A 72,089-nucleotide genomic window follows, 5' to 3' on the forward strand; every position below is an offset into this window, starting at 1 on the left:
ACATCTGTGTTCTCTTAGGGTCTGCATGATTTCCTTCCAGGCCCTTCTGGCTTTCACAGTCTCTGTTGAAAAGTCAGATGTTATTCTAATCGGTTTGCCATTATATGTTACTTGGCCTTTTTCCCTTGCAGCTTTTAGTATTTTTTCTTTGTTCTTTATACTTTCTGTTTTGATTATTATGTGGCGGGAGGATTTTCTTTTCTTGTCAAATTTGTTGGGTGTTCTGTAGGCCTCATGTATTCTTATTGGCCTCTCCTTTAACTTGGGGACATTTTCTTCAATGATTTTATTGAAAATATTTTCTGGGCCTTGGAGAAGGGAGTCTTCTTTTTCCTCTATACCTATTATTCTTAGGTTTTGTGTTTTCATATTGTCTTGGATTTCTTGGACAGTCTGTGTCAGGAATTTTTTGGATTTACCATTTTCTTTGACAGATACATCAATTTCTTTAATTGTATCTTCCACACCTGAGATTCTTTCTTCCATTTCTTGTAGCCTATTGGTTATGCTAACCTCTGTAGTTCCTGCTTTCTTCCCTAAGTTCTTTCTCTCCAAAATTTCTTCTATTTGTGTTTTTTAAAATTTTTCCAATTCTATCTTCAGGTCTTGAGTTGTTTTGTTTACTTCCTTCACCTGTCTGATTGTACTTTCCTGTTTTTCTTTTAGTTCCTTCAACTCCGTTTCTTTTATTTCATTCAGTGCTTTAAGCATTTCCTTTCTAAAGGCCATAAACTGTTTGGCTGCAGCTTCCTCTCTTTCTTTACAGATGGCAATATTCTGTTTGAGTTTATCTTCCTCTATGTCTTTATGTATCTTATTTTTTTTCCTCTGTTATCATCCTCTTGAGCATAGTTGTTAGGTCATCTTCTTGGATTTCAGTAATGCTGGGGTGTCCAGGGCTACTTGCCCCTGGGTAACTGGGTTCTGGAGATGCCATATTGCTCTGTCTTTTGTTGCTTGATCTTTTACGCTGGCCTCTACCCATTGTGCTATCTTAGGTGTTTGGGGTTATTTTCTGGTGGTTCCTGGGGATCCTGTGGTGAAGAGAATCCCCTTTGCAGAAAGCTGTTTTTTCCTGAAGGATGTCTTCTCAGCTTTTTGGGTCTAGTCCCTGGATGGCTGGCGTTTTTTCAGGAGTTGCTGCTGCTCACCTCAGGGATAGAGACCTGAGTGGTAACTGTGGTCTTTGTTAGTTATCCTCTCACCCATGGAAGTCCTGAGGACAGCTGCCCTGTTTCTGGGTTTCTTGTTGTAAATTTAATGATCAGCTGCTGTGACCCAGTTGGACATCTGGTGCACAGCAACTGTTTGTGCCTGTGACTGGAGCACAGCTGAGTGATGGCGGCTAGGCCCTGCCAGTCTGGGAGACTTTTTCCAGGGAAGGACTGGGTGATTTAAGTCACTACAGTTTCCTTCCTTCCCTGTGGATTCTCTGGAGACAGGGACTCCCAGTGTCTTTTTTTTTTGCCCTGGTGTGCACTGCTCAGTCTCTGCCAGCTGGCTGGCCGCAGAAACTGCCTGTGTCTCGAGCACAGCTGAGTGATGGCGGCTCAGTCTCCGCCAGGCAGTCTGCAGGCCAGGCAGCGTAGAAACTGCTTGTGTCTACCTTTCTGGCCTTTGGGAGCCTGGGAGTCTGCCTAAACTGGTTAATTTTCCTGAGACCTTTTAGGGGTGGGGGTGTAGGCTGAGTGCTCAGAGATCAGACCAGCCGTTTCCCTCTCTGTGTGTTTGCACTGGACAGTGAAACTCATTCGCTGGTGCCCTGGTGCCCACAGTTCTATCTCAGGCGGCAAATCAGGCGCGCAGGCAGAGTTCTGTGCTGGAGCCTGGGTCCCTGGAGCTCTGGCTCCAGGCTGGCTCCTGGGGCGCCCGTGGAACCCGAGTTTTTTCCAGGGGATGTCTGGGTGACCTAAGGTCAGTCCCAATCTTTTCCTGCACCGTTGGGTTATCTCTCGACTGAAAATTCCAGTCTCTGATAGTGTGGTGCGCATGGTTCAGTCTGAGACCGTGACCAGAGACACTGGCTTGTGGCTCTGGGCTGGGGCAGGGGCTGGCTACAGGCAGCCAAGCGTCTGGCATAACCGGGATCTCTTCCGCGGTTTAGCTGGGTAAGTTAAAAGCTGATTGAATCCCCACCATGGAGTATCCTCTCACCGGGGAAACACAATCACTGTGTTTTATGGCCGCGAGTTCTGATTGCTGGTCACTGTGCTGATCCTGCTGTGCTAATGGTCAGAATGAGAGTCCTCCTGGAGCCTCCATCTTGCCCCGCCCTCTTTTTTGCTTTCTTTGCTGATGCTTTGGGGGTAATATCCAAAACTCATTTCCATAAACAATGGCAAAGAGATCCTTGCATGCTGTTCAATAAGAATATTTACAGACAGAGATGTTACCTTTAGGCTCTTAATCCATTTTGAGTTTATTTTCTGTGTGATATAGAACAAGAGTCTAATTCAATTATTTCACATTCAGACATTCTATTCTTGCAGCACTATTTAGTGTAGAGACTATCTGGTCCCAGAGTGATTTCTTCACAACTGATTCAAAGGTTAGTTTATTATACATACTTGTCTTTATTTCTGGGCTGTTCTTTCTCTTCCATTTATCTATGTGTATATTTTATGACACTGCTATTCTGTTTTTGATTGCTACAGTATGTAATATATTTTAAAATTAGAATATGTGATACCTATGCTTTGTTCTTTTTGTTAAAATTTGCTTTGACTAAGGCTAGAGAAATAGTTCAGCAGTTAAGAATACTGGCTGTTTTTCTAGAGGACCCAAGATCAATTTTCTATACCCACATGATAGCTCAAAACCTTCTATAACTCCAGATTCAGGAGATCTGAAAGCATCTTCTGGCCTCTGAGGGCATTACATGAGTATGGTGAACAGGCATACATGAAAGATGTAAAACCAATACACATAAAATAAAAGTTAATAAAAATTGCTTGTTCACATTGACTAACCAGGGTCTTCTGTGATTCAATTTTAATTTCAGGGTTAACTTTTCTATTTCTGTGCAAAAGCATGTTGGAATTTTTATAGACATCACATACATGCCACATACTTTTTGATATTCAAGTTTGTGATCAGACATTTACACTTATTTATTTATCTTCTATTTTTATCATGCTTACAGCTTTCATAGTATACATCTCTCCTTTCCTTGGTTAAATTTACTGCAAAGTATTTTATTCGATGATTAGCTTTTCTGGTTTTAGAGAAAAAGAGACTGATCTAAGAAAATGAGAAGAGAAATAATTTTGACCCTGACTTATAAAGATCTCTCCATCACAGGTAACACAGAGGTACCTTAAATGTAGAGTTTAGTTATCGTTTATACCTAGGTATCATCTATTGCTATTTTAATCAGAATAATGAAAATTATTAACTTGAGTGCACATAGAACAGTACATTGTCAGTGTTTTAAACTTGGAAAAGCCTGGTATCCTTAGGAAATCAGATATGGGACTTAGGGGATTGGCTAATAAATCAGTAAGCTGGAGCATCAGTAATTATAATTGGTTCCTTTCACTTTATTTTCCTTAGAAAGAAAACGTAAATCTTCTTGACTGTTGGAAAATCCATGGCTTTCCAAATTATACATTGGAAGATCTGGAAGAAGAATTCCCGAGGTATTCTGGGAATTGGATTGACCCCAGAATAGACATTGATATGTAAGCTCATGAAATTACTTTAGACAGTAAATAAAGATTTTTCTAGTGCAAAGAGCAAATGAGGTTGGAATATGTTATCTCTAATGTCAGTATGATGTCTAGTAATTGATTGTATGTATTTATAAGAGCTTTCCACACATGACTATATTTAATCTCAATAAGAAAACCCTGCTAGTATTACTACCACATATTATCAAGGCACAGAGAAGATTTGTAGCTCGATGAGGGTTTTCAGGCTTGCTAAACAGTCTTATTACATGGGTAATCTTACGCCAGAGTCTATACTTCTAACTAGTATGTTCATTATTTATGCATTAAAGCAAGAAATTTGTTAACTGGATAAATTAAGAAGAATCTAATAAACCATTCCATGATAATCTACTTTGAAGTATCACCCCCTTTCAGTGGACTCGGAAGAGGGCAGGGAGGAGATGAGGGAGGGAGGGGAGGACTGGGAGGGAAAGAGGGAGAGGGCTACAGCTGGGATACAAGAAAATGTATAACATTATTTAAAAATAAAAAAAAATATTAAAAAAAAGAACTCACCTCTCCTGGTGGTATGTAAAAAAGAAAATTTTAAAAAATGAACATAATTAATAAAATAAAGAAAAGCCAATAATGAAACTTTGGATACAATGTCATATTTTGAAGTAAATAGGAAAAAAGAAAACATAAACATCCTGTTCCTTTTTGTTTGGGGGAGGGTATTTTTTTTTTTTTTAGTATTTTTTTTTTTTTTTTGCTTGTTTGGTTTGTTCAAGACAGGATTTTTCTGTGTAGCTCTGCTTGTCCTGGAACTCATTGCATAAATTGTGCTGGCCTTGAACTCAGAGATCCACTTGCCTCTACTTCCTGAGTGCTGGAATTAAAGACATGCACCACCATGGCTGGTTAGCACCTGGTTTCTTATTTACAGCATTTCTAGGATTGACCTGGCACCCAACACTTGATAATTATTATTTAAATCTTTACCTACCTGTTTCTAAGGCTCAATTCTTTAAAACACATTTTTTTCTTATATTCTACCTTGCTGGCTCTATATTTTTTATGTTCTTGCTTAAGCCTCCTAAAGCTTTTCATTGGTAATTTTGAATGCACATTTCAATGAGTGGTTGATTGCCCCATGTCAGTATTGAGTTATGGCAGTATTGAGTCATTGGGCACATCTTGCGTTGTCAACTGGTTATTGTAGTTTGTGGGGTTCATAGCCTGCTGATACCTTTTCTTTTCCAGCAGCCTGTATGACACCATTTCGCATTATGAAAACGACATATAGGTGCAGGAATAGGAAGCTGAGCGGTCACATCTTTCACCACAATCTTGGCGGGAACTGTCCTGATTAGGTTTATGTTTGTTTGTTTGTTTTGTTTTGTTTTGTTATTTTGACATAAGATTTTGTCATTTGGGAAATGTAGAGAAATTATAATTCAGTAACATGACTGTTCTGGCATGGGATCACATCCAAAGAACTTTTAGGTCTGTGTGATCGAGCTGGAATGATACACTTTTAATCCCTCTGGCTGGTATACAGACACAGCCTTAGTTCACACCTTTAATCCCCCCAAAATGATGGTAAACTTAGTTTGTAGAAGGAAGCACCCATGTTTGAAAATGACATCTTATTGAGGGACAAAGTGATGACAGAAAAGGATATGTCCAACTAATACAAGAACAGCACAGGAAATAGAGGCTATGACAGAGAAAGGGGGGTGGGTATTGATGTGTGTGTATGTGTGGCAGTTTTACATAGAGAAGTTTCAGAGAGATCAAGCTAGACACAAGTAAAGACAGAATGAGTGAGAGAATGAAAGGAGCCAAAACAGTAGAACATATTAGAACAAAGTTAGTATGAAGCCAATCAGAAAAGGGCAAAGGAAACATTAACTTACTAAATTCCTCTATGATATTGGAATTGTAGGCAGACCTGTGGGACATTTTCTTGATTAGTATTGATATAGCAGTGTCCTTCTAACTTTGAATAGTGACAATGATGGGCAATTAGTTGAAAATTGTATAGTAAAACAGGTTGCATAGTCTATCAATAAGCAAGTCAGTAAGGAGAGTTTTTACATGGCTTCTGCTTCAGTTCCTATTTGGATACTTCTTATAATAGACTATAATTGATAAGCCACATAAACATTTTCATCTCCACATTGTTTTTGTCCACAGTGTTTATCACAGCAAAAATGCCTAACTAGGACACAGTGAGAACTGGAAGTGGGGTAAAGCTACAAAACTCTTTAAGCCAGTGATGTACTTCCTCTAAGAGGTCACATACTCTAAATCCCTCCAAGTGCTACCAGCTGTATACCAATTATTCAAATACCCAAGCCAATTGCATACATTTTTCATTCAAACCACCATAAATAGCAAGAGCCTGTAATGTTGTAATGTCTGGAGCCTCCCTGACTAATAAAACATATTAAAGTATCCCATGTCTGGCACTCAGATTTTGTTTAGGAGTAGCATTATTTGGCTAAACAAAACATGCTTTTAACTCTTGTTTTAACTTATTTTGACTTAGAAAATAATAGGTTTTCATATGACTTTTCTTATATTCTTTCTTTTCAGTAACCTTCTCCTAGATTCCTCACCTCCTCCTTGTCCCACTCACAATTACCTGGTTAAACTTACTTTCTCACCATCAGTGTTCTCACCTCTCTACTCACACTACTTTTTTTTTACAATTAGAATAGCACTTTATTTTTTATAAGTATTTTTAAATTATTATTTTTTTTAAACTTTATTCACTTTGTATCCCCCCATAAGCCCCTCCCTCCTCCCTTCTCGATCCCACCCTCCCTCCCCCTTCTTCACACATGCCCCTCCCCAAGTCCACTGATAGAGGAAGTCCTCCTCTCCTTCCTTCTAATCTTAGTCTATCAGATCACATCAGGAGTGGCTGCATTGTCATCTTCTGTGGCCCGGTAAGACTGACATCTACACAATGGAGTATTACTCTGCAATGAAAAATAATGAAATTATGAAATTTGCAGGTATATACTCACACTACTTTTTAAATAAGCATCAATGCAATACTGATTAAGGTATTGTTGTATCACACTTTAACAAGTACTGTCCTAGAGGGAGTTAATTAACGTTCATGAGACTAAGCCTGTAGTCCTCATTAATTTAGGGGCAAAAATGTTGCATCCACTTTGACAACCCTCAGTATTTTTGTAGACGTATTTCTTCCTTTTGTGCTGATTTAATTTTGTCCATTATACAAAGCACCTAGATTATCTTTACTGTGAATTTTGTCTGTCTCTAGGCTTTCATAACATCATAACATCATAGGTCATCATAACATCTCCCTTGTTAAATGTCACAAAGACAGTTTTTCTTGGGATATAAGGTTTAATGAAGGGTAAAATATGATTTCATAAATATATTATGCTTCTAAGCCTATTAGGTGAGATAAATTCTAGATGAAATTTGAGTACATATAAATCTAATAGATATTTTTAGGCAAGGTACCATTGTCACTCTCTCATTAATGCTGCATCTAAGTAAAATGGTACTATAAAAGAATTATGATGTGACTGAGGCAATACAGCATGTTGATAAAACTTTGTTTAGCAGATTTTAGAATAAGGAGTGTTTCCTAATTTAATCAACCTGAGCATTTACCATTTTCTGCCTTTTCCTTGGTTATTATGGGGCCTTTTAACAGAGAAAAATAGCATTAGCTTGCAAAACAAATTACTTCTTGAAAAGGTCAAAGTAACTTGATTTTTGTTCTATTTCAAAAGAAGAGATGTAAATTCTAAACTGTGTAGCCTTCAATCCCACCTCTACATAGCACACATGGTTCTTGTAATAGCTAGTCTTTGGTGCTCATCAAAGCCCATTAAAACACATCAGACTGTGCTTATTCTGTCAAATCATTTCAGAATATAAATCACTCTCCCTGGCTTTCAGAGGTGCAGTAATTCCCCATGATTCCTCTGAGGTGAGTAAGTGCATCACAGCAGTCATTTACTAATTGACCCTGTATAACCTAAATATTTTAATTCAATAGAAGAGCTAGCCTAGTATTCATCCACTGGTACAAGCATTCAAAATGGAGTCCATTATGGCAACAGTATCCATTGCAGGTCCTAGGCCAACAATACTCTATTATATTTTAAATATCTTAATTATCACAATGAAACTTTTTTAGAGTTAAGAGACACATCTAATTCCCAAGGCATGCTCTCACTCCATTAGTATACAAAAATGTTTCTGATAAGGAAACTATAACAAATTGAATTTACCTAACTGCTAATATTTCATCCTGTTAAAAGAGCTCATGTAAATAAACAACAAAATAGTTTAACCATTCCAAGAACTTGGAGTTACAGATCTAGTTATAGAGTTGTCTGTGTCTCTTACAGGGCCCTGGAAACCTGCTAGAGAGGAACCTTCCTTGGGGGAATCCAACCAGAGGAAAAGAAAACTGTTCTGGGGACCAGTTTTGGAAGCAAGGAGAGACACTCTGGTTACTGTTCCTTATTCCTTTATGTAAAAACACGGTGATGATAATTTAATTACAGCACATATATTGAGTAAGTTATTTCTACTAAGAAATAGTAAAATATCCACTTTAAATACAAGCTGAAAAGGAAAGGAAAGCCTAGTGAGCTATTTATTCTTAACTTATTATAATTCCAATGTCTTAAAATTTCAGCCAATTTTTACCCCACTTACAGGTTATCTCAACTTCTTTTTAGAATATCTGGTTCCATTGCACCATTCTTTTCATCAGCTACTATTTTAGGTACATGTAATCATTTTACATGTATGTATTTATATCCTCACACTGTTCCCGAAAGGAGTTAAAGCAGGGCAGGTATTATTATTCATGTCAAATCTCTTTTAGCTATCTTCTGCAGAAATGATGTGAAGAGGAGTTGGGGAAATGGCTCAACAGTTAAGAGCATTGGTCACTCTTGAAAAGGACTTAGGTTCAGTTCCCTACACCCACATCATGATTCTATGGGATCCAATGACTTCTCCCAATGTTACTGGGCACCATATAACACATGTGGTGCACATATATGCATGAGGGCAAAACATTGATACACATGAATTAAAAATAACTAACTAAAATAAAAATCTTTAAAAATTAGTAAAGAGAAGACCTGAATGGACAAATATTTCAGTAATCCATAGGGATGTTTTCCTCTCTCTTGCCTTTTATTTATTTATCACATAGCTATGAAAATGAGTTAAGCACATTTTATAGAGTTAAACAAATTTTTTCTCCTTCCAGTTTTGCTATGCCTTTCTGAGGTTTCAAACTTACTTATTTCTGTTTAGTTTGGATATAATTTATCCTTTCAAAAGTATTACTCACACAAAATTTTAAGCAGTGTACATTATATCACCAAAGGAAGGACTACTCCATTCTATGATTTTTACATGCATTTGTGTTTTCTCCTTTATAGACATGTCCTCGTTAAACATTGAGTTTTTCTTTGTGTGTAACTCCTCCATAGCTGAAGCTGCTCACAGAAAATATACTGATGAGAGTAAAATAAAATGGATTACAATCAGTCATAAAGATAATCAAATATATCAGCCACAGCATGGCTCAACTGTTTTCATACCTTAAACATGGTATTAATGTTAAGAGGGTTCAGCAGGTCCATTTGCATGTTATTTTGCAAAACATAAGCTGCTCCACAGGCTCTACATCTGCAATAGGACTAAAGCTCAAATATGTAAGTTGACATGGCAAATATCACAACACTAATAAATGTCAGAATAGGCATTTCTGCCTGGCATTTGGTAATCTGTGAATACAGAGATTAGATTGAAAGTTCATAAGAACATTGTAACCCAGGGCCAAGCACTGTGTCATTGCAAATAAATAGTAACTGCATGGGTCTGAGCTGGGACACAGAGAGGGCCAAATCTATGTGACTCATTTAGCACTCTGTAAATCAGAAGTGACCCAAATTGGATGAACAGTAACTGATTAAATTATACTGCTTTAAATATGAGGTTAAGTATATAGACAAACAGAGCTTGGGTTGCACCACAAAGGCACAAACTCTATAAATAATCCCAAATCACAGCCATGATATGAAAACTGACACTCAGAGCGATTCTCCCACCAGACAAAGATCTTATGTTTACACTAGAATACTTATATATCTCATTCAAAAGAACTTACTAATTAGAGTAACATGTGACTTTTAACAAAATAAAATATTTACTGATTAAATCACCTCTATTTAAAAAATATTTTATCATGAGCAGCTCAGTTTCCAAGTGGGTTTCCTACTAAGGGGAGTAGGGACTGTCTCTGACATGAACTCAGTGGATAGCTCTTTAATAACCTCTCCATGGGTGTGTGGGGGGGCGGGTGCAGCCTTGCCAGGCCACAGAGGAAGATGATGCCAGTCATGATGAGACCTGCTAGGCTATACTTAGGTACACAGGGAGGACGTCCTCCTCTATCAGTGGATTAGGAGAGATTTAAGAGAGTGGGTGGAACTGGGAGGAGACAAGGGAGGGAACTACAGGTGGAATACAAAGTGAATAAATTGTAATAAATTATAAATAAAGAGAAAAGAAAAAAGCACTTTATTTTATATGTATGGGCATTTGTATTGTGCCACTTGTGTGCTTGTTGCCCGTGAAGTCCAGGAGAGGTTGTCAGTCTCCTAGAACTGTTGTGATTTATCATGTGGATGCTGGGACTCAAAATTCTAGATCAGCCAAGGCTCTTGACCACTGAGCCTTTTATCCAATCAGCAACCCCTCCTATTTTGTTGAAAAAGTAATTCAAATCACACAGCTGTTATACCACCCTGAAAGCTAAGTTTGTAAACACTCATTACTACACACAAACAAGCTTTTGCCTCATAGATTACTTTTGTTGCTAAGGGAGGGTCCTGCTTTCCTTTGTGGGAAGATGTTTTAGAAATCAGTTATTTGAATAACTGCAAGACTTTCCCTTACAAAGAGAGAGGCAGGGAAGTGAGAAAAGAAGATGTGACAATAGAAGTAATGTTTACACAGTTATTGGAATAGGGCCATAAAAAGAAATGTGGGCTACTATTGTAGGCTGGGAACTGCAAATCACAGATTCTTCCCTCTATCCTCCAAAAGGAATCTAAGTAGCACTATCACCATCTGGACTTTATCCCACTGAGATATCTGCCACTTTGATAATATTCAGAACTGGAAGGAAAGATATTTATATTGTTTTAAGCCACTACATATGTAGTAAATTGCTACAGCAGCAATAGGAAATAAAAACTGCTATTTGTTATTCTGTTTGTACTTTTATTTCCTTATATCAGGGTTTGCTGCTTCTTAAGTGAGTTTAGGCCCTGGCATTAAATATAAGGGCATAACATTCAGATACTTTTGAAATGAAAAAAAAAATCATTTTTACTCATTAATGTTCTCCATAAGACTTCAGTCAAACCATAATTAATTAAGGAAAGAAATAGCATATTCATTTGATATATAAGAAAATCACAGTCCAGGAATTTAATTATTGTTCTTCCCTGCTGCATTCAAAGGCTATGGACATGAATTTTATAAAACTGAAGCAGTAAGTCTTGCTTGTGAGGACTCCCACCTTAATCAGAGAAAATGAAGTTAAAATCCACCAAAAAGTGTGGTAGTGTCTTAATATAAAGCACAGAATATGTTAGATGAGAACTAGCCTCTGACATTCTGAAAATAAGATTCATGCCTGTGTCTGAGCTGTTTGAGGACAACTTAGAAAATACAGCCACACTTGCCTTGACTTTTCTTTGTAATAACCAATCAGTTACCACTAGAGATTGCCTCCTAGTAGTTGTACACTGCTTACTGACCTTAACCACCAACTGGATCCTGCTTTATTGATTTGAAAAACATGAAACACTCCACCACAATTTGTATTGATTATATCTTGTAGGTACCCACAGCCAACTGAAACATAGCCCGTACCCTTCATATCAAGAGCCATGGTACAGATATCTTAGAATACTGCTGATAATTCAGCTTCACCTTTGGCCAAGTTAAACTTTTTTTCCTACCATCAGATGTTTTTCGCTAAGAAACTGTCTGGTCAGAGTGAATGTTTTATGAACTCGTGAGATGAGTCATAAGGAAGTTGGCGGAGCAAAATAAGGAACTTAGGGCTAACTTTTATTCTTTGTTTTCATACATGGCTTGATGTGCTTGTGTAAGCTGTTCTTCAGTATATAAAGAACTTGGAGGAAAATAAAATTGGCTTCATTTCACATGAAATTTGAGTGTGCTTGTTTCATTCCTGCCTTTTTTTCATGAACTGGTATTTATTATCAAATTCATATTCGATGTCAACAGGATGCCATAACTACAAAAAAATGTGCACATTGCAATCTCAATACAAACAGTTAAGTAGAACCCCAATCATTAAAAAATTAATTGAAATTACCCAAAAAAGCAACTGAATTTTTAAAACATCTTTATACATCCAGCCAACAAATTAAAATGTTTTAACATGAAAAAATACAAATTCAGAGGTCTGGTATTGATGTTTAAAAAAGACAACTGCTTAACCACTTCAAACATCAGTCTCTTAACCACTCAGCTTCATGCCATTCATCATCCGGCAGGCTCTCTCAGCCATCTCTGGAGACTCAAACCTAACCACATCACACACCTTGGACTTTCTGTTCTCTATCTTGATGTCTGTGTACAGCATGTGACCACATTGGCTGAATTTGTCCTTTAGCATCTTCTATGTAAAATCAAATGGAAGATTTCTCATAAATTCTTGCCTTCTTTTAATCCTCATTCCCCTAGTTGTGATCTCCTTTGACTGAGTGGGCTTGGTCATGTGGTGCCCAATGTGAGAGCTCCTGACTGCACGGGAATTCAGTAAAAGACACCGTGGAAAGTGAGAGCGGTTGGAATTAAAGAAGTGAGTTGTTATATGTATATATAGAATGGGACAGGGAAACAGTTGGTCGCTGTTTGTACTTATGTTTAAAAACATGCTCAAAACTAGAGGAGCAGGGATGGTTTCTGACATGAACTCAGTGGCTGGCTCTTTGATCACCTCTACCTGAGGGGGGGGCAGCCTTATCACAGAGGAAGACAAAGAATCCAGTCCTGATGAGACCTGATAGGCTAGGGTCAAATGGAAGGGGAGGAGGACCTCCCCTATCATTGGACTGGGATAGGGGCAGAGGAAAAGAAGAAGGAGGAAGAATGGGAGTGGAATGGGTTGGGGAAGGGGCTACAGCTGGGATATATAGTGAATAAACTGTAATTAATAAAAATAAAATTAAAATTAAAAAAAGACTAGAGCGGCTGTAAGTACATAATGATTAGTTTAATTTTTACAGTTTGTAAAGAAAGTGTGTTTGTGGTTTCTTGAGGAAGGTACTGTTAATTTTAAAACTTGGGAAAAGATGAGAAGCTGCATTTCTTATTTACTATACAGCTCATAGACCAGGGAAAGTACAAATTGACACTTTTAGTTTATGGGCTTTAATCTGAGATAACCTTAATCCTTGTCAGGAAAGAAAACAAACAAACAAACAAACAAAAAAACCAAAAAACAAAAAAACAACTTTTAAAATCAGACATTATTGAGGCTGACGAGAAACTGAAAGTAATTCATTCTGCTCTGATAAAAGAGGAAGAATCAAATGAAGATCCTGAACCCTTGGGCCCTAATGAAGAGGCAGATTTAGAAGCAAAAGCTGACAAATATCATAATGAGGAATGGCAGCCCTTACCAGAACTATTCCTGTCAGAAAAGGACAGCAGAAAAAAGAGAAAGGCAAGAAACAGAGAAAGAAATTTATGAATTAAAACATCAAGTTAAGAAAATTATTTTAAAAAAAAAGAAAAAGGAAGTTGATAAAGAGGGAGAGTCAAAAAGTGAAAAGAGGAACAAGACAGTGAAGATGAGAAGGGGAAAAAGAAGAAAAAAGGTATATATCTATATCATCAAGAATCCTTTAGTTGCATTAATGAGTTCAAGAGGAGGAAAACCATTGTCTTTAAACATAAAGAAAATGCCTCCTCTGCAAACTAGTTTACAGTAAACTACAGCTATAGGAGAAGACATTGGGGATTTAAAATTTCAATTCCCTGTGTTTGAAGAATTTGATCCTCAAGGTAATGCTGTGCATAAACACCAACCAGTCTCACTTAAACAAATAAAAGAAGTGGGAAATAGTAAGATCTGGAGAGGACAGGAACCCCACAAGGGGAGCAAAAGAACCAGAAAATTTGAACACAGAGGTCTTCCCAGAGACTCATACTCCAACCAAGTACCAGGTATGGAGATAACCTAGAACCCCTGCACAGATGTAGTCCATGGCAGCTTAGTGTCCAAGTGGGTTACATAATAATGGGAAGAGGGATTGCCTCTGACATAATCTGATTGGCCTGCTCTTTGATCACCTCCCCCTGAGGGGGAAGCAGCCTTACCAGGCCACAGAAGATGACAATGCAGCCACTTCCGATGTGATCTGATAGACTAAGATCAGAGGAGAAGAGGACCTCCCCTATCAGTGGACATGGGGAGGGGCATTCGTGAAGAAGGGAGAGGGAGGGTGGGATCAGGAGGGGAGGAGGGAGGGCCTTATGGGGGGATACAAAGTGAATAAACTGTAATTAATAAGAATAAATAAATTTAAAAAAACTACTTGTGCTCAATATGGGTCCACTGTACCATTTATGATAGCTTTACTTGATAATCTGGCTACTGACACGCTTCTGCTCTTCTGAAGATTGGAAACAACTGGCTCGAGCCTGCTTGAGCAGTGGAAGTAATTTATTATGGTGAACTGAATTTCATGAGCAATGTATGAGAGTAGCAGAACTGAATGCTCAAACAATGCTGCAGTAGATTATGACATGTTAGCTGGAGAAGGGCAATATTTTGTTGTAGCTGATCAGTTGATGTATAATCCAGGCATATATGCACAAATTAATACAGCACCTCTAAAGGCATGGAATACATTAACTTCTGAAGGAAGCTTACATGAAGATATTTCTAAAAACTGGGACCTGATAAGCATTTTCAAGAATTTGTAAATAGATAGATGCAAGCTGTAGGCAGGGTATTTGGAGATTTTAATGCAGCTTTACTATTGATAAAAAGATTGGTTTAAAATAAATGCAAACTCTGCTTGTCATGATGCTATTTGTCATTCCAGAAAAAAAATGGAAGTATTACAGAGTATAGTTGTTTATGCTCAGATATAGGACCTGCTTACACCCAAGGTTGACCTATGGTGGCTACATTGCAAGGATAAACTGCGATGGAAATTTTATTTCAACAAAGGAAAGCTAAAGGAAGCGTTAATGGTCCTCCAGGAAGTTGCTTCGGTTGTGGCCAAAAAGGACATTAAGTTAAACAATGTCCAAATAAAAATAAGTGAGATAATAACAAAAATAGCAAAATTCCTCAGTATGTCTTAGATGTAAAATAAGAAAACATTGGGCTAACGTTTGTGTAAGTCAAAAAGAGATGATCAGGGTAATCTTTTGCCTCTGGAAAACTGGCAGAGGGGCTAGCTCCATGCCCTGAAACAGTTAGTGCAGGAACAATTAGAAAGTGATCATATTGAACCTTCAAATTCATCTTGGAATTCTCCTATATTTGTCATCAGGAAAAAATCTGGAAAATGGAGATTATTACAAAATCTCAGAAAAGTTAATGAAACCAAAGAACTGATGGGAGCTTTGCAACCAGGGTTGTCTTTACCTTCTGTAATACCCGTAGACAATTTTAAGATTATTTTAGATCTTAAAGATTGTTTTTATACTGTTCCCCTACATCCAGAGGACTGTAAAAGATTTGCATTTAGTGTTCCTTCTCCTAATTTCAAAGAACCTGTGAAACATTTTCATTGGAAAGTCCTTCCTCAAGGCATGGCCAACAGCCCAACATTCTGCCAAGAATTGTTGCTATAGCTGTAAATTCATTAAGATTCGTATATCCTCAAATGTATATTATACACTATTTGGATGACATATTATTGGCAGAACAAAATGAGTCTTCTCTACTGCGTACCTATGCAGTATTTCAAAAATCCCTTAAAGAGACTTAACAATTACCCCTGAGAAAGTTCAAAGGCAATATCCCTATCAATATTTAGGACATCAATTATATCCTAAAATATTTTACCTCAGAAAATACAATTAAGAAAAGATGAGCTTAAAACTTTAAATGACTTTCAAAATTATTAGGAGATATAAACTGTCTAAGACCTTATTTAAAATTGTCCACAGGAGAATTGAAACCTATGCTTGATATTTTAAAAGGAGATTCTCATCCCACATCTAAATGGCAACTTACTAATGATTACTGATTAGTCTTACAAAAAGTAGAAACAGGTATAGAAAATCAAAGAATTGACTACATAGATTACCAACAACCATGGGGCTTTTGTATATTACCAACTTCCCATACACCAACCGTGTTTATTTGGCAAGCAGGGCCTTTAATGTGGTTGTATTTCCCTGTTTCCCCTGCCTAGGGATAATTATTTTGTATTATGAAGTTGTAGCAAGCCTAATACAGCATTCCCACCATGAAGCTTGTAAATATTTTGGAATAGACCCTAATTATATTATTATTCCTTTTACTAAGCAACAAACTGATTGGTTATAACAAAATACTGATGTATGGCCTATTGCTCTTGCTCACTTTATGGGAAGAACTGATAATTATTATCCCAAAGATAAATTATTACAACTTGCAACTATGCCTGAATTCTTATTCCCCATAAATTTAAGTAAGGAGCCTATATCCAAAGTGGTTTCTGTATTTAATAGGCAAAGCAGTTTTGACTATTCAAGATCAAGAAACCATGTTGCAATTTGAACTTAAATCTGCTCAAGTCATAGAACTGCATGCGGTAGCAGCAGTATTTCTTACTTCACAAAATAAAGCTTTTAACCTATCTACAGGTAGTCATTATATTGCATGAACTTTAATTATGCTTGAGACTGTCCCTTATTTAAATACATCTAATCATTAAGTGCTTCAACTATTTCAGCAAATACAATTATCTATGAGAAACAGAATACGTAAGTATTATACTGGACATAGAAGAGCTCATTATAATCTTCCCTGGACCATTGGCATAAGGGAATTATAGAGCTGATACCTTAACACAAATGTTTATAGTGAATGTTGAAGCTGTTCAGAAATCACATGCCTTGCATCATCACAACAGTAATAGTCTTAGACAACATTTTGGTATTACTTGAGAAGTAGCTTGACAAAACAATGTTCTCATTACCCTCAACTTTTTGTTGTCCCTCATTATGACATTAATCCTAGGGGATTGACCCCTAATCAGATATGGCAAATGGATGTTACTTATATTCCTGAATTTGGTAAACTTAAATATGTTCATGCTACCTTTAATACTTATTCAGGATATATCCTTGCTACACCTCGCAATGGAGAGGCTACTAAGCATTCAATATCACATTGCCTTAGATGATTTTCCATTATTGGAATACCAAAAACTATAAAAACAGATAATGGGACTGGCTACATAAGTAAACCTTTATTTACTACATAAGTAAAATTTTGTATTAATCATAGTTAATTAATAATTAATTTCAAAATAATTTCAATATTAATTAATTTCAAACGTTTTGAAATTAATCATAAAACTGGCATACCTTATAATCCACAAGGAAAATTAATTGTGGAAAGAACTCATCAAACCTTAAAAAATCAATTACTTAAAATAAAAAGGGGGAGTTATACCCCCTTACTCCACATAATTATCCTTCACCTGCTCTTTTTATCCTAAAGTTTTTTAATTTGGATGCAAAAGTAAAATCTGATACTGAGTGATTTTGGTATCCTCAAACCAGCAATACATTTGCTTTCATAAAGTGGAAAGATCCTTTAACTGGACAATAGAATGGGCCCAACCCTGTATTAATGTAGGGATGAGGACATGTTTGTACTTTTTTTCACAAAATGAAGATGTATGCCAGAATATTTGGTAGGTCATTTTGAGGCTCAAAGAGATATAAAGTGATAATAATAATGATGCTAATGTACCAGGCTGATGGAATGATAAATTAGGCCTATGTTCATGATCCACCTATAAAACATCCAACTTCTTGGGAAGGAAAAGAGATTATAGTGACAGTAAACAACACCAGACAGTCAGACTTATCTGCTGCTGCTTTTCTCAAAAAAAAAAAAAAAACTAAAAACAAAAACAAACAAACAAACAAACAAAAAAAAAAAAACCCGAGAACTTTAAATACACTGGTTTTGGGACATGGTCTTCCTATTTTTCCTATTTGTTTTCCAAAGATGTTTCCTCTCCAGGATGTACAACCACTTATTCAGGAACCCTGGTGGGGAATGCTAAAGATAACTGTGTCAGTGGAATATGTATTTGGAAACATTTGGATGACCAGACCACTGAAAGGTTGCTGTGCCCTTTCTCAAGAAATTCAAACTCATTTTGTTAATGATTTAGTTAAAAATGTTACTGTAGCTTTAGAGACTCAAGAAGATATAGACAGAAAATTATAACAAAAATTAGATGCATTAAATGATGTAGTATAATTTTTAGGAGATGAAATTCAAGAACTTAAGATTAGGTCACAATTAGAATGTCATGTTAATTTTAAATGGATTTGTATTATCTCAAAAGATTATAATGAAAGAATATGATTGGGAGAAAGTTAGAATTCTCTTGTTGGGAGTTTGGCATAATGCTTATATATTATCTTAGACTTGTTAGTCTAAGAACTGTTAGCTTTACATAATGAAATTGTTAACTTGCAAGAAGCCAGGCCTTGGAATTTTGATGCAGTAAAAATTGCAGAAGATATTTTAAACAGTTTGAAGAATTCTTTACCCTCTTGGGATTGTTTACTCATCATATTATTAGTCTATGTGTCATATCTGCTTTGTTATTAGGATTATGCAGCATTTTCCAGTGCATACTATGCTGTGTTATGAACATGTTTCTAGATCTTATTTCACAAAACCATGACCTTCATTTGAAGACTTTGTCCTCCCCAGTATAATCCCAGGCTGGCAGTCAATTATGGGTAAGAGTTTGTGCTGATACCTATCAACTTAAGACATAAAAGTGTCCTTTGGAAGGCACTAACCTGATGACAGGTAAGAAGGTTAGTTTGCCAAACCAAACCGAGACCGGCACAGTCCTTTCGTAAAATAAAAAAGGGGAGATGTCAGGAGCCATGGAGGAGCTAATTTGGAATGCTGCTGCTGATTCAGCTTCACCATTGGCCAAGTTAAACTTGTTTTTCTACCATCAGGATGTTTTTTAAAAGTCTGGTCAGAGTGAATGTTTCATGAACTTGTGAAGTTGTAAGAAAGTGGGAAGAGCAAACTAAGGAACATAGGGATAATTTTTACTCTTTGTCTTCATACGTGGCTTTATGTGCTTATGTAAGCTGTTTTTCAGTATATAAGTAACTTGGAGGAAAATAAAATTGGCTTCATTTCTCATGAAGTCCTGAGTATGCTTATTTCATTCTTACCTTCTTTTAATCCTCACTCCCTTACTTGTGATATCTATTAACTAACTGAGCAAGTGTGGTCACCTTCATATATTGATTCAGTATGTTCATCCTTTTCAACCTTTTCTATTTTCCAGTCTAATTGTTTCCAGTTTCAAATCTCTGTTGAGCTAGAACTTCTTTTTCCTTAAATTGGACAACAAGGAATAAATCACTTATTCTTTTTATTAGCATACCTTATTTATACACAATAACAGGTTTTATTTAGAACGAAATAAGGCTAGATATGGTGGCTAGCATTTCTACTCTCATCTCTGAGGAGGTGAAGTCAGGAGGATTGGTGCAAGTCTGAAGTCAGCCTGCTGAGAGTGGGGTTTCAGGTCTATCACTATTAATGTGTGTGGATAGATGGGTGGTTTAAGCTTTTTTAATGTTTCTTTTACAAATGAAGGTACCGTTGTATTTGGGGCATAGATGTCCAAAAAAGATGTCATTTGGGTGGAGTTTTCCTTATTGCTTTTGATTAATTTGGGTTGAAAGTTTATTTTATCAGACATTAGAATGGCTACTCCAAATTTCTTCTTCTCTCTATTTGCTGGGAAAACCATTTTCTAGCCCTTTACTCTGAGATAATGTCTGTCCTTATGGCTGAGGTATGTTTCTTCTATGCAGCAGAATGATGAGTCTTATTTATGCATCCATTCTGTTAGTCTGTGTCTTTTTATTAGACAGTTGAGTGTATTGATATTGAGAGAGATTAATTACCAGTGACTGTTATTTCTTCTTATTCTTTTATTTTATTTTATTTTATTAATTATACTTTATTCATTTTGTATTCCCCCATAAGCCCCGCCCTCCTCCCCTCTCGATCCCACCCTCCCTCCCCTTTCTGCATGCAAGCCACTCCCCAAGTCCACTGATATGGGAGGTTCTCCTCTCCTTTCTGATCTTAGTCTACCAGTTCACATCAAAAGTGGCTGCATTGTCCTCTACTGTGGCCTGGTAAGGCTGCTCCCCCCTCAGGGGGAGGTGATCAAAGAGCATGCCAATCAGATTATGTCAGAAACAGTTCCTTTTCCCATTACTATGCAACCCACTTGGACACTGAACTGCCATGGGCTGCATCTGTACAGGGGTTCTAGGTTATCTCCATGAATAGTCCTTTGACGTTGGTTGTGGTAGTGTTTGTGTGCTTGTGTACTTTGGGTTTTGCTGTAATAAAGTTATTAATATCATGTGGTATTTTGGGTGTAGTTAAACTCCTTGGGTAGGAGTTTTCCTTCTAATATTCTCTGTAAGGCTGGGTTTGTATACAGATATTGTTTAAATTTGATTCTGCTGTGGAATATCTTGTTTTCTTCATCTATGGTGATTGAAAGTTTTGCTGGGTATAATAGTATGGACTGGCATTTGTTGTCTCTTAGAGATGCCCTGGCCCTTCTGGCTTTTGTGGTCTCTGTTGAGAGGTGAGGTGTGATTCAGATAGGTTTTTCATCATATGTTACTTAGCCTTTTCCCCTTGGAGCTTTTAGTAGTTTTTCTTTGTTCTGTACATTTAATCTATTTGGTGTTCTGTAGACCTCTTGTGTGCTTATAAGCATCTCTTTCTTAAGATTAGGGACAGTTTCTTCTATGATGTAGTTGAAAATATTTTCTGATCTTGGATTCAGGAATCTTCTCTTTCTTCTATTCCTATTATTCTTAGGTTTCTTCTTTTCATGGTTTTCTTTGATTTCTTGAATGATTTTGTTAGGAATATTTTGTATTTAACATTTCTTTGATGGATGCATTGATTTCTTCCATTGTGTCTTTTACACCTGAGGTTCTTTCCTCCATTTCTTGTATTCAGTTGGTGATGCTTACCTCTCCAGTTCCTGTTTTCTTCCCTAAGTTTTCCTTCTCCAGGATTTCTCCAGTTTGGGCTTTCTTTATTATTATTTATTTCCATCTTCAGATCTTGAACCAATTTCCTTAACCTGTTTGTTTATATTTTCTTGCCTTTCATTAAATAATTTGTTCAGTTCCTTCAGCTATTTGTAGTTCCCTGTATTTCTTTCAGTGATTTACTTATTTCCTCTCTCAAGGTCTTAAAATATTTGAATGGACTTTCCTGTATTTCTTTATGGATTTTATTTATTTCCTCCATTATCATCTTCATCAGAATAGATTTAATATCATTTCTTGTGTTTCAAGTGTGTCATTGTATCCAAGGTTGTTTATTTTGGGATAACTGGATTCTGGGGATGTTATATTGTTCTGTTTTTTTGTTGTTGTTGTTGATTGTGTTTTTACACTGGCCTTTGGTCATCTGGTTGTCTCTGGCATTGGCTGTTAGATCCTGTTGCGTACTGCAGTTTTGGGGGATGAGAGAAGAGCCCTGGGTAAGAAGCTGGATGTTCCTACAGGAACCCTGCTCAGGTTGGTGGGAATGATCTTGTATTGGCTGGTAGATCTCAGGGACTTGCCCTCAGATCTCTGCAGACTTATGGGGACCAAATGGGCTCTTCAGGAGCTCGAGGATCCTTCTTTGACCAAGGGAAATCCTGGAGTCAGTCACCTAAGTCGTGGTTTTCTTGCTCCAAGTTTAGTGAAACCAGACACCATGCTCAGACATGGTAATATCTGGGTGCAGCCGTTTTAGAGAACTTGTGAGCTTGGAAGTCTTGCTCCTCTCCTTAGTGAGACTATTTGAGCTTCTGAAGTTGTTTGCTTCAGTGGTTCCTGAGTGTCAGGAGGCCAAGGTAGGAGCCTCCAGCCAGGACGGTAAGAGTATGGAGGTGTGTATCCCTGGTACCAGAATGTATCATCTCCCTGGGAAGGGAGTGTGGTCTCCTGGTACTAGAAGGTATCCACTCCACAGTATGATAAGAGTGGGAGCTCAGGGTTAGAGCCCAAAGCTGCTGGTGCTTGGAAGGTATCTGCAGACTGTGGAATTGGGAGGGTGGCCTGAATCTGAGGCTGTGCCCTATGGGAGCCCATGAATTTTTTCCCAGAATTAGCCAGGTGACCTGAGGTTGAATCCGACTGTTTCCCTCACTGTGAAATTTCCTTTAACCTGGGAAACACGGATGATGGGGTTTGGGGGTCCATAGTATGGTCTGTCAGTCACTCTGCTCTCACTGCTGTGCTACTGTTCAGATACCATGTGTGATCTGCACTGCCATCTTGGATCTCTCAAATGTAAAAGTCTTTTTAAAATAATAACTTCCTAGTGCCTCATAGTCTAGCTGTAAAAACTGATACCACAGAATAGCTTACATATAATGATTCTTTTCAAAAAATATTACTGTAAATCTAGAAAAAATACATTTCCTAAACTTTCTTTTTTCTGTTTCTCAGCCATTCCTTTCTTTTAAAAAATTGTGTTTTTCAAAATTTATTCATTACATATCCCAATTGAAGCCCCCTTCCTCAACTCCTCTCAGTCCCTTTCTCCCTCCTGCTTCCACCCATTCCCTTCCCCTAGTCCACTAAAAGGAGGAGTTTTCCTTTGCCATCTGCCCATAGCTTATCAAGTCTTATCAGGATTGCCTGGATCCTCTTCCTTTGTGGCCTAGCAAGACCACATCTGTAGAAGCAAGTGATCAAAGAACAGGCAATCAAGTTCATGACAGAATCATCCTTTGCTCCCCTAATGCAGGAACCCATATGGAAACTGAGCTGCCATTCAGCCACATCTGAGCAGGAGGTCTTGGTCCTCTCTGTGCATGATCCTTGGTTGGTACATCAGTCTCTGCAGGTGTCCCTGGGCTCAGATATTTTATCTTTGTTGTTGTCCTTGTGAGGCTCCTTTCCCTTCCATGTCCTTCTATCACACCCCCTCCTTCTTCGATAAGACTCCCTGCTCTCTGCACAAAGTTTGGCTGTGAGTCAGCTATTATAATCAAGGAAATCATAAAATTTTTAGGCAAATAGATGAAACTAGAAAAGATCATGCTGAGTGAAGTAACCCTGAAACAGAGAGATACGCATGGTATACACTCATTTATAAGCAGATATTAACCATATATTATAGGATAGCCATACTAAAATCTACAGACCTAAAGAAGCCAAACTACTTTATAGGGATGTTACAATTTTAAGAGATTCCCTTTCACTAGACACAAAGAGCAATAAAAGACAAAAAAAAAATGTATACAAAATTTGCTTTGGAGAACATTTTGATTCTGCTTATGGCAAAAGGCTTGTCACAAGACCTGACCTGTTATTTTTTAAATCTAGACAAAAAATATAGACTAGACCAAAAAGATAAAAACACAAAATAACTGTTGTCATACATGAGGTAGTGGACAATATAGATTGGCCACCCTTCTAGAAGAAGGACACAGTAACACAGACCCATCAAGTCTGAAAGTAAGACCTGACAAAACTTTGGCTGAATAAGGGCAGGAACTAATTAGCCTGCTCTTTGATCACTTCCTCCTGATTGGGAAACAGCCTTAACAGACCACAGAAGAAGACAATACACCCACTCCTGATGAGACCTGATAGACTTGGATCAGAGGGAAGGGGAGGAGGACCTCTCTTTTCAGTGGACTGGGAGAGGGACACGGGTGGGGAAGAGGGAAGGTGGGATAGGGAGAGGAAGAGGGAGGGAGGTACAGGGGCCATACAAAGTGAATAAACTGTAATTAATAAAAATAAAAATAATTTAAAAAATAATACACTATATATAAGGTGCTACTCAAAAGCCAGGCAAAGAATGATCACAGAAAGCTCATATCTAATTAAAAAAGACATTTCAATTCTCATTAGCTAGAAGACATCAGGGAATATCTTCACTAAAAGGACAAGTGATGTACACATGCATACACACACACATCAAAAGGAATATCTATGGATATGTTTCCAGATACATACATTAAAAACATTCAAAACACAAGATCAAAGACAATTCTGGCCTAAACAGGCACTGCATGCATGTGGTGCTCAGACATAAATAATACAGGAAAAACACAAATACACATGAAATACAAATACATTTTTTTTAAATAGATTTTTTAAAGCAGATTTTATAAATGCTACTGAGACTGTTAGGCAAAAGGAACACTTGCACCACACTGATGTGAATGGAAATCATTATAAAGGTTCTTCAAAATACTAAAACTGGAACTTCCATATGGCCCAGCTACACTACTTCTAGGTGTATGCCCAAAGGAATAAAGAACAAAGTCAGCATACCACATTTATCATAAAGTAAATGATAAACATGTGCATTCTCATATTTATTGTGGCCTGATTCATAAAACACAAATTGTAGGAGCATCATTGTGCCCAACAATAGGTGGATATTTAAAGTGCAGTATATACAAAATGAAGTAGTCAGCCATTAAGAGGATGGCTGGGTATGTAGCTCAGCAGTACAGCACTTGTTTGATATATGTAAGGCCCTATTTTGATTCTCAAAATTGAAATAAACAACAACAACAACAAAAAATAAAATGATACAAGTTATTCATATTAAACAAAATAGTCCAGGATCAGTAAGGCAAACATTGCACTTCTTTTCTTATATGTGGAATACCGATTTTAAAATATATTTTTTACATTTATGGCCATTTTGCCTGAATGTATGTCTGAGAACCATGAGTGTACAAGTGCTAAAGAAGGCCATAAAAGGGTGGTGGTTACACTGGAAGATGGTTAACTCCCATGTGGGCACTAGGCATTACCCTAGTTTGTCTGAAAGAATAATCAGTGCTCTTAACCATGGAGCCATCTTTGCAACTCCAGAATATACTTTCACAAAGAAAACTTTGAAAGAATGGGTAGGAAAGATTTCAGAAGAGAAAGGGAACATACAAGAAGATAAGAAGGAGAGGTCAGGATACTGGGAATTGACTAAAGTAAATGATAAACATGCCAGAGAGTTCCACAATAAAGCTCATTTTTTTATTTTTTTTATCAGTTACATTTTATTAACTCTGTATTCCAGCCGTGTCCCGATCCCTCATTCCCTCCCAGTCCCTCCCTCCCTCCCTCATCTCCACAGTGCCCCTTTCCAAGTCCACTAATAGGGGGGACCTCCTCCCCATTCATCTGATCCTGTTTTATCAGGTATCTTCAGGACTGGCTGCAAAGCCCTCCTCTGTGGCCTAAGAGGACTGCTCCTCCCTTCGGGGGTGGGGAGGCCAAAGAGCCAGTCATTGAGTTCCTGTTAGAAATAGTCCCTGTTCCCCTCACTTTGGGAAACCAATTGGCTCAGCCGTTAAAGGCTAGGCTCACAACCAAAAATAAAGCTCATTTTTAAATATCAAACATTTATTAAAAACTAAATAGAATAATGCCAAATGCCAACAGGAATGTAGGAGAAAAGGAACTCTTAGACATTTTTGTTCAGAAAATAAATGAGGAAGCCAATATGGAAGTTGTTAACAGAGATTCCTAAAACCTGAAAATTAAAACTACTGTAGAATATAATTATGCTCCTCCAGAGAGGGGTTATATTTGTCATTGGCGTACATTCATTATATAAAACAATGCATAATTAAACAAATAAACATTACTATACCTCAGAGAACTCTGCATATCCATGTTCACTGCTGCTCTACTCACAGTAGCTGTGACATGGAATCAGCCTCCATGCCAAGTGGTAAAAAAAGATTAAAGAAAATGTAGAATTTGATACAACTTTAAAGATGAGAAAATAATATAATTTTCAGGAAAATTATTAGAACTAAATATCAGAATCAGAAAGTTATGACTGCTTGTTTCCTCTCATGTAGAACCTGAAAAATAATTCAAGAAAATGAAAAATAGGTAGGGGAACACAGACAGTAAATGTGGTTAATAGGTAGGTAAATAAAGCAAAATAATTTTATATACATGTATGAAAATGTCATAATGAAACCTACTACTTCATTCAATCAATGTGTGCTCATAAAAAAAGAACTTCTATAATTAACATGCAACAAAATAAATGGATGAAAAATGTATATCATATTAACAACAATGTAAAGAGAGGAGTAAGAACAGTATTGATTTCAGAATGAATTTAAAGTTTGTTTATTTTTAAGTGTATGGTATTAGGCCTGCAAATATGTCTGTGTACCACTTGCATAGCTGCTTCCAAGAAAAGCCAGAAGAAGGTGTCAAATCCCTTGAGACTGGAATGACATAAGACCATGAGCTGCCCTGTGTGTTGGAAATCAGAGTCTTAACTACTGAGCCATCTCTCCAGCCCTCAAAATGACAAGGAGAGTTATTAAAAAGCAAAGTAGATTAGTGGAAAACAATATTAAACACTGATTACAATGAGATATGGAACACTAAAAACATCAAAGTTGATGAGAATGTGGAGTGTCAGGAACTTTCATTCATTAATAATGAAAATGGGGGAAAATCACTAGAAGAGGAATTAGCAATATTAAAAATCATGCTCATTTTTTATTTAAAAAGGAGATGAAAAGATAAGTTTACAAAACACTAGTGTGTAGATGTTTATAGAAGCTTAATTCATAAATGCCCAAATGTAGAAGCAATAATGATATTGCTAAATACAAGACTGAATAAACTGTATCATATGCAGAGAACAGAATATTAATCAATGACAAAAAGAAATATAAATTCATGAGAAACATGGAGGAATTTTTACTTGCATATTATTAAGTGAAAAAGGTTAGCCTAAGATCAAAAACTCAAGGGACGAGACATGCTAGGGAGGTTGTAGAGAAAGGTGAACCCTCCTCCATTGCTGGTGGGAATGTAACCTTGTGCAACCACTTTGGAAATCAATCTGGCACTTTCTGAGAAAATTATGAATAGTGCTACAATCAAGATCCAGCTAAACCACTCCTGGACATGTACCCAAAAGACACTCATCCATACAAGGACATTTTTTCATCTATGTTCATAGCAACTTTGTTCATAATAGTCAGAATATAGAAACAACCTTGAAATCCCTCAACTGAGGAATGGATATAGAAAGTATGGTGGTACATTTACAAAATGGACTACTACTCAGCAATTAAAAACAAGGAAATCGTGAAATTATCAGGCAAATGGAAGGAACTAGTAGAGATCATCCTGAGTGAGGTAACCCAGAAGCAGAAAGAGGCAAATATACGTAGATATTAGACATATAATATAGGATGAACATACTAAAATCTTTAGTCCTAAAGAAGGTAAACAATAAGGAGGGCCCTAGGGAAGGGGTTGAAACCTCATTCAGAAGCACAAACAGGAAAGATGTTACCCATTAGGGTATCAAAGGAGATGCCAAGACTCATGGCCAAATTTTGGGCAAAGTACAGAGAGCCTTATAGAAGAAGGGGGAGATAGAGAGACATGGAGGGGAGAGGAACTCCACAAGGAAAACAATAGAACCAAAATATCTGGGCACAGGAGGTCCTGTAGAGAAAGATAACACAATCAACATACATGGATAGAGCCTAAAACCCCTGCTCGGATGTGCCTCATAGACACAGTCTCCAAGTGGTTTCCCTAGTAAGGGAAGCAGGGGCTGTCTCTAGCAAGAACTCAGTAGCAGGCTCTCTGATCACCTCCTTGTTCGAGGTGCAGCTCTTCCCGGCCACAGAGGAAGACAATGCAACCAGTCCTCATGAGACATGATAGGCTAGATTTGGAGGGAAGGTTCGGCGGTGCTCCCCAATAGTGGCCTAGGGGAGAGGCATAGGGAGAGAAGAAAATGGGTGGATAGGAATGGGAAGAGACAGTGGTTGGCTACAGCTGGGATACAAAGTGAATAAATTGTAATAAATAAACAAACAAATAAATAAAATTTAAAAGTTGGCCTGAAATTTGCATTGTGCGATTCCTACGGTCTGACATTCTACAAAAAGCAAAACACTAGAACCAATTTGAAAGCAGGGATTTGGTTTGAATATTGGCAAAAATACACTGTGTTAATATCTTCTTTATTTCTTTTTTTATAAATTACAGTTTAGTCAATCCCCTCCCAATCCTCCCTCATATCTTCCCATGCACCTCACCTCCCCAAGTTCACTGCTAGACGAGGTCCTTCTCGCCTTTCATTGGACTCTAGCCTACCAGGTCTCATCAGGGCTGGCTGCATTGTCTTCCTCTATGGCTGGGTAAGGCTACTTGCCAAACATGGGGAGGTTATCAAGGAGTCAGCCACTGAGTTCATGTCAGAGACAGTCCCTGTTCCACTTACTAGGGAACCCACTAGGATAATGTGCTACCTTGGGCTACATCTGTGCAGGGGTTCTAGGTTAACACTATTCATGTATCTTGTTTGGAGTATAAGTAAAAGAAAAGATCCCTGTGCCCAGATATTTTGAGTGTGTTGCTCTCCATGTGGACCTCCTGTCACCTTCAGATCTTTCTATCTCACCCTTCTTTCATAAGTTTACCTGCACTATACCAAAGTTTGGATGTGAGTCTCAGCATCTGGTTTAATACCTTGCTGGGTAGAGTTTTTCAAAGGCCCTCTGTGGAAGGCTCTTGTCCTTTTCCATTTTCTCCCTCTTCCGATGTCCATCCAATTTGCCTTTCTGAGTGAGGATTGATCATCTTACCCAGGGTCCTCCTCCTTATCTAGCTTCTTTTGTACTTAGATTTTGGTATGTTTATCCTATATTAAATGTCTAATATCCACTTATAAGTGAATAAATACCATTTATGTCTTTCTGCTTTTGGGTTAGCTCACTCAGAATGATCTTTTCTGGTTCCCACCATTTTCCTGTAGATTTCATGATTTCCTTGTTTTTAATTGCTTAGTAGTATTACATTGTGTAAATATACCACAATTTTTGTATCCATTCCTCAACTGAGGGACATCTGGCTGTTACAAATAAAGCTGCTATCAATATGGTTGAGCAAATGTCCTTGTTGTATACTTAAGCATATTTTGGATATATGCCTAGGAATGGTATAGCTGGGTCATGAGGAAGCAGTATTCCTAACTGTCTGAGAAAGCACCAGATTGATTTTCAAAGTGGTTGTACAAGGTTACATTCACATCCTCTCCAGCATGTGTTGTCACTTGAGTTCTTTGATCTTAGCCATTCTGATGGATGTAAGGTGAATAGGGTCATTTTGATTTGCATTTCCCTGATGACTAAGGATGTTTAACATTTCTTTAAGTGTTTATCTGCCATTTGATATTCTTCTATTGAGAATTCTCTTTTTTTAGCTCTGTGCCCCAATTTTAATGGAGTTAGTTGGTTTGTTGGTGTTAAACTTCTAAGTTCTTTATATATTTTGGATATTAGCCCTCTGTCAGATATAGGGTTGGTGAAGCTCCTTTCCCAATCTCTAGGCTGTCGTTTTGTCCTGATGACAGAGTCCTTTCTTTACACAAGATTTTCTGTGTCATGAGGTCCCATTTATCAATTGTTGCTCTAAGAGCCTGTGCTGTTGGTGTTCTGTTCAGGAAGTTTTCTCCTGTGCCAATGAGTTCCAGACTTCTAACCACTTTTTCTTCGAACAGGATTAATGTGTCTGGTTTTATGTTGAGGTCTTTGATCCACTTGAACTTTAGTTTTGTGCAGGGTGAAAAATATGAATCTATTTTCGTCTTTCTACATGTAGACATCCAGTTATATCAGCACCAGTTGTTATAGATACTGTCTTTTTTTTTCCCATTGTATGGTTTTGGCTTCTTTATAAAAAATCAAGTATCTGTAGTTGTGTGGGTCCATTTCTGGGTCTTCTATTCAATTCCATTCATCCACCATTCTGTTTTTATACCAGTACTTTGCAGTTTTTATTACTATTGTTGTGTAGAACAGCTTGAGATCATGGATGGAGATACCTCCAGATGATCTGTTGTAGTACAGGATTGTTTTAGCAATTCTGTTTTATTTGTTTTGTTTTATTTTTCCATATGAAATTAAGAATTGTTCTTTCAAAACCTATAAAAAATTGTGTTGGTGTTTTGATGGGAATTGCATTGAATCTTTTGCAGATTGCTTTTGGCGGAATGGCCATTTTCACTATGTTAATCCTACAGATCCATGAGCATCTTTTGATAGCTTCTTCAATTTCTTTCATAAAAGAATTAAAGTTTTTTTCAAACACGTTTTTCACTTCCTTGATTAGAGTAATATGAAGGTATTTTATGTTATTTGCGGCTATTGTAAAGGGTTTTGTTTCCCTAATTTCTTTCTCAGTCCTTTTGTCTTTTTTACACAGGGGAGCTACTGATTTTTTTTTTTTTTGGTTAATTTTGTAACAAGGCACTTTGCTGTACATGTTTATCAGCTGAAGGAGTCCTAGGGTAGAATTTTTAGGGGTGTTCATGTATACTATCATATCATCTGCAAATATTGATACTTAGATTTCTTTCTTACCGATTTGTATATCCTTGATTTCCTTTAGTTGTCTTATTACTCTAGCTAAGACTTCAAATACTTTGTTGACAAGATATGGAGAGCAGGCAGCCTTGCCTTATCCTTGATTTTAGGGGGATTGATTTAAGTTTCTCTCAGTTCAGTTTGATGTTGGCTATAGGCTTGCTGTATATTGTCTTTACTATGTTTAGGTATGTGCCTTTTATCCCTGATCTCTCCAAGACATTAAACATGAATGAGTATTGGGTGATGTCAAATACTATTTTACCATCTAAGGTGATGATCATGTGGTTTTTTTTCCTTCAGTTTGTTTATATGGTAGATTACATTGATAGGTTTCCGTACATTGAGCTACCCCTGCATGCCTTTGATGAATCTTATTTGGCCATTGGGGATGATATATTTTCTGTGGTCTTAGATTCAGCTTGCAAGTATTTTTTGAGTATTTTTTCATCAATGTTCATAAGAGAGATAGGGCTGAAATTCTCTTTTTTGTTGGCTGTTTGTGTGGTTTAGGTATCAAAGTGACTGTGGCTTCATGGAATGAATTTGCTAATATTCCTTCTGTTTCTATTTTGTGGAATAGTTTGAAGAGAATTAGAGTTAGCTCTTCTTTGAAGGTCTGGCAGAATTCTGTACTGAAACAGGCCTGCACTGGTCTTTTTTTTTCATGCAGTTTATTCAGGAAACTTGAACAATCATCTGACCCTGGGGAAAGCCAGCCCACAGCTTAAATAGCCTCTGGTAGTCAACCCCAGCGTGCCACGTGGGGAATGCAGATAGGTCCACATACATGGAAGCAAGCCAGATCCTCAGCCTTAGCCAAATGTGGAGTTTTTTGTGACAGAGAGCACTCACCATCGGGAAGGTGGAAGGCGGAAACCAGCTCCATCTTTAAGGCATAGCATTCCGCAGCTCTCTACAGTTCCCCCTTTTTGTTTTAGACACATCAGGCAAGAGTAGAGGTCTGATCTCTGATATTAGAAATAAATTGGGACATTGTACCGATGTTCATTTAGGTGTCATCCACCCAAAGAGCATCAGACCCGTCCGATACCTTTTTCTCAGAGGCAGGACCTGGTGTATCAACCCGCATGCAATCAGACATGCTCTTCTCTGGGTCCAAAGCGGCTGACCCTGAGTGCAGTGCTTAGCCTCGCATCCTGAGCATAACATTTTAGCTTTTTATGGTAGCCAACTATGCTTGGGGAGACTGTCCTGCTTCAATGACTGTAAAGGCCTGAATGATCATGGCTGCATTACACTGTTGTGAGACTCTAATCTTGCATATACACCACAGGCAAACCAAGGAGACCAACACCAGAAGGCCTGCTAACGCTCCCATGCCTGCCCATTCCTTCAGATGATTCATGGCTGCAGCAATCCATGATGATAATCCTGTGGCTAGTCCTGCGTCCACTCTGGTAGAATTTACTGTGATAATGGCCACTCTCTGCTGCTACATCGTAGTATCGAATTCTCCAGTCCAATTACCTAAAATATAGCTAGACAATTGTTTAGACAGATTTGCAGCACAGGAAAAATTCTCATGTTGTATGCTAGTGACACAAAGTCCAGCATACTTTCATTGACAGCCAGGTTGAGACATTTGCCATAGGGTATCAATTTGCTCCTGCAAGAGGTCAATCCTCTGATTGAACACCATCAAGCCTCCTTTTAGTTGAGCATTAATTCCTTTTTGTATATCGAAAGCATGAGCTACATTGGCTAAAAGATTATTTAGGGTCTGAGCAGTCTGCATAGTATGACTCATGGCTAATGCCGCGGTGGTAGCTCCAACAGCCACCAATGAGATGGCAGTAACAGTGGCGGCTGTAATTCCAAGATCCCTTTTCTGTCTGAAGAGAGTCATAGCGTGAGGGGCATCAACGGGTACAGGCACCCAGCGAGGCATGCGAGTAACCAGGGCATACCTAAATTCACTAGCATTCCAGCATTGGGCAAAAAAGCAAGTATCATCACCACAATTACTTGGCTCTATCTGGCTAATAATGAATAAAAATGGGGGATATAAACAAACAGGTGTGGGCTTATAGGAAATATTATGAGAAGCCTTAACCCCCTCTTTGGAACATCTTGCATCAGTTCTAGAACTAGCAGTGGTAGTGTCCGAGGTCTGAGTAGGTTCAGGAGACCATTGCCCCCAGGGGCGAGACATGCTCCATGTAAATTGACTAACTCAAAGTTTTTCTCCACTTTTGAAAGTCATTTAAGGTTCTTAAATTATTTTCCCCCCCTTTTTTTAAATTTTTCCTCAATTACACTTTATTCATTCTGCATCCCCTATAAGCCCCTCCCTCCTCCCCTCCCAATCCCACCCTCCCTCCTCCCTCTGCTTGCATGCCACTCCCCAAGTCCACTGATAGGGGAGATTCTCCTCTCCTTTCTGATCTTAGTCCATCAGTTCACATCAAAAGTGGCTGCATTGTCCTCTACTATGGCCTGGTAAGGCTGCTCCCCCCCAGGGGGAGGTGATCTAAGAGCAGGCCAATCAGATTATGTCAGAGGCAGTCCCTCTTCACAAAACTATGTAACCCAATTGGACTCTGAACTGCCCTGGGCTACATCTGTGCAGGGGTTCTGGGTTATCTCCAAGAATAGACCTTGGTTGGAATATGAGTCTCTGGGAAGTTCCCTGTGTTCAAATTTTCTTGTTCTGTTGTTCTTGTGGAGACCCTATGTTGTATGTCTATATGAGTGAGTATATACAATGTGTGTCTTTTTGCTTCTGGGACAACTCACTCAGGATCATTCTTTCCAGATCCCACCATTTACCTGCAAATTTCATGATTTCCTTATTTTTCATTGCTGAGTAATATTCCATTGTGTAGATATACCACAATTTCTGCATCCATTCTTCAGTTGAGGGGCATCTGGGCTGTTTCCAGCTTCTGGCTATTACAAATAAAGCTGCTACAAACATGGTTGAGCAAATGTCCTTTTTGTGTACTTGAGCCTCTTTTGGATATATGCCTAGGAGTGGTATGGCTGGATCATGGGGAAACACTATTCCTAGTTGTCTGAGAAAGCGCCAGATTGATTTCCAGAGTGGTTGTACAAGTTTACATTCCCACCAGCAGTGGACAAGGGTTCCCCTTTCTCCACAACCTCTCCAGCATGTGTTGTCATTTGAGTTTTTGATCTTGGCCATTCTCATGGGTGTAAGGGGAAATCTCAGCGTTGTTTTGATTTGCATTTCCCTACTGGCTAGTGAGGTTGAACATTTCTTTAAGTGCTTCTCTGCCATTCGGTATTCCTCTACAGAGAATTCTCTGTTTAGCTCTGTTCCCCATTTTTTAAGTGGATTACTTGGTTTGCTGCTTTTCAGCTTCTTTAGTTCTTTATATATACTGGATATGAGTCCTCTGTCAGATAAAGGGTTGGTGAAGATTCTTTCCCAAACTGTAGGCAGTCGTTTTGTTTTGATGATGGTGTCCTTTGCTTTACAGAAGCTTTTCAGTTTCATGAGGTCCCATTTTTCGATTGTTGCTCTTAGAGCCTGTGCTGTTGGTGTTCTGTTCAGGAAGTTGTCTCCTGTACCAATGAGTTCTAGGGTATTCCCCACTTTTTTTATAGCCAATTTAATATGTCAGGTTTTATGTTGAGGTCTTTGATCCACTTGGAGTTCAGTTTTGTGCAGGGTGATAAGTATGGATCTATTTTCATTTTTCTACATGTAGACATCCAGTTGGACCAGCACCATTTGTTGAAGATGCTATATTTTTTCCATTGTATGGTTTTGGCGCCTTTGTCAAAGATCAGGTGTCCATAAGTGTGTGGGTTTATTTCTGGGTCCTCTGTTCGGTTTCATTGATCCACTATTCTGTTATTATGCCAGTACCATGCAGTTTTTAAAACTGTTGCTTTATAGTACAACTTAAAATCAGGGATGGAGATACCTCCAGAAGATCTTTTATTGTAGAGGATTGTTTTAGCAATTCTGGGTTTCTTGTTATTCCATATGAAGTTGAGAATTTTTCTTTCCAGGTCTCTAAAGAATTGTGTTGGTAATTTGATGGGAATTGCATTGAATCTGTAGATTGCTTTTGGTAAAATGGCCATTTTTACTATGTTAATCCTGCCAAGCCAAGCACATGGGAGATCTTTCCATCTTCTCATATCTTCTTCTAATTCTTTCTTCAGAGACTTGAAATTTTTTTCATACAAGTCTTTGACTTCCTTGTTTAGGGTTACTCTGAGGTACCTTTTGTCATTTGTGGCTATTGTGAAGGGTGTTGTTTCCCTAATTTCTTTCTCAGCCCTTTTGTCTTTTGTATATAAGAGGGCTACTGATTTTTTTGAGTTAATTTTGTATCCGGTCACTTTGCTGAAGGTGTTTATCAGCTGTAGGAGTTCCCTGGTAGAGTTTTTTGGGTCACTCACATATACTATCATATCATCTGCAAATAGTGATAATTTGACTTCTTCCTTTCCAATCTGTATCCCCTTGATCTCCTTCAACTGTCTTATTGCTCTAGCAAGGACTTCCAGCACTATGTTGAAGAGATATGGAGAGAGTGGGCAGCCTTGTCTTTTCCCTGATTTCAGTGGGATTGCTTTAAGTTTCTCTCCCTTTAGTTTGATGTTGGCTATAGGCTTGCTGTATATCGCCTTTACTATGTTTAGATATGTGCCTTGTATCCCTGATCTCTCCAATACTTTAAACATGAATGGATGTTGGATTTTGTCAAATGCTTTTTCAGCATCTAGGGAGATTATCATGTGTTTTTTTTTTTTCTCTCAGTTTGCTAATGTGGTGGATCACATTGATGGATTTCTGTATATTGAACCACCCCTGCATGCCTGGGATGAAGCCTACTTGGTCATGGTGGATGATATCTTTTATGTTCTTGTATTCGGTTTGCGAGTATTTTGTTGAGTATTTTTGCATCGATGTTCATAAGGGAGATTGGCCTGAAGTTCTATTTTTTTTGTTGGGTCTTTGTGAGGTTTAGGTACCAAGGTGACTGTGGCTTCATAGAATGAGTTTGGTAATGTTGCTTCTGTTTCGATTTTGTGGAATAGTTTGAAGAGAACTGGAGTTAGCTCTTTTTTGAATGTTTGGTAGAATTCTGTGCTGAAACCATCAGGTCCTGGGCTTTGTTTGGATGGGAGACTTTCGATGACTGCTTCTATTTCCTTGGGAGATATAGGACTATTTAATTGATTTACCTGGTCCTGATTTAGCTTTGGTAAGTGGAATCGATCAAGAAAATTGTCCATTTCATTTAAATTTTCAAATTTTCTTCCATATAGACTTTTGAAGTAAGTCCTAATGATTGCTTGGATTTCCTCAGTGTCTGTAGTTATGTCCCCCTTTTCATTTCTGATTTTGTTGATTTGGACGGTGTCTCGCTGCCTTTTAATTAGCTTGGCTAAGGGTTTGTCTATCTTGTTGATGTTCTCAAAAAACCAGCTCTTGGTTTCATTGATTCTTTGAATTGTTTTATTTGTTTCTAATTGATTGATTTCAGCCCTGAGTTTGAATATTTCCAGCCGTCTGCTCCTTCTTGGTGTGTCTGCTTCTTCTTTTTCTAGGGTTTTTAAGTGAGCCATTAAGTTGCTTGAATGCGCTGTCTCAAATTTCTTCTTGAAGGCACTTAGTGCTATGAACTTTCCTCTTAGCACTGCTTTCATTGTGTCCCACAAGTTTGGGTATGTTGTGTTTTCATTTTCATTGAGTTCTAGGAAGATTTTAATTTCTTTCTTTATTTCTTCCCTGACCCAGCTGTCTTTTAGTAGCAAGTTGTTCAGTTTCCATTTATGTGTAGGCTTTTTGCTATTTTTGTTGTTACTGAGGTCCAGCTTTATTCCATGGTGATCAGACATGATATAAGGGATTATTTCAATCTTCTTGTATCTGTTGAGGCTTGCTTTGTGACCAACTATGTGGTCTATTTTGGAGAAGGTTCCATGAGGTGCTGAGAAGAAGGTAAATTCTTTTGTGTTTGGGTGTAAAGTTCTGTAAATGTCTGTTAGGTCCATTTGATGCATGACCTTTGTTAGAGATATTGTTTCTTTGTTTAATTTCTGTTTAGTTGACCTGTCCTTTGTTGAGAGTGGGGTGTTGAAGTCTCCCACTATTAGTGTGTGGGGATCTATGTGTGGTTTAAGTTTTAGCAATGTTTCTTTCACAAATGTGGGTGCCCTTGTATTTGGGGCATAGATGTTCAGGATTGTGATGTCTTCCTGGTGGAATTTTCCCTTGATGAGTATGAAGTGTCCTTCCCCATCTCTTTTGATTAATTTTGGTTGAAAGACTATTTTATCAGATATTAGAATGGCTACTCCTGCTTGCTTCTTGCATCCATTTGCTTGAAAAGCCGTCTTCCATCCCTTTACCCGCAGGTAATGTCTATCTTTGTGACTTAGGTGTGTTTCTTGTATACAACAGATTGCTGGGTTTTGTTTATGCATCCATTCTGTTAGTCTGTGTCTTTTTATTGGAGAATTAAGTCCATTGATACTGAGAGAGATTAATGACCAGTGGCTGTTAGATCCTTTGAATTTGATGTTGGCTGTGGTCATATGGTTGTGTGCTTGGTTGCTTTTTGTTTTACTGTAGTGGGGTTATTTATTTTCTGTGTTTTCTTGAATGTAGCTAGCTTTCTTGGGTTGTATTTTCCCTTCCAGTGTCTTCTGTAATGCTGGGTTTGTTTGTAGGTATTGTTGAAATTTGTTTTTGTCATTGAATATCTTGTTTTCTCTGTCTATGAGGACTGAGAGTTTTGCAGGGTATAGTAGCCTGGGCTGACATCTGTGTTCTCTTAGGGTCTGCATGATATCTGTCCAGGCCCTTCTGGCTTTCATAGTCTCTGTTGAAAAGTCAGGTGTGATTCTAATGGGTTTGCCATTATATGTTACTTGGCCTTTTTCTCTTGCAACTTTTAGTATTTTTCCTTTGTTCTGTATACTTACGGTTTTGATTATTATGTGGTGGGAGGATTTTATTTTCTGGTCTAATTTATTGGGTGTTCTATAGGCCTCTTGTATTCTTATTGGTCTCTCCTTTAAGTTGGGGAAATTTTCTTCAATGATTTTGTTGAAAATATTTTCTGGGCCTTGGTGTAGGGAATCTTCTTTTTCCTCTATTCCTATTATTCTTAGGTTTTGTCTTTTTATGTTGTCTTGAATTTCTTGGACGGTCTGTGTCAGGAATATTTTAGATTTAACATTTTCTTTGACAGATACATCTATTTCTTCCATTGTATCTGCCACACCTGAGATTCTTTCTTCCATTTCTTGTAGCCTATTGGTTATGCTAACCTCTGTAATTCCTGCTTTCTTCCCTAAGTTCTTTCTCTCCACAATTTCTTCCATTTGTGTTTTTTTTTTAATTTTTCCAATTCTATCTTCAGGTCTTGAGCTACTTTGTTGGTTTCCTTCCCCTGTCTGACTGTATTTTCATGTTTTTCCATCAATTCCTTCAGCTGTTTGTTTGAACAATCCACTGTTTCTTTTATTTCATTCAGTGATTTAAGCATTTGCTCTCTAAAGGCCACAGACTGTTTGGCTGCAGCTTTCTGTATTTCTTCATGGATGGCCATAATCTCCTTGTCATTAATTTCCTCCATTTCTTTAAGGATAGCCATGATCTGTTTGTTTTTATCTTCCTCTAATTCTTTTCGTATTTTATTTGTTTCCTCTGTTATCTTCTTCATGAGCATAGATGTTAGGTCATCTCCTTGAATTTCATTTATGCTGGGGTGTCTAGGGCTATTTGCCCCTGGATAACTGGGTTCTGGAGATGCCATATTGCTCTGGCTTTTGTTGGTTGGACTTTTACGCTGTCCTCTACCCATTGGGCTATCTTAGTTGTTTGAATTTAGTTTCTGGTTGTTCCTGGACTCTTGTAGTGGAGAGAATCCCTTTGGCAGGAAGATGGTTTTTCCTGAAGGAAGCCTTTCTAGCTTTTTGGGTATAGTCACTGGATGTCCAGTGTTTTTCAGGAGTTGCTACAGCTCACCTCAGGCATAGAGACCTGGGTAGTAACTGTGGTCCTGATTACTCGAGAGGGCTCTCCTCTCACTGGGAGAAGTCCTGGAGACAGTTGCCCTCCTTCTGGGTTTCTTGCTGTAAATTTAGTGATCAACTGCTGTAACCTGTGTGTCCCGTGGTTTGGTTGGTTTTGTTAGGGATAACTGGTTGCCCCTTGGAGCAGTATCTGGGGGGTTGATCTCAGGGTTCCCGGTCTTTTGTAGGTCTGAGGTTGGGGCTCTGCGCCCCAGAACCCAAGAGGTAATTTGTGGCGGGTGAGTACTGCTCTAGTGTCTTGGGGTGCACAGTTCGGCCTGTAAGGTGTATTTGGTACAATGCAGGCCTCTGGGCTGGTGGAGTGTGCGCTTGCCTGCTAGTCTGAGGGAGCTGAGTTTCTGATCACTCTGTGCTCCCTGTTTGGGCCCAGATCTATGATGGCTGGGCGTACTCACCTGTCTGCGATCTGCAGGCTGCTAGACTTTCCCTAGGTGACCCCAGCTGCACGGTTTTTTCCTTCCCTGTGGGCTCCTCTCTGGACAGGGGTTCCCAGTCCCTGTTGTACTGGGGCGCACAGCTTGTCTGTACTGCTGAGCTGAGCGCACAGCTCTCTGCGTGGCAGGAGCTCAGTTGTGTTGGTGGTGGGTACCCGCTGTCCTAGCGACCTTCTGGGGATAGACTGGGTGACCCGTGATCAGTCTGGCAACTTTGCTTCCCAGTGGGGTTCCCCCGCAGCTGGGACTCCCAGCCTCAGGCACCCTTGTGCTCACGGATCAGCCTGGGAAAGTGATTGGGGCACGGACTCTTGAGGCTCCAGCCGGGAGACACAAAGCCCTCGTTACCCGGGATTTCTTCCGGGTTCTGGCTGGGTAGCCGTGAGTGGACCCGACCGATTCCCACACCGTGGGAACCTCCCCTCACCTGGGAAATATGATTGATGTAGTTTCAGGGCCCAGAGTTCAGTCTCCTGGTCTCTGCACGGCGAGTGCTGTCCTGCTTCTCAAATGCGGTGCTCTCCCGGCGCCACCATCTTTGCTCCCCTGCACTGGTCTTTTTATGGCAGATGGACTTTGATGACAGCTTCTAATTCCTTGGGGGACATAGGACTATTTAATCTATTTACCTGATCTTGATTTAATCTTGGAAAAATGACTCTATCAAGAAAATTGTCCATTTCATTTAGATTTTCAAATTTTGTGTCATAAAGGGTATTTTAGGAAGACTTAATGTTCATTTGGATTTCTTCAGTGTCTGTCGTTATGTTCCCCCTTTTCATGTCTGATTTTGCTGATTTAGATGGTTTCTCTGCCTTTAGTTTGTATAAGGGTTTGTCTATTTTGTTGATTTTCTCAAAGAACCAGCTCTTGCTCTCATTGATTCTTTGAATTGTTATCTTTGTTTCTAATCCATTGATTTTAGCTTTGACTTTGTTTTCTTTCCAATCATCTAGTCCTCTTAGGTGTTTCTGCTTCTTTTTTTCCCTAGGGTTTTAGTTGTTCAGTTAAGTTGCTTGCATGAGATGTGTCAAACTTCATTCTTGTGCCATTTAGTGCTATGAACATTTCACTTTGCACTGCTTTCATTGTTTCCCATAAATCTGGATATGTTGTACCTTCATTTTCATTTAACTTTAGGAAGTCTCTAATTTCTTTTTTTCATTTCTTCCCTGACCAAGCTGTCATTGAGTAGACAGTTGTTTAGTTTCCATGTGTATGTAAGCATTTTGTTATTCTTTTTGTTGTTGAGGTCTAGCTTTAGGCCATGGTGTTCTGATAGGATACAAGGGATTATTTCAATCTTCTTGTATTTGTTAAGGCTTGCTTTATACTAGAATATATATTCAGTTTTCGAGAAGGTTCCCCGAGAAGAAGGTGTTCTTTTTTATTTTGGCTGAAAAGTTCTATAGATATGGATTAGGTCCAATAGAATTAGGACCTCTGTTAGTGGCATTATTTCCCTATTTAGCTTTTGTTTTGGATGATCTTTCCCTTGGTGAGAAGTGTTGAAGTCTTCCACTATTAAGGTGTTGGGATCGTTGTGTGACTTAAGCTTATATAATGTTTCATTTACAAATTCATGTGGTCTTGTATTTGGGACATAGATGTTCAGGATTGTGATGTCCTCCTGGGAGACTTTTCCTTTGAAGGTAATGAAGTGCCCCTCCTCATCTTTTTTGATTAATTTTGATTGAATATCTATTTTATTAGGTATTAGGATAGCTACCTCTGCTTGTTTTCTGTGTCTGTTTGCTTATAAACCCTTCTTCTAGTTCTTTACTCTGAGATAGTGTTTATCTTTGTTTCAGATGTGAGTTTCTTGGTTGCAGCAGAATGTTGCATCCTGTTTCTGCAACTATTGTGTTAATCTGTGTCTTTTTATTGGAAAGTTGAGTTCTTTGAAGTTGATAGATAATTGTGACCAATGAATGTTAGTTCCTTTTATTGTGGAGTTGGTAGTGTTACTGTGTTTCAATGCTTGTTTACTTTTAATTTGTTGTGAGGTTATCTATATCCTGTGTTTTGTTGAGTGTAGTTGTTTTCTTTGGATTGGTGTTTTCCTTATACTATCTTCTGTTGTGCTGGGTTGTTGTGTAGATATTGTTTAGGTTTAGTTTTGTCACGGAATATTTTGTTTTCTCCATCTATGTTGATTGAATGCTTTGCTGGATATAGTAGTCTGGGTTGGCATCTGTGGTCTCATAGAGTCTGCATGACATCCGCCAAGGTCCTTCTGGCTTTCATAGTTTCTGTTGAGAAGTCTGATGTGATTCTGATAGGTTTACTTTTATATGTTACTTGACCTTTTTCCCTTGCTGCTTTTAATATTTTTTCTTTGTTCTGTAGATTTAGTGTTTTGACTATTATGTGAGGTGAGGAGGTTTTTTTTTCTGTTCTTATCTATTTGGTGTTCTGTAGGTCTCTTGTGTGTTAATGGACATCTCTTTCTTTACATTGGGAACATTTTCTTTTATGATTTTCATACAAATACTTTCTGGACCTTGGAGCCTGGAATCTTCTTTTTCGTCTATTGCTATTATTCTTAGATTTAGTCTTTTCATGGAATCCTTGATTTTTTGGATGTTTTGTATTTGGAACTTTTCTGATTTTATTTTTTCTTTCACACCGAATCAATTTCTGCAATTGTATCTTCAGCGTCTGACAGTCTCTCTTCCATTTCTTATATTCTGTTGGTGATGCTTTCCTTTGTGATTTCTGATCTTTTCTCTAAGTTTGCCAGGTCCAGTATTTTCTTTGTTTGTGTTTTCTTTATTGATTCTAATTGGGTTTTCATGTCTTGGACCATTTCCTTCATGTGTTTAAATGTGGATTCCTAGGGTATTTCCCACTTTTTTTTCAAGCCGATTTAATGTGTCTGGTTTTATCACCTCCCCCTAGGGGGGAGTAGCCTTACCAGGCCATAGTAGAGGACAATGTAGCCACTTTTGATGTGAACTGATAGACTAAGATCAGAAAGGAGAGGAGAACCTCCCCTATCAGTGGACTTGGGGAGTGGCATGCAAGCAGAGGGACAAGGGAGGGTGGGATTGGGAGGGGGGAGGGAGGGGCTTATGGGGGGATGCAGAATGAATAAAGTGTAATTGATGAAAAATTAAAAAAAAAAGAAAAAAATGTGGATTCCTTTCTTTCTATTAAGTTCTCTATTTTTTATTTGTTTCCTCTTTACATGACTTAATTTATTTGGCTACATTTGCCTGTATTTCTTTGAGAGCTTTGTTCATTTGTTCTTTATTTTTCCTGTATTTGTGTGGTTATTTCTTTGAGAGTTTTTTTTTTTTCGTTTGTTTGTTTCCTCTTATGTGCCTCTAATAACTGTATAGTCATAGCTTTAAAATAAGTTTTCTCTGTTTCTGATGAATTAAAATATCCGTTGATTTTGGGGGTTGCTGGTGAAGCCATAATGAATGTCATTATTTTTATTGTTTGTGTTCTTCCTCTGATCTATAGCCATCTGCTTATCAGTAACTTCTGCTCTTTGCTCTTGGAGTCTGTACTTCAGACTGGATCCGTCTGTCTCTGGTATCTGGAATATTCTTCAGGAAAATGAAAGACTTCCACCAGTTTGAGAGTGGATGTAGGTGTTTCAGCTGTAGCTAGAGGCAGAAGATCATGGGCACATGAGCATAAGCTTGGGTGTGTGCGCAGAAATGTGCCTTAAGGGAGAGGGTGCTTAAATGCAGGAGGGTGTGTTGATGCTGTTCACTGGTGCAATGCACATGCAGAGTTTCCCTTAATATCTCAGTGGCCTACAAGCCTTTAGTACTGGTCTCCTGGTATTCAGATATGTCTGTGCCCCAGGAATTGTTTGCCGGTGCTCCACTGGTAGACTCACAGAACAGGGGCTTCAATGTTGAAAACGATGTCCCGAGGAACCTTGAGTTGTCCACAGTGGGAGTGTGGGTGGTTGAGATCCGATTTCTGCCATCTAATGTACAGGGACCCTGGATCTGGGGCTCTGCTAGCACTCACTTGAGGGCATACTCACTAGCTTATGGGCCTAATCAGAAAGCACAGGGTATGCCCCTGTTCTCTACTCTCAGATTTGGGCCCACAGGGACAAATGAGAGTGTACGAGATCCATCAGATCAGTGGTGTCCACTGTTTGTCTGGTGGGCAGGGAGACTGGTACTTAGGACAGTTGCCACTGCTGTCTCAGTCACAGAACATGGAGGCTCCTGCTTGGGCTAGTCACAGCCACAGACCTGGAAGGCTGGTACAACAACCTGCTGCAGTCACTGACCTAAGAGGCCTGTACAGCTACCTGCTGCAGCCGCCAGTCTGGGAGACCCTTACAGCTGCCTGCTTCTGCTGTCTCAGTCACTGAGCACACTTGGGGCTACTACTTGGGGCTACTTCTTGGGGCAACCAGTGCTGCCTCCACCTAGCAAGGATGCCTGTGTTTAGAGCAAGGGGAAGTGCAGGGTAGTATTTGCCACTCTTAGTCCCTGGAGAGGGCCAAGGATGACCTGGATCCAAAGTGTCCCAGCTCACAGGTTGTTCCCTCTTGCCCAGGAAGCTTCAATGTCAATGTTCTGGATTCAGCTGCCCCTCCACTCAGCAATCTCAGAGTTTCATATCCTGTCCCCCTCAGATATGGTGTGCTCTGGTCTCCACCATCTTGGACTCTCCTACTGTGTTAATATGTTGATGAATAATATCATCATACAGTTTCATAGAATGTAAAACATGTTTGAGTAGTCATGGTGTATAAATGTAAGCTAATCAATTTTGAAAAATGAAAAGCTCTGGTAGGAGATGCTGATAACTGAAGAGCACATTCCTGTGTAGAGACCTGAAGTATATTGAAAATCCCTGTGCTTCATTTTTAATTCTGCTATGTACATAATACTCCTTAAAAATGTTAAGTTAAAAAAAAAAACAGAGGGGTTACTGACATACAGTAAAAGCATAGTTATAGAAAATTAAGGAACACTTCTTTTCATGTGGTAAGGGCACACACCTTTAATCCTTGCACTCAGGAGGTAGAGACAGGCGGAGTGCTGTGAGTTCAAGGCCAACCTGGTCTACATAGCAAGTTCCAGGACAGCCAAATCTACAGAGAGACACCTGTCTTAAAACAAACAGACAGACAAAAAGGATAACAAAAACACTTTATGCCAATAAATTTAACAGTTACATGAAATGGGCCAATTCTTCAAATGGCACTTATGGAAACTAACACAAAAATAATAAATTATATGAATAATAGCATGAGTATTTTTAATAATTAAGTTTACAATTTAAAACTTTTACACATAGAAAAAATCTTCACTGGAGTCTATTATATAAGTAATATCAATATTATCCAATTATTTTCAGAAGATAAAAAAAACAGATTTCATATTATGCTGTGAGGAGAGGTTAAGTTGTAGTGCAACATAGAGACAATAACCTGAAACTCAGTACTAAAAGCATCTATTAAATGCCTGGCACATAAAAGACATTTAGTAAATGGAGTTATTAATGAAAAATCTTTCTACTGAAATATCTCCATTAAAAACTCACTCCTATGAGTTAATGAGCTACTCATTTAAACAGTTATTTCCAGCCAAAGTTGAAAAATACGTAATTTGCCTTATCTATATTTAGACTCCACCATTTATACCCTTCTGTCCTTAAACTGGTATTTGCTTAGAAACAGATGTCAGAGAATGGTTGGGAAAATTATAACAAAGAAAAGTTCTCATCATTTTGTCTAATGTGTGATGTCAGCAGCTTGGTGATAGATGTGACATAATTAAGAAAATGGAGCTGGATCCTGAAGACAATATAAATTCTCTTGGTATTATGATAAAATTAGTGCATTATCATTTCAGCAACAATCTTAAAATCTGATTTTAAAATGTGTTTGTGTTTTCCCTGCTATTTCATGCACTGCTTTCTCAAACATTACTACAGAAAAATGAGGAGTGGCTTGTTAACAAAATTTGCAAGATAGAACATAACCATTTGGAACAGCAGTGTCCACAAATTTGATGAGTGCTTTGTTGAAAAAGAATATTTAATGGCAAAATAGGGTCACAGATAAATTGTGCAGTGTTTCATTCTGCATGGAAATTTCATCATACTCATCTATCACCAAATAAATATGAAATTACTTTCCTTCGTTTTTATATTGACTGATTTAATTTTATGTGCACCATGTGTGTGTCTGGTAACCCTGGAAGCCAGAGGAGGATATTGGAATTAGAGCCCCTGGAACTGGAATTACCAGCAGCTTTGAATAACTTTGGGGGTGCTGGACATTGAACCTGGATAATCTGCAAAAGCAACAAATGCTCTGAACTACTGGGAAATATCTCCAGCCCTACGTTGTTTCATCTTTACTAGGTACAGACTGCTACCTCCACTATCATCTAATCAGTGTCATCACCAACATTGGTCCTTCTGTTAAGGATATCATGTGTGAAGAAAAAGTTTTGTATGTGTATTTCAGGAATATCATAGACCTTTTTTTATATGAGCAGAGAAAGAGAATGGAGGATTGCTGTGAATTCAAGGCCAGCCTGGTCTACATAATGAGTTCTAAGACAGTCAGGACAACAAAATGAGACCTTTTCCCCCTGTATATAAAGTAGATATCTGGAACCTATCCACTTCATTTGGGGGCTTAAGATACACAAATTATGAATTTTTTTATTCAAGTTAAACTTTCCAAAATCATGCCCAGCATGACAAATGAGTCCTACAAATAGATGCCTTATGTTACAAATAGCTTTCATTTATTCCATGATATTTTTTCCATTTTAAATGTCTATGTTTCACTTTATATTACATCTCTTCTTACAATCTGAAAATACCTTTAACAATAAATGAAGAAGACCCAGAAATAAACCCACACCCTTTTGGAAACCTGATTTTTGACAAAGATGCCAAAACCATACAATGGAAAAAATATAGCATCTTCAACAAATTGTGCTAGTCTAACTGTATGTCTACAGGCAGAAAAATGAAAATAGATCCACACCCTGCACAAAACTAAAATCCAAGCAGATCAAAGACTTCAATATAAAAACAGACACACTCAATCTGTTAGAATAAAAATTGGGGAAGAGTCTTGAATTCATTGGCACAGGAGACAACTTCCTGACCAGAACACCAACAGCACAAGCTCTAAGATCAATAATCAATAATCAATAAATGGGACCTCATGAAACTGAAAAGCTTCTGTAAGGTAAAGAATACTGTCATAAAAAAAATGACATCTTAGAGATTGGGAAAGGATCCTCACCAACCCTATATTTGACAGAGGGGCTAATATCCAGAATATATAATGAACTTAAAAAGTTAAACAGCAATAAATCAAGTAACCCAATCAAATAATGGGGTACAGAGATAAATATAATTCTCAATAGAGGAATATCGAATGGCAAAGAAACACTTAAAGACATGCTCAACATCCTTAGTGATCAAGGAAATGCTAATTAAAAAAAAAAAAAAACCCTGACATTTCACCTTATACCCAGCAGAATGGCTAAGATCAAATACTAGGGTGACAACGTATATTAGAGAGGATGTGGTGAAAGAGGAACCCTACTCCATTGCTGATGGGAATATAAACTTGTACAACCAATTTGGAAATCAATCTGGTGCTTTCTCAGACAATTAGGAACAGCGCTACCTCAATATCGAGCTATACTACTCCTAGGCATATATCTGAAAGTTGCTCAAGTATACGACAAGGATATTTGCTCAACCATGTTTGTAGAAGCTTTATTTGTAATAGCCAGAATCTGGAAACAACACAGATGTCCCTCAACGGAGGAATGATACAGAAATTGTGGTACATTTACACAATGGAATACTACTCAGCAATTAAAACAAGGAAATCATGAAATATGCAGGCAAATGGTGGGATCTAGTAAAGATCATCCTGAGGGAAGTATCCCACAACCAGAAAGACACACATGATATATACTCATTCATAAGTGGATACTAGACATACAATATAGGAAAAACATACTAAAATCTGTACACTTAAAGAAGCTAATCAAGAAGAAAGACTCTGGGTTAAATGCTCAATCTTCATTCAGAAAGGCCAACAAGATGGGCATTTTTAATATTTTAATGAGCATGAGAGTTTAATTTATACTTGAGAATTCTGCTTCTTTATTAGGTCCTACCACTAATTTTGGGCTTTAATACCTGTCTTGCCTATTCCCTTTACATTAGGTCATCCATATAGACATTTTTGTTTGTGGACCACACCTTGAGATTCACGTAGAAATCTCATTGTGGCTTAACCATTTAAAGAAATTTTGGCCATATTCCTCTCCAATATTCTGTATCTCAGTTATCCTCTAGCATTGGCCACTCTTGTGTTTTGCCAGGTTTGATGTCTCATTAGTGCTCTCATTCTAAAGATGTTTCTTCTTGAAAGTTATATCCCTAAATAGTGACTTCCATCCTATTTACAGTCACTAATGTCTACTCCTTTATCAACTGCTATTGGGATAGTGGAATTCAGGAGTGATAAGATGCCACAGTTGCCTGATTTGGTTAAATAGAAAAACTAATCAGATGCAACATGTCCATTAGCTTCTGAGTAAAGCAAAGCATTTTCCAAAATAAATACTACCCTTCAAAATATGTAAGAATAGGCAACAATTAGAACTTCATTAAGGTCATTTATTTGGGCAAGAATCATCAAAATGAATAAACACTTTTAGCACATAGGTAGTTGCAGAACTGATATTTACTTAGTGTCAAAGTATCTTCCTTATGGATTACTTCCTATCTGAGAGTGGAGAAAATGCTAACTTTTCAATGGAACAAGCTGTAGGTCATCCTTTAACTCACTGTCTCATTCACTGAGATGGAAGTCAACCCCATATTAGATGCTTCTCAGTGTGATGCAATGCGCAATATATGTGGCCTCATCTGTGAATTAATTACACCCATGAAAAATATCTTAGCTGAATTCCTTAACCTTTTATATTAACTTCATTAGAAATATAAGGAAAAAAGGAATAGATATAAGAGCATCACAAAGAAAATAAGTCAAGTCCAAGAGTTGACAACATTTGTGTATCTTAAATTTTTCTTTTCTTTTATGTGTAAGAGTATTTTGCTTGCATGTATATATGTTCACCACATGTATGTCTGGTGCATGCAGAGGCCAGACGGGGGTGTTAGATCTCCTGAAATTGGAGTCATGGATGACTGTGAGCCACTGAACCCTCTGCAAAAGCAAGAGGTGTTCTTTATGCTGTGCCATCTCTCTAACCCTTAGCTGATATATTTTAATGAACAGTATTTCTAATCCCTTCACGAATCAAAAAGTCATAAAAAGAAAAGTACCTGGGGGGGGGGGGGGGAGATCTAAGATGGCAGCGATCAGCGCACACCGTTTATGAAAGATAGAGGATTTAAAACTTCGAAATTGGTGAGTTGAGGGGCAACTGAAATCGGAAAATCAACATTGTGACTCCCTGAAGGAGGGGGGACACCAGAGAACTTTTTGATTCAGGTCAAACGCAAACTTCTCTGTGAACGGAGAGGGGCACTTTCATTCTTCGAGCCTCCCTCCCCCTCGGAGGAGCCAAGCCACAGCGCCAGTGGCACAGATCTTGCTGCCTGATAACCAAGACAGCAGAGGTGGGAATACTGGTACTGCAGCCTCAGCAGCCAGCACAGCCACATCACCCACCCAAGATCCACAGTATAATCCTGCCTGAGTCCCACACCTGCAAGCAGCCAACCTTACCAATTCCACAGAACATGATTCTATAAACTGCTCAGTCCCTCAGTGGTGGACAGCACAGCAGGTTGTGCAGCCACCAAAGTTCGGGGGACCTGAAAAACTGCCCAGGGACACCAAGCGCCGAGCCAAGGTAGTGGCTACACAAGACTTCCCAGCAGGAACCTAAACACCCCAGTTCTGCAGCTGCAACTAGATTCCCTGGTACAGTGGCTGCAACACCACTGAGCTGTCTGAGCTCACATTTGGCTCAGCAGATCCAAACCTGCCAGTAGAGAACAGGAGGAACTCCTGTCATTTCCATTTGACCTGCTAGAGAGTGAGTGCGCCCCCAACTGCCTGCAGAGCCATACATCCAGGGTGCTTCTAAGCTAGCAGCCAGACATCAGAAATCTCCCACCCACACATACACAGTGAGAAACAGAGGATTTCTTGTGATAAGGAAGCCCTGGCTCTATAGAGCTACCAGAGGAGTTTAGGCAAATAACTCCTGGAGCTCAGTTACAGACGATTACCAGTAGCCTGTAGGCCACTGACAAACTCAGAGAATTTGTGCATGTTATCTTCACCAGCACATGCAATAACTTCAGCGCCCTTGACCCCTTCAGTGACAGCAAGGCATCCCTCCCTCATACTGAAGGCCTCTACATTCTCTAGCACCCTGTCCCTCAAGGCAAACTTCCATGCACATGCACATGCTCGCTCCCATTTGTCCTTCTGTGCCTGTGGACTTTCCTACCACCAGGTGAAGCACCAATGCACACACTGAACCCATTGGACCTCTCTCATCTCCCTAAAGAATTCTCCAGATACCAGAAAAAGATGGTACCAATCTGAACTGAGAACCCAAAATCAAACAGTGCAGGTTATGGTTAAGGAAATGGCCAAAGGTAGGCGAAAGAACACATCCAACAAAAAATCAGGAAATCATGGCTTCACCAGCAACTTCCAAAATCAATGGATACTCCAATTCATTGGAAACACAGAAAAATGATCTTAAAGATATGCTTATCCAGTTATTAGAGTCACATAAAGAACAAACAAACAAATCTCTCAGAGAAATAACCAAGCAAATCCAGACAGTTAAAGAAGAAATGAAAAAATCTCTCAAAGAATTGACCTCCCAGGTGGAGGTTAAGAAAAAGGAACTGAAAAAGTTCTCAAAGAAACATAGGCAAATATAGCCAAACAAATAGAGGTACAAGTAAAGGCACAATTAGTGACATATAGAGAAGAAACAAACAAAAATAGAGGCCATCATACAGAGACAGGGAGCCACATTCAAACAGAAGAAGGAAATGGTACAAGACATGAATATAGACTTAGAATCAATAAAGGAAACACAAACAGAGAAAACCTTGGAGCTGGAGAACTTAGAGAAAAGATCAGGAACCACAAAAGCAAGCAGCACCAATAGAATACGAGAGATGGAAGAGAGAATCTCTGGTGCTGAAGATATGCTTGCAGAAATTGATACTTCTCTGAAATAAAAAGTAAAATCAGAAAAGTCCCAAACACAAAACATCCCAGAATTCAAAGATGCCATGAAAAGGCAAAAATCTAAGAATAATAGGAATTAATGAAAAAGTAGATTCCAGTCTCCAAGGTCCAGAAAATATATTCAAGAAAATCATAGAAGAAAATTTCACCAACTTTAAGAAAGAGATGTCCATAAACATACAAGAGGCCTACAGAACACCGAACAGACTAGACCAGAAAAGAAAATCCTCATGTCACATCATTGTTGAAACATTAAGTATACAGAACAAAGAAAAGACATTAAAAGCAGCAAGGGAAAAAGGCCAAGTAACATGTAAAGGTAGACCTATCATATGAAGTTGAGAATTTTTCTTTCAAGGTCTGTAAAGAATTTTATTGGTATTTTGATTGGAATTGCATTGACTCTATAGATTGCTTTTGGCAGGATGGCCACTTTCACCATGTTAATCTTACCAATCCATGAGCATGGGATATCTTTCCATTTTCTGATGTCTTCTTCAATTTTTTTTTTCTGAGACTTGAAGTTTTTTAACCAGGTCTTTCACTTGCTTGGTTAGAGTCACACAAAGGTACTTTATGTTATTAGTGGCTATTGTGAAGGGTGTTGTTTCCCTGATTTTCATTCTCAGCCCTTTTGTCTTGGATATACAGAAGGGCTTCTAATTTTTTGGAGTTAATTTTGTATCCTGCTACTATGTTGAAGGTATTTATCATGTGAAGGGGTTCTCTGGATGAATTTATGGGCTTGCTCATGTAGACAGTCATATTATTAGCAAATAGTGATACTTTGACTACTTCTTTTCTCATTTGTGTCCCCTTGATCTCCTTAAGTTGTCTTACTGTTCTAGCTAGGACTTCAAGTACTATGTTGAAGAGATATGAAGAGAGTGGGCACCTATGTCTTGTCCCTGATTTCAGTGACATTGATTTATTTCTTTCTCCATTGAGTTTGGTGTTGGCTATAGGCTTGTTGTATATTGTCTTTACTATGTTTAGGTATGTGCCTTGTATCCCTGATCTCTCCAAGACTTTAAACATGAATGGGTGTTGGATCTTGTTGAATGATTTTTCAGCATGTAAGTAGATGATCATGTGGTTTCTCTAATTCAGTTTTTTTAATATGATGGATTACATTGATGGATTTCTGTATATTGAACCACCCCTGTATGCCTCAAATAAAGCCTTCTTGGTAATGGTGGATGATATCTTTTATATGTTCTTGGATTTGGTTTGCCAGTATTTCATTGACTATTTTTTCATCAATGTTCACAGAGATATAAGTCTGAAGTTCTCTTTTTTGCTTGGGTCTTTTTGTGTTTTAGGTATCAAGGTGATTGTGGCTTCATAGAATGGGTTTGGTAATGTTCCTTCTGTTTCTATTTTGTGGAATAGTTTGAAGAAAATTGGAGTTAGCACTTCTTTGAAGAACTGGTAGAATTCTGTGTTGAAATCATCTGGCCCTGGTCTTTTTTAGAGGGAAGGAGACTTTTGATGACAGCTTCTATTTCCTTGGGGAATATGGGACTATTCAATCTTTCTACCTGATCATGATTTAATTTTGATAAATGGAATCTATCAAGAAAATTATCCATTCCTTTTGATTTTCAAATTTTGTGGCATACAGGTTTTTGTAGTAAGACCTAATGATTGTTTGGATTGCCTCAGTGTTTGTTGTTATGTCCCTGTTTTCATTTCTGATTTTGCTGATTTGGATAGTTTCTGGCTTTTAGTTCGTTTGGCTAAAGGCTTGTCTATCTTGTTGATTTTCTCAATGAACCAGCTCTTGATCTCATTGATTCTTTGAATAGTTTCATTTGTTTCTAATTTATTGATTTCAGCCCTCAGTTTGATTATTTCCAGCCTTCTACTCCTCTTGGATATCTGCTTCTTTTTTTTTCCCTAGGGCATTTAGGTGAGCTATTAAGTTGCTTGTATGTGATGTTTCAAATTTCTTCTTGAAAGCAATTAGTGCTATGAATTTTCCTCTTAGCAATGCTTTCATTGTGCCACATAAGTTTGGGTATGTTGTGCCTTCATTTTTGTTGAATTCTAGGAAGTCTTTAATTTCTTAGCCCAGCTGTCCTTGAGTAGGGAGTTGTTCATTTTCCATTTGTATATAGGCTTTTTGCTATTTCCGTTGTTGTTGAGGTTGAGCTTTAGTGCATGGTGGTCAGATAGAATACAAGGGATTATTTCAATCTTCTTGTATTTGCTGAGGATTTCTTTGTGATCAACTTTATGGTCTATTTTGGAGAAAGTTCCATGAGGTGCTGAAAAGAAGGTATACTCCTTTGAATTTTGGTGGAAATTTCTGTAGACATCTATTAGGTCCATTTGTTTAAGACTTTTGTAAGTGCCTTTATTTCCCTATTTAGCTTCTGTCTAGATTATCTGTCCTTTGATGAGAGTGGAGTGTTGAAGTCTCCCACTATTAATGTGTTCAGATCGATGTGCAACTTAATCTTAAATAATGTTTCATTTACAAATGTAGGTGCTATTGTATTTGGAGCATAGATGTTCAGAATTGTGATGTACTCCTGGTGAATTTTCCTTTGATGAGAATGAAGTGTCGTTCCTCATCTTTTTTGATTAATTTTAGTTGAAAGTCTATGTTATTAGGAATTAGGATAGCTTCCCCAGCTTGTTTTCTGGGTCCATTTTCTTGAAAAACATTTTTCAGCCCTTTATTCTGAAGTAGTGTTTTTCACTTGTTGCAGTGGTATATTTCTTGGATGCAGCAGAATGTTGGATCTTTTTTCTACAACCATTCTGTTAGTCTGTGTCTTCTTATTGGAGAGTTGAGTCCATTAATGTTGATAGATAATAGTGCCAATGAATGTTAGTTCCTTTTATTGTGTAATTGGTGGTATTACTGTGATTCACAGCTTGTTTTCTTTTAATTTTTGTTGTGAAAGTTTTCTGTATCTTATATTTCTTGGGTGTATTTGTTTTCGATAGATTACAGTTTTCCTTCTATTATGTTCTGTAGGGTTGGGTTGCTGTGTAGATATTGCTTAAGTTTAGTTTTCTCATGGAATATTTTGCTTTCTCCATCTATGCTAATTGAAATATTTGCTGGGTAGAGTAGTCTGCGTTGACATCTGTGCTCCCTTATAATCTGCATGACATTGGCTCAGGCCCTTCTGACTTTCATAGTTTCTGTTGATAAGTCTGGTAAATTTCTGATAGGTCTCTTTTTATATGTTACTTGGCTTTTTTCCCTTGCTGCCTTTAATATTTTTTCTTTGTTCTTCAGGTTTAGTGTTTTGACTATGATGTGACATGAAGAGTTTCTTTTCTCTTCTAGTCTATTTGGTGTTTTGTAGTCCTCTTGCATGTTTATGGACATCTCTTTCTTTATGTTGGGAACATTTTCTTTTATGATTTTCTTCAAAATATTTTCTGGACCTTGGAACCTGGAATCTTCTTTTTCATCTATTCCTATTTTTCTTAAATGTTGTCTTTTCATGGTGTCCTTGATTTCTTGGATGTTTTGTGTTTGAGACTTTTTAGAATTTACTTTTTATTTGCTAGAAGTATCAATTTCAGCAAGTGTATATTCAGGACCTGAGATTCTTCTATTTCTTATATTTTATTGGTGATGCTTACCTTTGTGGTTCCTCATCTTTTCTCTAAGTTCTCCAGATGCACGTTTTTCTCTCTTTGTGTTTTCTTCATTGATTGTAATTCTGTTGTCATGCCTTGCACTGTTTCCTACATATGTATGAATGTGGATTCCGCTCTGTCTATGATGGCTTCTATATTTTTGTTCTTTTCCTCTCTATATGGCACTAATTATGCCTCCACTTGTGCCTCTATTTGTTTGGCTGTATTTGCCTGTATTTCTTTGAGAGTTTTGTTCATTTCCTCTTTATTTGCCTCCATTTGTATGGCTATTTCTTTGAGAACTGTGTTTGTTTCCTCTTTAATTGCTTCCACTTGTGTGGCTATTTCTCTGAGAGATTTGTTTGTTTCTTCTTTATGTGCCTCTAACAACTGGATAAGCATGGCTTTCAAGTCATTTTTCTGTGTTTCCGATGAACTGAAATATCCATTGATTTTTGCTATTTCTCATGAAGCCATGATTCCTGATTTTTGTTAGGTGTGTTCATATACAGACTTCTGACACTCTGCTTATCTGTAACCTTCACTGTTTGTTCCTGGAGTCTGTATTTCAGACTGGGTGGGTCTTTCTCTGGAGTCTGGAGCATTCTTCAGGAAGATGAGAGAGGTCCACTGGTTTGAGAGTGTGCTTTGGTGTTTCAGCTGTACTAAGGGAGGAAGTGACACTGGCTCAGTATCACAATTGTGAGGGAGCAAGTGTGCGAGTGTGCATGAAACTGTGTCTCAAAGGAGAGAGTTCTAGAGAGTGTAGATGCTTGGAATGTGTGGGTTGCAGGAGCAGGAAGGGGTGAGGATACTAACGCTTTTCGCAGGCACAGTTTGCAGGTGCAATTTGAAGGGGCAATGTGCTTGAGCCGACTTTCTGAAGACCTCAGTTGTCTATGGTCCTGTCATACTGTTGTTGTGTTATTCAGATCTCTCTGAACTCCAGGAGTTGTTTGCCTTGACTTCACTGGTAGACCCTCAGATCAGAGACTTCAATGTTGATAATGATGTCCCATGAATCCCTATGTTGCTGTAGAACTTGGGGGCTGGTGTTGCGGTCCACTGGGAGTCCAGCCACCATGGAAGAACTTGGAGGCCCCTGGCACAGATGCCTTCTGGAAGGCCCTATTGAGCCACAGGCCTGGTTGACATGGTGGAGCCTCCAGAACTGCAATCTGTGCTAGGAGTTGAGGGCACTGAGAACTGGGCACTGTGCTCTGTGCTAGGAACTGTGGACCAGGCACTGCACTCTGTGGTGGATGCTGTGGGCCACCTCTGCAGCCTCTGCCTCCTCCAAAAAGGGAGAAGGGAGGCCTGTCTAGTTGAAGTACCAGGGGATTGAGTATTCTCTATCTCAAATCTCAAGCTGGGATTTTGTACTAGGGGCAGCCAGCTCTGCACTCTGTGATAGGGGCTCTGTGCACTGTGGTATGCCTCAGGTGCCTCCACTGCCTCTGCCCATCAAAGAGAAAGTGCCTAGGAATTGAGTCCCCAGGAAAAGTTTGCAGAGAAGTCTGCAATTGACCTGAATGCTAATGATCTCTGTTCAGGCTGTGTCCCCTTTCTCCCAGGAAGCCTCAATTTCAATGTTCTGGGTTCAGCTGCCCCTCTACTTACCAATTTTAGAGTTTCAGATCCTCTACCCCTCAGATACAGTGTACACTGGTCACTGTCATCTTGGATCTCTCTATATCCTTGAACATTTCTTTAAGCGTTTATCTGCCATTCTATATTCCTCTGTTGAGAATTCTCTGTTTAGCTCTCCACCCATATTTTTATTGGATTACTTGTTTGCCGGTGTTTAATTTCTTGAATTCCTTATTTATTTTGGATATTGTACTTTTTTTCAGATGTTGGGTTAGTGAAGAACTTTTTTCAATCGGTGGGCTGCTTTTTTCTAATATTGACAGTGTCAGTTGCCTTACAGAAGCTTTTAGTTTCACGAAATCCCACTTATTAATTATAGATCTTAGAGCCCAAGCTGTTGGTGTTCTGTTCAGGAAATTGTCTTTTGTGCCAATGAGTTCATGGCTCTTTGTCATTTTATCTTCTAAAAGACTTAGTGTTCCTGGTTTTATGTTGAGGTCTTTGATTCACTTGGCTTTGCAGTTTGTGCAGGGTAACAAATATGTATCTTTTCTAGATGTGGACATCCAGTTAGGCAAGCACCATTTGTTGAAGATGTTTTCATTTTTTCATTGTATGGATTTGGCTTCTTTGTCAAAAATCAATTGTCCATAGGTGTATGGATTTGTTTCTTAGTCTTCAATTCAATTCCATTAATCTGCCAGTCTGTTCCTATGCCAGTATCATGCAGCTTTTATTACTATCACTCAGTAGTACAGCTTGAAGTCAGCCATGGAGATACCTCCACAGATTCTTTTATTGTATAGATTTCTGTTCTTTTTTAGTTATCCTGGATTTTTTGTTTTTCCATATGAAATTGAGAATTGTTCTTTTAAGGCATGTAAAGAATTGTCTTGATATTTGGATAAGAATTGCATTGAATGTATAGATTGATTTTGGCAAGATGGTTATTTTTACTAGTAATTATACTGATTAATCCTACTGATCCATGAGCACAGGACATCTTTCCATCTTGTGATATCTGCTTCAATTTCTTTTACAAGAGACTTTAGGTTCTTGTCATATAAGTTTTTCACTTGCTTGGAAAGAGTTATACCAAGATTCTTTATATTATTTGTGGCTATTAAGAAGGGTGTTGCTTCCTGATTTTCTTTCTCAGTCCATTTGTTGTTTGTGTATAGGCTACAGATTTCTTTGAGTTAATTTTGCATATAGACACTTTGCTGAAGTTTTTTATAAACTGTGGGAGTTGTCTGGTAGTATTTTGGGGGTCATTCATGCATACTAACATATTATCTGAAAATAGGGATACTTAGACTTCTTTTTCAGTTTGCATACACTTGATATCATGTAATGTCTTAGTGCTCTAGCTAGAACTTTAGTTATTTATTAAAGAGATATGGAGAGAGCAGGCAGCTGACCTGGGCCATAGGTCAGTCGAATGAGACCCTAATAGAGGGGGTGAGAATGGGGTGGAACAAGAGACACAAGGAATGAAGACCAAGACAGTTTCTCTGATCAAGGTCTCCATTTATTATTTTTAGTATATCCTTTATATAGGCAGGGCAAAAGGAATGTAATTGCCTTTAGCAGGGTTACTAAGTGACTAGACATCACAAGATGACCCACAAGAGTCCAAGTTGTGTTAATAATGATTGTTTGGAAAGTTCCTCAAAAGGATTACTTGGGAAGCCCTGAGCGGGGAGTAGGGGTTAAGGTGTTTCAGGAAGATGACCTTTATTGCAAGCCCCAGGTCAGCCAGGAATGCACTATTGTCATTAAACCAAATGCTAAGAATTCTAGGAGCAGCAAGGTGCCAGAAGGCCCCCCACAGGCAGCCTTGTCTTGTCCCTGAATTTAGTGGAATTGCTTTGTGTTTCTCTCCACTTATTTTGATGTTGGCTATTAGCTTGCTGTATATTGCTTTTATTTTCTTTAGGTATGGGCCTTGTATTTCTCATGGCTCCAAGATATTTGTCATGAAAGAATGTCTGACTTGTGTTAAGTGCTTTTTTAGCATCTAATGAGATGATCATATTTTTTCTTTCATTTTGTTTATATGGTGTATTATGTTGATGGATATTTGTATGTTAAACCATCCCTGAATCTCTGGGATTAAGTCTTCTTGATCACGGTGGGTGATATTATTGATGTGTTCCTGGACTCTGTTTGAGAGTATTTGTTGAGAATTTTTGCATCAGTGTTCATGAGAGAAATTGGTCTGAAATATTGTTTCTTTGTTGACTCTTTGTGTGGATTAGGTATCAGGGTGAATGTGGCCTCAGAGAATGAGTTTGGAAATGTTTCTTATGTTTCTATTTTGTGTATCAATTTGAAGAGTATTGGTGTTAGCTCTTTGAAAGTCTGGTAGAATTATGTGCTACAACCATCTATCCCTGGGCTTTGTTGTTGTTGTTTTTGTTAGAAGACTTTTGATGACTGCTTCTATTTCCTTAGGGGTTATAGGGATATTTAAACTATTTACTTAGTCTTGCTTTAACTTAGGTAAATGAAGTCTATCTAGAAAATCATCCAATTCCTTTAGACTTTCCAGTTTTGTGGAATACAGGCTTTTGAAGTAAGACTTAATGAATCTTGGGATTTCTTCAGGGTTTGTTGTTATGTTTCTCCTTTCATTTCTGATTTTGTTAATTTGGATACTGTCTCTCTGCCTTTTAGTTTGGCTAGGGTTTTATCTAGCTTGTTGATTTTCTCAAAGAACCAGCTCTTAATTTTATTGATTCTTTGTATTGTTCTCCTGTTTCTAAGTTATTGATTTCTGTCCTGAGTTTGATTATTTCCTTGTTGTCAACTCCTTTTTGGTGTGTTTGCTGCTTTTTGTTCTAAGGCCTTTAAATATACTTCTAAGTTGCTATTATGAGACCTCCAATTTCTTTATGAAGGCACTTAGTGCTATAAACTTTCCTCTTAGCACTGTTTTCCTTGTGTCCAATAACTTTGGGTATGTTGTGCCTTCATTTTAATTAAATTCTAAAAAGACTTTCATTTTCCTTAATTTATTTCTTTCCTGACTTGATTACTTGTTCATCAAGTAGAGAGGTTTTTAGTTTCCATGAGTTTGTAGGCTTTCTGTCACTTCTGTTGTTGCTGAGTTCCAGCCTCAATCCATGGTGGTCTCATAAGATGCAGGGGGTTATAATTTTCTTGTATCCATTGAGGCTTGCTTTGTTACCAAGTATGTGGTCGATTTTTGAGAAGGTTCCATGAGGTGCTGAGAAGATAGCATATTCTCTTGTGTTTGGATAAAATTTTCTGTAGATATCTGTTAGGTCCATTTGATTCATGACATCATTATTTCCCCATTTAGTTTCTGTCTTGATGATCTGTCCATTGGAGAGAGTCAGCTGTTGAATTCTCCCACTATTAATGTGTGGGGTTAGATGTGTGGTTTAAGTTTTAATAGTGTTTCTTTTATAAATGTGTGTGCCCTTGCATTTGGGACATAGATGTTCAGAATTGAGATGTCCTCTTGGTGGATTTTCCCCTTGATGGGTATGAAGTTTCCTTCTCCATCTCTTTTGATTAATTTTTGTTGAAAGTCTATTTTATTAGATACTAGAATAGTTACTACAGCTTGCTTGTTGGGTCCATTTGCTTGGAACGTCTTTTTCCAGCTCTTTTCTCTGAGGTAATATCTGCCTTTATTGCTGAGGTGTGTTTCTTGTATGTAGCAGATTGATGGGTCCTATTTTTACATCCATTCAGTTCGCCTGTGTCGTTTTATTGGGGAATTGAGCATATTTATTTTGAGTGGTGTTAATGATCAATGATCAATGATTGTTACTTTCTGTAATTTTGATGTTGGTTGTGGTAGAGTGGCTGTGTGTGGTGTGTGTTCTTCCTTTCTTTTGGTTTTGCTAATATGGTATTATTTCCTGTTTTGTTTTTTTTTTCCTGTGTGTAGTTAGCCTCCTTGTGTTAGAGTTTTCTTTCTAGTATATTCTGTAGTCCTGGAATTGTGGATGTGTGTGTGTGTGTGTGTTGTTTAAATTTGAATTTGTCTTGGAATGTTTTGTTTTCTCCATCTATGGTGATTAAATGTTTTGCTGGGTATAGTAGTCAGGGCAGAGACCTGTGGTCTCTTAGTGTCTATAACATAACTGCCAAGGCCCTCTTGCTTTTAGAGCCTCTTAAGAAGTCAGGTATAATTCTGATAGGTTTGTCTCTCTATGTGACTTGGCTTTTTTCCCTTGCAGTTTTTAATATTTTCTCTTTGTTCTGTAAATTTAGTGTTTTGATTATTATGTAGTGGGAGGATTTTTTTTTTCTTGTCCAAACTAGTTGATGTTCTATATATTTCTTATATGTTGATAGGCTTCTATTTCTTTAGGTTGGGGAGGTTTTCTGTTATTTTGTTAAAAATATTTTCTGTGCATAGCAACTGGAAGTCTTCTTCATCTAATATTCCTGTTATTCTTAAACCTATTCTTTTTTAGTATTCCATATTTCTTGAACATTTTGTGTCAGGAACTTTTAAATTTAATTTTTTTATTGATGTTTGATTTCTTCAGTTTTATTTTCCACACGTGAGATTCTCTTTTCCATGTCTTCTATTTTGTTCGTGATGCTTATGTCTGTGGTTTCTGTTCTCTGCCATATGTTTTTCATCTCCAGGATTACCTCACATTGTGTTTTCTTTGTTGCTTCTATTTCCCTTTTCAAGGTCTGTTAAAGTTTTATAAATTTCCTTTTCCCATTTCACTCTGTTTTCCTGTATTTCTTTAAGGGATTTATTCAAGTCCTTCAACTGTTTGATTGTATTTTCCTGCATTTCTTACATTTCCTTGAGTGATTTATTTTCTTCTTTCAAGGCCTTTATCATTTTTATAACATCAGCTTTAAGATCATTTTCTTGTGCTTCAAGTGTATTCGGGAATCCAGGGATTGCTGAAGTAGGATAGCTGGGTTCTGGTGGTGCTATATGGCCTTGAGCTTTGGTGCTTGTGTTTTATGCTAATATCTAGCCATTTGGTTATCGTTGGCATTATCAAACCTGGTGGTCTTTGATGGTAGTTGGTATCTAGTATTATACGTATAGCTGCTGTTCCCGAATGGCAGCAGTCCTCTATATTTCCTGGGTTATATCAGGCATATGGAGATAAAGAGAGAAATGTTAGTCTCTAATGGCTGCTTGTCTCTGGGGTTAAAGGTAGTGAGGGGGACCAGGAAATGGGGCAGGCCAGATCCTGTTGGTCTCTGATGGGTGCCATTTTCTGCTGCTCCCTGATGGTTGCTGCTTCTTCCTTATGGCTGGTGTTTTCCACTGGTTACCAGTGTCCAAGAACACAAGTGGAGATATGACCCAGGAAATAGAGTGTGCTGAGAGGATAGAGCCTGGAACATGCCACTGTTCCCAGATTTTGCTGCTGCTCTTCCCAAGTGGTTGCCAGTTAGAGAGGATGGGGTGGGAATGTGCCACAGGAAATGGTGGGTGCCTAGGAGAAGGACCCTGGAGCACACTGGATGGGACTGGACACTGGTGGTCCAGGGGAGAGCATGCCTCTGCAGCTTGAAAGGTTTTATTTTCAAACACACACACACACACACACAAAATTAAGGATCAATTACAGATAATGAAGTTGTTTATATAAGAAGATAAGTGACAATTCACAGAAATAGAAATGGTAGGTATATGGTTTGAGTTAAGTGTTTGAATTTAAATATAGGTGATGAATGGTGCAGTGTTTCTACTGGGAAACATTACCCCAGAACCAATGCTAAATCAAGTACTCCAGGATTGTGAATCTCCCTGCATACGTTCCCACAGTTTTCGACTCCATCAAGGAGCACTTTAGCAAACCATTTGTTTTACTACTACATGCTTCCATAGGGTGCATTCTATTACATTATTTTTGTATTAAATTATTTCTTTGTCATTCTTTCTGAGTATAGAACTTAATACAAGGCAGGAATACTATTCTTTATTTTTCAGGTGTCTAGTACAGTTCTGGGACTATAAAGGCACAGTTAGGACATGTCTTGGAATTTAAAATTGAATTTCTGTTGGGAGTGGTGGCACACACCTTTAATCCCAGCAGTTGGAAGGCAGAGCAGGCATATCTCTATGAGTTTGAGGCAAGCCTGGTATACATAGCAAGTTTAGGACAGCTAGAGCTACACAGCAAAACCCTTTATCATAAAACTCAATTAATAATAATAATGATACTACTAATAATTTCTGCTATCTCTTTGTCCTGAGATTTAGATTCTAATTCATTTTTAAAGATTTGCTTATATATGTGTTTGGTTATGTGTATCTGTGCATGTGTGAGTTTATGTGAATCATGTGTATGTAGGTGCCCTCAGAGGCTGGAGGGTGCTGGATCTCCTGGAACTGAAGTCATAGGCAGTTGTGAGCCTCCTGATGTGGGTGCAAGAAACTCAGTCTGGGTGATCTGCAACAGCAGTAAGAGATCTTAACTACTGAGGCATTTCATCAACCACTTGGATACCAAATCTTTATCCTTCCTCATAACTGAGACCTTTTCTAACAATATTATTTAGCTGCTGCTAATCCTGCCTTAATCTTGCCTCCCAGAAGAATCTCAATAGGTTATTAAATTTATCTGTCAATGTTTCACTATTACTTTATTTTCTAAAATGTTAAACTCAGTGTCACTATGCTTTTTTATTCCATCAAAATGCTAATGTTTACAATGGAAAAATGCAAATATCTGAGACAGGCATTGAATGGCAGTTCAGTGACACCATAGCCTCCAGAGTCCATTATTGGAATGATAGCACAGCATGAAAAGAGAGACTCAGCTGAGTTGTGTCTACTGAGACTGTGATGTAGACAATAATTTATTCTCATTGTCTTTCAGCTCTAATTGTCAGCACTCTCCTTCTGCAAAAATCCAAGGGAAGCTATCAAATGCAAGCCTAGTTTCAGTTTTGACTTTAACTACTGGTCTTTAATTATTCTGGCCTCATGAACCTCTTTTTGATCCAAACGGGAATCTATTTTAGACCCTCTAATCAATGGTAGAAATGAGTATATCTAAGTAAATCAAAAGTAGATTGTATTTAGTAATCAGGCTGCTTTTGTGCCCATGCATTAAAATCTACTCTTAAAATTAGAGGCCAGATACCTTCAAATCTAACACTCTTCCAGAAACATTACAACATAAGACTTTTTATTGCCTGGCTATTGCATTTTTTGAAAGCATCATCAGCGTGTATTTTACGTGGACTAAATGAGGTCCCATCAAGACCAACACATTTCAGGAAACCTCTAAAAGGCAATCTTATACTCATTCTAATGAGTAATAAAAGACAATAACTATTTCAAGGGGTTTTAAATGTGAATATTTGGAATGTTTTTTTTTCAGGACAGACAAAGAATTTCAGGAGTTTAATCATCCTCACACTTTCACAAAGAAAGTGTCTTATTGCTCTTCGCCTCAGTGCTCCCTGCAGATAATTGTTAATGGGGTTTGCTGCCAAATGATGCTGCAGTTGGCCACACTATATTTAGTACTCTCCAGACTTTTGAATGCCTGCCATTTTCATCCTTAAAGGGAGCACCCAGCATAAATGATCAATCCTGAAACCTGTCAAGACAGTCTTTTCTGTGTCCCTTCATCAATATACTCCAATGTCATATTCAACCAAGGTCTTTGGTAGTCACTTAGCTAACAATAGCAATTGCCATTACATCTGAATTTTCTACTAGAATGAAAGCTCCATGTTGTTAAGTTTAATACTAAATTGATTTTACCTTTCATCTCTCTCTAGCATGCACAACACTATCAAAGAGAAGCAGTCAATACAGATTTGTGAGTTAAAATAAGAATCATAAGAACAATATGTGAAATACATGTTACCATGGCATATACTGTTAAGTGCTTAATTTAATCTCCTTGTATATTATCATAAAGGAGACACTATAATTATGGTTATTTTATGGCTGAGAAAATATAAGATCAGAAGTCATTTGTGGACTGATATGTATAGACTATAGTGACAAAGCAGTTACCATGACATGTTTGAGGTCATGGATCAATGCCAGAACAAGGAAATAGAGTTAGGGTGGGGATTTAGCTGAGTTGTTAGAAAATGCTTGTTTTGCATGCATGAAGCCCTGGGTTTGATTGGTAGCACTCAATAAACTTAGCATTGTGGTTAATGCCTGTAGTCTCAGTACTTAAGAAATAGAAAGATCAGAAGTTCAAGTCTGTCCTTGTCTACACACAACCTTAATATCTATAGTAATCTTTCTATGGGCCAGTCACTGTTGGAAAATGATAACTACAAACTGAGAGCACAAGTCAGTGCTAGATAGTATTGCTCTGCTGAGCAATCAGGAGGCCGTAAAATAAGGTTTCATAGCTACTAACATACCTGAAATTCAAACATGGTTAGTCTGACTCCCAATACAAATTTCTGCAGATTGATAAGTCTTGGTAAATGGGTTCATTAGAGGGGAGTGGAGTAGAAAGAAAATAAGAGAAAGGAATATTTGATAATACTATAAATACAAAGAACTCTTGCATATATTCCCATAATTGTCAAAAGAATCAAATATGATATACTGTTGTCTCTTTATGTGAGACAAGCTGTAAAAGAATTTTTAGGCACAAATATAAAGATCTTGAGAGTATTTTGATTTTAAGACATTTCTCATTTCTGCTATCCATTTTCTGCCTGAAGAAGTCAGAGAAACATTCTTGCAAGATCTCCAATGGTGATGAGAGTTGGGTTTAGGGTGGAAATAAGAAGTGAAATTAAAGGCAAGGTTCAGGAATGCCTAAACTGAGATGCTACAAACGTAGTAATCTTAAAGCGAAAAACCAAGAGGACAGTATAATATATTTCCATGATGACAGAGGATTTTGTTTAGGACAGAACGATAGTAGCACAATGCAATCATTGGGAGCATGATTTAATATATAACTGGAATTTGTGCTAGCTTTGTGAATTTTGGATAAGTAACTTCAAGCCTAGACCTTCTAACATATTAAATTATCATTGAAGTGCTGTCCTTGGAATGTTGGTAAGAGGACCTCCTGGCATATGGTATGTGCTCAGAGAATATTGGCAGCTGTTATTTATGCTAGTGTGGAAACAGGAGACACTGACTCAGTTGAATCTTCATCTAATTGTGGCTTGGCCTTTCATTTTTAAAGTAGTAGGCCACAGAGATAGGTAGACATCATGATTCTCAAAGATCCTTTAAACATAATTTCTGAAATTTTTGGCCACTGTAAATTTGACTGATGACTAAATAACCTTGATCATATTTTTGAATGATATTTAGTCCTGTTGATTTATCAGGCATCTGAAAATGGCCAAAAGTTGCAAACACTGAGTAGTCTATAAGGCTCTGACATTTTTGATATTTATACTAACCTGCTCCTACCTGTTGTCATATTCTAAGTAAAGGTTTCCTAAATGATATCTTCCCTTCTAATGTAGCTACACTCACCCACTTGCTGAACATAATTTTTAATGATTGTTTAAATTTCTTCTTTGATAGTTTCATACATGCATATAGTGAATTTTAGAAGTTTTCATTTCTATACCCATCTATTAGCCACCCTTCTTTTTCATTTGAATCTTTTTCTTTCCCAGAAGTCTACCACCTATTTTCTTGTTTCCTGTTTATGTGACCCATTGAATTTAAGTAGAATTACTTGTTTGAGCATGGGTGTGTGGCTATTTATTGAAAAATGGGCAAATTTCTAGTGGCTACACCCACCCCAAGCAACCACTCATTAACTGCTAATAGTCCTTCATGGAAGGTTGGAGCCTCATGAGCCCCCTCCTCCATCAATGGCAAAATGTTGAAGAACCCAGTGTTGTTTAGGACTTGTGCAGGAAACCACTGCTACTGTGAGTGCATGATTCCAATAGTATGTCACACCAAAAAATAATATATTGGCTGTTATGTTCTTTCCATTCACTTTTCCATGATATTCCCTGGTTCTTGAAGAAGGTGATATAGGAGGGGGAGAAGATGGTGATGCCAGGAGAACACAGAGTCTGAGAAACAGGACAACATTTGACATATAGCGGCCAAGAGACTGAACTCTGGGCCCTAAAACAACAGCAATAGTGTTTCCCAGGTGAGAGGAAACCCCCACGTCATGGAAATCAGTCAGGTCTACTCTCAGGTCACCCAGCCAGAATCCAGAAGAGATCCCGGGGTGTAGGCACTAGGTCGCCAGACCAGAGCCACACACCTGCTTGTCCTGATCACCTTCCCAGGCTGATTGGCAGGCACAAAACACCAAAGACTGGGAGTCCAAGTCACGAGAAAACTCCACAGGGAAGGAAGGAAACAGTACTGACTTGGGACACACAGTCTTTCCCTGAAAAATGTGTCGCAGACCAGTGGGTACAGCCACCATTACTGAACTGGGCTCCAGCTGTGGGCACAGACAGTGGCTGCGCCTAGCTCTTCGGCACAGACATTGCTGTGTGCCCCAGGGCACCAGAGACTAGGAGAAACTATCAGGAGAAACCCTCACAGGGAATGAAGCAAAGGGGACTGACTTAGGCCACCCAGTATATCCCTGGAAAAGGGCCCGCAGACTGGCCCAACCCAGGGACCAGCTGTGCACCAGATAGCATGATGTTACCAGGAGGGCAGCACCCACCCGCCACAGATTACCCCTAGGGTACTGGGGCACAGGGCCCCAACCTCAGACCTACAAAACCCCGGAATCCCCGAGATCAACCCCCAGATACTGCTCCAACAGGTGACCAGATTTCCCTAACAAAACTGACCAAACCATGGGACACACAAGTTACAGCAGCAGATCACTAAAATTACAGCAAGAAACCTAGAAGCAGGGCAGCTGTCTTCAGGAATTCTTTGGGTGAGAGGAGAGCCCTCTCAACTAACAAGGACCACATTACTACTCAGGTATCTATGCCTGAGGTGAGAAGTGGCAACTCCTGAAAAACACCAGCCATCAAGTGACTATAACCAAAAAGCTGAGGAGGCTTCCTTCAGGAAAAACCATCTTCTTACCAAGGGGACACTCTACCACAGGATTCCAGGAACCACCAGAAACTAACCCCAAACACCGAAGATAGCTCAATGGGTAGAGGCCAGTGGAAAAGCTCAACCAACAAAAGCCAGAGCAATATGGCATCTCCAGAACCCAGTTATCCAGGGGCAAGTAGCCCTGGACACGCCAGCATAATTGAAATTCAAGAAGATGACCTAACATCTATAATCATGAAGAAGATAACAGAGGAAAGAAATAAAATGCGTAAAGACCTAGAGGAACATAAACTCAAACAGATTATGGTCATCCGTTAAGAAATAGAAGAAGATAAAAACAAACAGATTATGGTCATCTGTAAAGAAATACAGGAAGTTTCAGCCAAACAGTTTGTGTTCTTTAGAAAGAAAAAGCTTAAATCACTGAATGAAATAAAAGAAAGAGAAGATTGTTCAAACAAAGAGCTGAAGGAATTGATGGAAAAACAGGAAAATACAGTCAGACAAGTGAAGGAAATCAACAAAACAGCTCGAGATCTGAGGACCCTAACTAAAATGTTCAATCCCCATTGCAAAGAGGATGGACATCAGAAGAAAAAGAAAACAGGAAACAACCTAGGAACCTGCTACAGAGGGCCTCTGAAAACCAGAAGAAGAAAACAGGAAACAACCTAGGAACCTGCCACAGAGGGCCTCTGAAAGCCTCGGCCATGCAGACTGTGAAAGCAGATGCTGAGCCTGATGGCCAACTGAAGGGCAGAGTGAATGGAATTTTATGTAAGAGGTGGGAAATAGTAAGAGCTGGAGAGGACAGGAACTCCACAAGGAGAGCAACAGAACAAGAAAATTTCAACACAGGGAACTTCCCAGAGACTCATACTCCAACCAAGGACTATTCAAGGAGATAAACTAGAACCCTGACAATGCAGCCACTTCTGATGAGAACTGATAGACTAAGATCAGAAACAAGGAGAGGAGGACCTTCCCTATCAGTGGACTTGGAGAGGGTGGGACCGGGAGGGGCTTATGGGGGGATACAAAATGAATAAAGTGTAATTAATAACAGTTAAATAAAAAAAATTAAAAAAGGTAAAAACTAAACAGAATTGGAAAAATTAAAGAAAACACAAATGGAGGAAATCGTGGAGAGAAAGAACTTAGGGAAGAAAATAGGAACTACAGAGGTAAGCATAACCATAGACTAAAAGAGAAGAAAGAAAGATTCTAAGGTGTGGAAGATAAAATGGAAAAATAGATGCATCTGTCAAAGAAAATGTTAAATGTAAAATATTCCTAACACAGACCATCCAAGAAATTCAAGGCAAAATAAAAAAATAAAACCTAAGAGTAGGTGAAAAGGAAAAAGAAGATTCCCTGCTCCAAGACCCAAAAAATATTTTCAACAAAATCATTGAAGAAAATTCCCAAACTTAAAGGAGAGGCCAATAAGAATACAAGAGGCCTGCAGAACACCCAATAAATTAGAACAGAAAAGAAAATCCTCCCACCAAATAATAATCAAAACAGTAAGTATACAGAACAAAGAAAAAATACTAAAAGCTGCAAGGGAAAAAGGCCAAGTAATATATAATAGCAAACCCATTAGAATCACACCTGACTTCTCAAGAGAGACTAGAAAGCCAGAAGGGCATGGACAGATATCATGCAGACCCTAAGAGAACACAGATGTCAGCCCACCCTCCTATACCCAGAAAAACTCTCAGTCCTCATAGATGGAGAAAACAAGATATTCAATGACAAAACCAAATTTCAACAATACCTACACACAAATCCAGAATTACAGAAGAGACTAGAAGAGAAAATACAACCCAAGAAAACTAGCTACTTTCAAGAAAACACAGGAAATAATTAACCTCACTACAGTAAAACAAAAAGCAACCAAGCACACAACCTTATGACCACAGCTAACAACAAAATCAGAGGATCTAACAGCTAATAGTCATTAATCTCTCTCAACATCAATGGACTCAATTCTGCAATGAAAAGACACAGACTAATAGAATGGATACGTAAACAAACCTAGCAATCTCTTGCATACCAGAAACACACCTAAGTCACAAAGATAGACATTACCTGAAGGTAAAGGGTTGGAAGATGGCTTTCCAAGCAAATGGGCACAAGAAGCAAGCAGGAGCAGCCATTCTAATATGGGATAAAGTAGACTTTCAACGAATATTAATAAAAAGAGATGGGGAAAGACACTTCATACTCATCAAGGGAAATTTCCAAAAAGAAGACATCACAATCCTGAACATCTATGCCCCAAATACAAGGGCACCCATATTTCTAAAAGAAACATTGATAAAAATTAAACCACTAATAGATCCCCACACATTAGTAGTGGGAGACTTCAACACCCCACTCTCAACAAAGGACAGGTTAACAAAACAGAAACTAAACAAAGAAACAATGTCTCTAACAGAGGTCATGAATCAAATGGACCTGACAGACATTTACAGAACCTTACATTCAAACACAAAAGAATTTACCTTCTTCACAGCACCTCATGGAACCTTCTCCAAAATAGACCATATAGTTAGTCACAAAGGGAGCCTAAACAGATACAAGAAAATTGAAATAATACATTTTATAATGTCAGATCACCATGAAATAAAGCTGGACCTCAACAACAATGGAAATACCAAAATGGCTACACACACATGGAAACTGAATGACTTACTACCAAATGACAGCTGGGTCAGGGAAGAAATAAAGAAATTAAAGTCTTCCTAGAACTCAATGAAAATGAAGACACAACATACCCAAACTTGTGGGACACAATGAAAGCAGTGCTAAGAGGAAAGTTCATAGCACTAAGTGCCTTCAAGAAGAAATTCGACACAGCTAATTCAAGCAACATAATGGCTCACCGAAAAACCCTAGAAAAAGAAGAAGCAGACACACCAAAAAGGAGTAGACGGTTGGAAATAATCAAACTCAGGGCTGAAATCAATCAATTAGAAACAAATAAAACAATTCAAAGAATCAATGAAACCAAGGGCTGGTTCTTTGAGAAAATCAACAAGATCGACAAACCCTTAGCCAAGCTAACTAAAAGGCAGAGAGACACTATCCAACTCAACAAAATCAGAAATGAAAAAAGGGGACTTAAGACATAACAACAGACACTGAGGAAATCCAAACAATCATTAGGACTTACTTCAAAAGTCTATCTGCCACAAAATATGAAAATCTAAATGAAATGGGCAATTTTCTTGATAGATTCCACTTACTAAAACTGAATCAAGACCAGGTAAATCGATTAAATATTCCTATATCCCCTAAGGAAATAGAAGCAGTCATCGAAACTCTCCCATCCAAAAAAAGCCCAGGACCAGATGGTTTCAATGCCAAATTCTACCAGACCTTCTAAGATGAGCTAACTCCACTTCTCATCAAACTATTCCACAAAATAGAAACAGAAGGAACACTACCAAACTCATTCTATGAAGCCACAGTCACCTTGGTACCTAAACCTCACAAAGGCCCAAAAAGAAAAAGAAATTCAGGCCAATCTTCCTTATAAACATTGATGCAAAAATACTCAATAAAATACTTGCAAACTGAATACAAGATCACATAAAAGATATCATCTACTATGACCAAGTAGACTTCATCCCAGGTATGCAGGGGTGGTTCAATGGTTCAATATATGGAAATCCATCAATGTGATCCACCATATTAACAAACTGAAATAAAAAAAAAACCCACATGATTATCTCGTTAGATGCTGAAATGCATTTGAAAAATCCAATATCTATTCATGTTTAAAGTCTTGGAGAGATCAGGGATAGAAGGCACATATCTAAACATAGAAAAGGCAATATACAGCAAGCCTATAGCCAACATCAAATTGAACGGAGAGAAACTTCAAGAAATCCCACTGAAATCAGGGAGAAGACAAGGCTGCCCACTCTCCCCTTATCTCTTCAACATAGTTATGGAAGTCCTTGCTAGAGCAATAAGAGAGTTGAAGGAGATCAAGGGGATACAAATTGGAAAGGAAGAAGTCAAATTATCACTATTTGCAGATGATATAATAGTATACATGAGTGACCCCAAAAATTCTACCAGGGAACTCCAACAGTTGATAAACACCTTCAGTAAAGTGGCAGGATACAAAATTACCTAAAAAAAATCAATAGCCCTCCTGTATACAAAAGAAAAAAGGGCTGAATAAGAAATTAGGGAAACAACACCCTTCCCAATAGCCACAAATGACATAAAGTACCTTGGTGTGACTCTAACCAAGCAAGTGAAAGACCTGTTTGAGAAAAACTTCAAGTCTCTGAAGAAACAAATCGAGGAAGATATCAGAAGATGGAAAGATTTCCCGTGCTCATGGATTGGTAGGATTAACATTGTGAAAATGGCCATACTGCCAAAAGCAATCTACAGATTCAATGCAATTCCCATCAAAATACCAACTCAATTCTTTACAGACCTTGAAAAAAAAAGATTCTCAGCTTCATATGGAGAAACAAAAAAACCCAGAATCTCCAAAACAATCCTGTACGGCAACAGATCATCTGGAGGTATCTCCATTCCTGATCTCAAGCTGTACTACAGGGCAACAGTAATAAAAACTGCATGGTATTGGCATAGAAACAGAAAGGAGGATCAATGGAACCGCATAGAAGACCCAGAAATAAATCCACACACCTATGAATACTCGATATTCGACAAAGAAGCCAATTCCATTCAATGGAAAAAAGACAGCATCTTCAACAAATGGTGCTGGACCAACTGGATGTCTACATGCAGAAAAATGAAAATAGATCCATATTTATCACCCTACACAAAACTAAAGTCAAAGTGGATCAAGGACCTCAACATAAAACCAGATACCCTAAATCAATTGGAAAAACAGTGGGGAACAGCCTAGAACTCATTGGCACAGGAGACAACTTCCTGAACAGAACACCAACAGCACAGGCTCTAAGAGCAACAATCAATAAATGGGACCTCATGAAACTGAAAAGTTTCTGTAAAGCAAAGGATACCATCATCAAAACTAAACAACTGCCTACAGATTGGGAAAGAATCTTCACTAACCCTTTATCTGACAGAGGACTAATATCCAGTATATACAAAGAACTAAAGAAGCTGAAAAGCAGCAATCCAAGTAATCCAATTAAAAAATGGGGAACAGAGCTAAACAGAGAATTCTCGACAGAGGAATATCGAATGGCAGAAAAACACTTAAAGAAACGCTCATCCTCATTAGCTATCAGGGAAATGCAAATCAAAACGACTCTGAGATATCACCTTACACCCATCAGAATTGCCAAGATGAAAAACTCAAGCGATAACACATGCTGGAGAGGTTGTGGAGAAAGGGGAACCCTCCTCCACTGCTGGTGGGAATGTAAACTGGTACAACCACTCTGGAAAGCTATCTGGCGCTTTCTAAGACAATTAGGAATAGTGCTTCCTCCAGACCCAGCTATACCACTGCTAGGTATATACCCAAAGTTTGTTCAAGTACACAAAAAGGACACTTGCTCAACCATGTTTATAGCAGCTCTATTTGTAATAGCCAGAACCTGGAAACAACCCAGATGTCCATCAACGGTGGAATGGGTACAGAAATTGTGGTATTTTTATACAATGGAATACTACTCAGCAATCAAAAAGGAGGAAATCATGAAAATTGCAGGCAAATGGTGGGATCTAGAAAAGATCATTCTGAGTGAAATATCCCAGAAGTAGAAAGACAAGCATGGGATATACTCACTTATATAGACCTATAAGATA

This window comes from Meriones unguiculatus, chromosome X, assembly GCF_030254825.1.
Source record: "Meriones unguiculatus strain TT.TT164.6M chromosome X, Bangor_MerUng_6.1, whole genome shotgun sequence".
NCBI classification, from domain to species: Eukaryota; Metazoa; Chordata; class Mammalia; order Rodentia; family Muridae; genus Meriones; species Meriones unguiculatus.